Source organism: Neodiprion virginianus, unplaced genomic scaffold (genome assembly GCF_021901495.1).
Source record: "Neodiprion virginianus isolate iyNeoVirg1 unplaced genomic scaffold, iyNeoVirg1.1 ptg000058l, whole genome shotgun sequence".
Classification (NCBI taxonomy): Eukaryota; Metazoa; Arthropoda; class Insecta; order Hymenoptera; family Diprionidae; genus Neodiprion; species Neodiprion virginianus.
This window is the reverse complement of record NW_025804455.1, coordinates 78,691-150,779: the sequence shown is the minus strand read 5'-3', so window position 1 is coordinate 150,779 and position 72,089 is coordinate 78,691. Positions and strand designations below refer to the sequence as shown.

General features: G+C 32.1%; 2 protein-coding genes and 1 non-coding gene across 3 annotated transcripts; all 3 read left to right on the top strand.

Annotated features, from left to right (window-relative positions):
• The first annotated feature begins 18,380 nt into the window (after positions 1-18,380).
• Positions 18,381-23,273, top strand: LOC124309876 (uncharacterized). The gene is made up of 2 exons (XM_046773570.1): positions 18,381-19,494; positions 19,597-23,273. Exons 1-2 carry the CDS (start codon positions 18,381-18,383, stop codon positions 23,271-23,273), a joined length of 4,791 nt encoding a protein of 1,596 aa, XP_046629526.1.
• A 2,854-nt stretch (positions 23,274-26,127) lies between these two features.
• Positions 26,128-26,281, top strand: LOC124309877 (U1 spliceosomal RNA). Its single transcript, XR_006909453.1, has one exon. It is a non-coding gene; the product is annotated as a U1 spliceosomal RNA (small nuclear RNA).
• Positions 26,282-56,785: 30,504 nt separating this feature from the next.
• Positions 56,786-58,479, top strand: LOC124309873 (uncharacterized). Its single transcript, XM_046773566.1, has 2 exons — positions 56,786-56,935; positions 57,012-58,479. The coding sequence occupies exon 2, from the start codon at positions 57,098-57,100 to the stop codon at positions 58,166-58,168; it is 1,071 nt and encodes a 356-aa protein (XP_046629522.1). The 5' UTR covers positions 56,786-56,935; positions 57,012-57,097; the 3' UTR covers positions 58,169-58,479.
• The last annotated feature ends 13,610 nt before the right edge of the window (positions 58,480-72,089 follow it).

Genomic DNA, 72,089 nt, shown 5'->3' with positions numbered 1-72,089 from the left:
TCATATTCAATTGTATTATTGTATAATATACATATATATATATATAAATATAAATATATATATATATATATATATATATATATATATATAATAAAATACATATATATATATAATTATATATTATAATTTTGAATTTACTTTTAAAAAAGGAGAGATTTTGAAAAAAAAAAATTTTTTTCAAAATAATTAAATTCATCAAGAATAAATATGATTATTAAACAGATCCTGCATATTTTTTAATCATTTGCTCACATATGAATTGAAATAAAAATATTATACATTAGGAAGAATAATTTATTTCAATCCACTATTTCCTTTCTTCATTAAATTATTTGTCTTGATCACCCCCATTTTTATTCAATTATATTGATGTATAATATATATACATATATATACATATACACATATAGAATAATATACATATATATATATATATATATATATATATATATATATATCATAATTCCGAATTTACTTTTAAAAAAAGAGAAATTAGAAAATAAAAAAATTTTTTTACAATAATTAAATTCATTAAAAATAAATATAATTATTTAAAAAATCCTATGTATTTTTTAATCATTTGCTCACATATTAATTAAAATATAAATATTATTCGTTAAGAAAAATAATTCATCCACATCAATTATTTCCTTGTTTTATTAAATTATTTAACTCAATTACCTCCATTTATATTCAATTATATTCATGTATGATATTGTTACAACGGGTGATTTCACCCTTCATGGTGAAATGTAACAACGGGGGGAAATTAAGAAAGGACTAAGAGAATCAAAGAGTTCTCTGTGCGATTTAAGCGAACGCTGAGCCAAAGAAGTCTCACGAACAAGGAATATTTTACAAAGAAAATAGATGTATTTGGACACAAGCTCTCTTTTTAAAGTCCAGAGACTGACTCATAGAAGATATTTCTTCCAACTGAGGCCTGACTCCTGTGGATTTCCAATTCCGAACTAGGAGGAGATCTGAATCTTTCCCCTGGGCGATGATCCAGTCTTCTTTATTTTCAACGAGAGTAATTTGACGAACGTTAAGCGAGGGATCTAGCTGTTTATTTAAACGAGAGCACTGTTTGCAATCGTCCCCGCACGGACGACGAGAAAGTGCATCAGCATTACCATGCAGAACTCCGGGACGGTGTTTAATTTCGAAGTCATATTGACCTAACCTCTCCAACCATCGAGCTACTTGGCCTTCAGGTGATTTGAACGAAAGAAGCCAAGTTAAGGAAGCATTGTCTGTTCGAATCAAAAATTTCCTTCCATAAAGATAATGATGGAAATGGCAAATAGATTTTACCATCGCTAATAATTCCCTACGGGTAACACAATAATTGTGTTCTGGTTTAGACAAGACCCGACTGAAATAACTAATAACGCGCTCTTGGTTATCCTGAATTTGAGACAAAACCCCACCTATACCACAGAGAGAAGCGTCAGAATCTACGATGAATTGAGAATCGGTGATGGGATAAGCTAATATCGGTGACGAAGTTAATAATTTTTTAAGGAGAACAAAGGCTCCTTCGCATTCGGAAGTCCAATCGAAAACAACTTTAATTCCTGTAAGAGCATGGAGAGGTCTCGCTATAGAAGCAAAGCCCTTAACGAAACGTCTGTAATAAGTACAAAGTCCTAAGAAACTTTGAACCTTTGCTTTTGAATCGGGACGAGGCCAATTCAAGACCTTTTCTATTTTAGAAGGATCTGTCTTAACACCTTCCGCTGAAACGACATATCCGAGAAAAGTTACTTCCTTTTTGAAAAAATGACATTTTTTGGGACTCATTTTTAGACCAGCTTGGAATAAACGACTAAAAACCTGCTTAAGATTTTCCAATTCCTCATCAAAAGTGTTACCAAACACAATGATGTCATCGAGATAAACTAAACAAATCTTGCCAGTCAGACCTTGAAGGGCGAATTCCATCGCTCTTTCGAAGGTAGCTGGTGCATTACAAAGGCCAAAAGGCATAACTTTAAATTGCCAAAGTCCACCTAACCCTGTGACAAAAGCTGTTTTCGCTTTGTCTAACGGATTCATTTCGACTTGCCAATAACCACTCTGTAAATCAATCGTAGAGAACCAACGGGCACCAGAAATTAAATCAAGGGTATCTCCTATCTGAGGAAGCGGATATGCATCTTTCTTGGTAATCTCGTTCAACTTCCAATAATCTATACAAAACCTCTTGGAACCATCTTTTTTATTGACCAAGACAATGGGAGAAGCCCATGGACTAGAAGACGGCTCAATAACATCTGCTGTTCTCATATCCTCTACTAATTTTTCAACTTCCCTGCGACCGTTTAAAGGAAGCCGTCTAGCTGCCTGTTTAATCGGAGCGTTATTCCCTACATCTATCGAATGCTTAGCTATGGTACATCTCCCGATGTCGGCAGAGTCTTTAGCAAAAGTCTCTTTAAAATCGTTAAAAAGGCAAACGAGACTGTTAGTCTGAGCAATATCTAAATCTTTAGAAGACCTAGTAAAGAGTTCCGTGAGATAAGAAGGAACGACCAAGGAGTCTGAAACATGTTCTAAAACGCGCAAAGACTAGAGGGTTTCTTTCTGTTCAAAAGAGTTAATAAACCTAGACGTTTCGAGGTTGATTTTACGGTAACCAGAACAGAGAGTCGAATCCCCGGTAGAAATGACGCAGTTGTGAGCGGAAAGAAAATCTACGCCTAAAATGCCTTCATCTTCTATATCAGCTACTAGAACTTCATGTGGGGATTGAACACAATCCGCTACTGTTACCTGCACGACCATCTTACCTACGACAGGGGTTGTTGCTCCGGTAGCAGTGCGAATAGACACAGAAGGATTAATTGAAGCAAGAGACGAAATCATATTAGGACGAACAACGGAAATTTCGGCTCCAGTATCTATCACCCACAAACAACTTAGTCCGTCGACGGAACCTTTAGCATATAAGCCGGTACGACGTAGGCCTCTAACCACGAACTGTGAAGTAATAGGGCTAAGGAACTTGGAAGAAACCGATGATATCCGCCCTTTTGAAACATCGGTAGCTAGTTTCCCGAATTCTGAGGAACAGAAGGTTGCGCTGCCCAAACCGGATTAGAGGGAGCCCTCTTGGAGGCATTTTTGCGCCACGAATCTTCCGCAGTCTTCATCTGACGGTCGAGTTTAAAACAATTCTTCGCGATATGTTCTCTTACGCCGCAAAACTGGCACTCTGAGACAGGCCGATTGGAGTTTGATCTATTGTAACGAGAGAAACCACTATTTTTCCTTCCTGGAAAAGAATCTGAGCTAGGCTGATTGACTGAAGGACGGGACGAAGAATTTTCTGAAGGTTCAGCTTGGCTCAATCGATGAAGTTGACGCGAACCTATATCCGCCTCGTTTATGGCTTCTAATTCTAAGCCCTTAATAATTGCTTCGTGTAGAGAAGTTGGAGCTGCGAGCCTCAAATGATACCGAAGCTCCGGATTCCGAATCGCATTAATGAATTTCGCCCGAGCTATCTGATCTCTAGCTTTTTCTGCACAATCAGTAAGGGAACGTCGAGCGAGACGTTCGATGTCATTTCCGAGAGAGGCTAAATCTTCCTTGGGCCCTTGACGTCTATTTTCGAACTGAGTAAAATAAAGTTTGGGAAGATGTTCTTCGCCAAACCGGAGTTTAAGAGCCGCACAAATGCTGTCGAAATTTTCAGAATCCGAATCTGAAGATTCATTTCACCCTGTCGGTTGACGCAGCAACCTTATTCTTTTTAAAGACATAAGAGGTGTATAAACGTCTTTTATCTATGATGACTACCGGATCATTTAAAAGGGGACAAAACGGGTGATTTCACCCTTTGTAACATTATACATGTATATATAGATATATAATAATATACATATATATATATATATATATATTATAATTTTGGATTTACTTCGAAAAAAAGAGAAATTCCGGAAAAAAAATTTTTTTTACAATAATTAAATTCATTAAAAATAAATATAATTATCGAAAAGATCCCGTATATTTTTTAATTATTTGCTCACATATCAATTGGAATAAAAATATTATTCATCAAGGAAAATAATTTATTTAAATCAATTATTTCCTTGTTTTATTAAATTATTTAACTTAATTACCTCCATTTATATTCAATTTCATTATTGTATGATATACATATATATACATACATACATATACAATGATATACATATATATATATATGTTATCATTTTGAATTTACTTTTCAAAAAAGAGAAATTTCTGAAAAAAAAAATTTTTTTACGATAATCGAATTCATTAAAATTGAATATAATTCTTGAAAAGATCCTGTATATTCTTTGATTATTTGCTCACATATTAATTGGAATATAAATAATATTCGGTGAGAAAAATAATTTATTCAAATCAATTATTTCCTCATTTTATCAAATCATTTAACTCAATTACCTCCGTTCATATTCAATCGTATTAATGTATAATATACATATATACACATATATATATGTATAATAATATACATATATGTATATATATTATAATTTTGAATTTGCTTTTGAATAAAGAGAAATTTTTGAAAAGAAATTTTTTTTACAATAATTAAATTCATCAAAAATAAATATAATTAATGAAAAGATCCTGTATATTTTTTTATTATTTGCTCACATATTAATTGAAATAACAATATTATTCATTAGGAAAAATAATTTATTTCAATCAACTATTTCCTTTTTTTATCAAATTATTTGACTCAATTACTTCCATTTATATTTAATTATATTGATGTATAATATATATATAAATAAATGTATTCATATTCAATCATAATAATGTATAATACTCAAATCCATACATATATATATTATGATTTTTAATTTACTTTTAAAAAAAGAGAAATTTGAAAAAAAAAAATTTCTTAAAATAATTATATTCATTAGAAATAAATATGATTATTGAAAATATCCTATATATTCCTTAATTATCAACTCACATATTATTTGAAATTCGGATATTATTCATTAAGAAAATGCCATTTAATTTACTTTATGAATGGTAATTTGGAACATTTGTACAACGTACTAGAACTTATTATAAGGTTCAAAGAAAACATACAGATAGATAAATGATTATGTATTTATTTCGTCTTTTGAATCCTCTAAAATTAATTATTCTCCAATTTAAGAAAAATAATTTATTTAAATTAAGTATTTTCTTGTTTTATTAAATTGTATAACTTAATTACCTCCATTTATATTCAATTATATTAATGTATAATATATTAAGTTATGATATGTAAATATACATATGGGCTATTCCGCGTCAACCGGATCACTCATCTCTCAGATATTTTTTTAATTTGGCATGTGGATTGTGTGTGAGGAGTTAGATTTTTGTGCCAAAGCGCGAATCTCATAATGCAAAATTCGATTTTTTATTAACAATAACAAATTAGACTCCCATTTTTTTCAAAAATTCATAACTTTGGCAAAAAATTAGATACAATATATATTTTTTTTCCAAATTACGCGGAAAGCTCCATAGAATTTAAAAAAAAATACAAAATGGTAAAAAAAAGTTGTTATCAATTGTTTATTTAACAATTAATTTTTCAAAGATTTTTAAAACAGTGACTGACACGATCAAAAAATTTGTTTTAAATTCTGACATGTTCCTTGAACTGTACTACAACCTGTGAATTAATTCCAGAGGGGTGTTTTTTTTCGTTTTCGAGTAAAAAATCATTAAAGGTGTCGATGCGCATGAAATTGCGGCGCGCCGAGTCTCTACGTAATGGCGGGCGGCCGGTTGCCGTCCACCGCTACCCCGCGGTGGCGTCGCAGCGTTATTTTAGAGTCATTTTCACGATGTAAGACATGATTGAAGAATCTGAAAAAAATACTGTACCTTCACAAGGCCTGCTCAAAGCGATAAGTGAAGTTTCAAGAATGTGTTTTTCACCGTTTTTTTATTACAGAGATTCAAAATAACGGTTACACACCATGAGAGTGCACATAAATGGTAATAATTACATAACTTGCTACTTATTTTAAAATAAAAACACATTCTTGAAACTTCACTTATCGCTTTGAGCAGGCCTTGTGAAGGTACAGTATTTTTTTCAGATTCTTCAATCATGTCTTACATCGTGAAAATGACTCTAAAATAACGCTGCGACGCCACCGCGGGGTAGCGGTGGACGGCAACCGGCCGCCCGCCATTACGTAGAGACTCGGCGCGCCGCAATTTCATGCGCATCGACACCTTTAATGATTTTTTACTCGAAAACGAAAAAAAACACCCCTCTGGAATTAATTCACAGGTTGTAGTACAGTTCAAGGAACATGTCAAAATTTAAAACAAATTTTTTGATCGTGTCAGTCACTGTTTTAAAAATCTTTGAAAAATTAATTGTTAAATAAACAATTGATTACAACTTTTTTTTACCATTTTGTATTTTTTTTTAAATTCTATGGAGCTTTCCGCGTAATTTGGAAAAAAAATATATATTGTATCTAATTTTTTGCCAAAGTTATGAATTTTTGAAAAAAATGGGAGTCTAATTTGTTATTGTTAATAAAAAATCGAATTTTGCATTATGAGATTCGCGCTTTGGCACAAAAATCTAACTCCTCACACACAATCCACATGCCAAATTAAAAAAATATCTGAGAGATGACTGATCCGGTTGACGCGGAATAGCCCATATATATATATATATATATATTACGATTTTGAATTTACTTTTGAAAAAAAAGAAATTTTTGAAGAAAAAATTTTTTTTACGATAATTAAATTCATTAAAAATAAATATAATTATTCAAAAAAATCCTGTACATTTCCTAATTATTCGCTCACGTATTAATTGAAATAAAAATATTATTCATTAGGAAAAATAATTTATTTCAATCAACTATTTCCTTTTTTTATTAAATTATTTGACTTGAGTACCTCCATTTGTATTCAATTATATTCATGTACGATATACATATATATACATATATACATATATAATAATATACATATATATACATATATGTTATAATTTTGAATTTACCTTCAAAAAAGGAGGAATTTTTGAGAAAAAATTTTTTTCCACAATAATTAAATTCATTAAAAATAAATATGATTATTGAAAAGATCCTGTATATTTTTTAATCATTTGCTCACATATTAATTGGAATAAAAATATTATTCATTAAGGAAAATAATTTATTTAATCAATTATTTCCTTTTTTTATTGAATTATTTGACATAATTACCTCCGTTTATATTCAATTATATTAATGTATAATATACATATATATACATATATACATATATAATAATATACATATATATATATATATATATTATAATTTTGAATTCACCTATCAAAAAAAGAAATTTTTGAAAAAAAATTTTTTCTACAATAATTGAATTCATTCAAAATCAATATAATTCTTGTAAAGATCCTGTATATTTTTCAATTATTTGCTCACATATTAATTGAAATAAAAATATTATTCATTAAGGAAAATAATTCATTCAATCAATTATTTCCTTTTTTTATTAAATCATTTGACATAATTACCTCCATTAATATTCAATCATAATATTGTATAATATATGCATAAACAAATGTATTTATATATTAAATTGCATTGATGTATAATATTCAAACATATACATATATATATATATATATTATGATTTTTAATCAACTTTTAAAAAGAGAGAAATTTGAAAGAAAAAAAATTTTTTTAAAATAAGTAAATTCATTGAAAAAAAATACAATTATTCAAAGAATCATATGAATTTTTCAATTATTTGCTCACATATGAATTGAAATATAAATATTATTCGGTAAGAAAAATCATTTATTTAAATCAATTATTTCCTTATTTTATCAAATTATTTGACTTAATTACCTCCATTTATATTTAATCGTATTAATGTATAATATACATATATATACATATATATATATATAATAATATACATATATATATATGTATATTATGATTTTTAATTTAATTTTACAAAAAGAAAAAGTGGAAAAAAAAAAATTTTGTTACAATAATTAAATTCATTAAAAATTAATATAAGTATCAAAAAAATCTTATGTATTTTTGATTCATTTGCTGACATATTAATCAAAATATAAATATTGGCCGTTGAGAAAAATAATTTATTCAAATCAATTATTTTCATGTTTTATCAAATTATTTAACTTAATTACCTCCACTGATATTCAATTATATCAATGTGTAATACATATATAAATAAATGTAGTCATATTAAATCATATTAATGTATCACATATCAAGTTATGATATGTATATATACATATATATATATATATATATATATATATATATTATGTATAATTTTGAATTTACTTTTGAAAAAAAAAAAAATTTTGGAAAAAAAATTTATTTTTACGATAATTAAATTCGTAAAAGATAAATATAATTATTGAACAGATCCTGTAGATTTTTTAATTATTTGCTCACATATTAATTGAAATGAAAATATTATTCATTAGGAAAAATAATTCATTTCAATCAACTATTTTCTTTTTTTATTAAACTGTCTGACTTAATTACCTCCATTTATATTCAATCATATTAATGTATAATATATATATATATAATATGTTCTTCTCGAATTAGGAATTAATGGCGAGTAAATAAACGGATGGTTTCTCTGTAAAACAAAGATTTTCTTCAATCACGTTTTCTCTACAATCTTACAAACTTGATCATCAACAATATCTTATATTCTAGCTTTTAACCATTACCTGTAAAACAAAGAAACAACATTCAATGTTTATTTTCCACGCTGTTCTTTCTTTATTTCACTTCTGTTGTTATATTATTTTATGGAGCTCTTCTTCGACCAACTTTTCTCCCCACGTGTCTCTCCTTTCGTAATGCCTCTCTGTTGCACAATCAGATGCCTGTTTTATCTACCCGCACCTCGTGCGGGAGATTTTGAATTAAGAGATTCAGGGAGTGCAATGCGTCTACCTTACATCTCCCTCCACCGTGGAAGAAAAAAAAAAAAATTTCGTTTACGTTTTTTTTTTTTTTTTTTTTTTTTTTTTTTTTTTACTTTCGTTCGGTCTCTCCGTATCTTGTTATGCTGGGATAAACTTCGCAATGTGGAACAAGTTCGATTCCGATTTTTTGTGACCTGTGTCCACGCTATATATTAAATTTGACACTTTTTCTAAAACTCGGAAAGGACCGATTCTTAGTTCGTCTAACTTTTTCCTGTTTAGGCGATTACCATTTTCGACATACACATATTCTCCTACTTGAATTGTGTAGTCTTTCCTATTTTTGTCGTAAATTTTCTTGTTGTATGCGTGATACTTAATGCTATTTTCTAGAGCGGTTTTTCGATCTTTTTCTAGATCTTCGTTTATTGTTGGTCGTCTTCATTCTAATGGTAGTGTTGTCGTATCGGATCCTTCTAATAGGTGTTTTGGGCTAAACTTGGTGACCGTGTGTTCCGTTTCGTTGTATCTTCCTATGCATTCATGTGCTATGGTCGTCCATGCCTTTCTTTTGTTTTCTTCTTCATTTATTTGACATCTTATTTTGTTTACTATCGTCTGGTTTAGTCTTTCGTTTAACCCATTCGAGAATGCTGTATTCACTGCTGTGAATACGATTGGTATGTTTTCCCCGTTTAAAAATTGTTTGAACTCTTTGGAGTTTATACCAGGGTATTGGTCCGATAGTATCATGCCAATGTTATTATTCTTTAATACTTTCTGAGTTAATTTGATAAAGTCGTTCGAGTTTTGTGTCTTTGATGTTAATATATACCCAAATCGTGTGAAATGGTCTACCAATAGATGTAAGTATTTTTTTGTAGATCGTGAACCACCGAAGCCCCCGATAGTGTCGATTGAAACTATTTCAAACGGATGTTTTGCGGGGCCTAATTGAGACATTAGGCCAATTTTTTTCTGCCCTCTTGATTTATTTTTTATACAAATCTCGCAGCATTTACATATCTCTTTTATATTTTTTTTAAAGTTCTTAGCTGTATAGTGTTTTGCGATTTTGTTCTCCAGCTGGTTTATTCCTAAGTGGGCGAAGTTCCGGTGTGTTTTTTTTATCAGTTCCTTACTAAAGTCTTCGGATAGTACAATTTTTTCTCGTTTTTGACTTTTTTTGTAATATATTTCATTTTTTAATTCTAGTCTTTTGTCGTTTGGCAGTAAATCTTGGTTTTGTTTTTGATCTTTAATAATTTCTTGTAATGTTATTAGATTGACAACTTTTAGAATTTCTTCGTCGTTTTCATGTGTGTCTAGCACTGGATTTCTGCTTAGACAGTCCGCTTCTAAATTCTCTTTGCCCGGGCGGTATATTATTTCCATATCGTATTGTGATAAGTAGTAAGTCAGATCTCCTAATTCTTCGTCCGTTCTTGCCTTTATATTCAGTTTTTCCAGTGGTTTGTGGTCTGAAAATACTTTAAACGATCTTCCCATCAACCAGTGCTGCCAATATTTTACTGCCTCTTTAATTCCTAGACATTCTAGGTATATTGCTTTTCTTTTCTTTTGGGTTTCGTTAAGTTTTTTTGAAAAATACGCTACCGGTTTTTCTATCTCTTTTCTCATTTCGTTCGCGGGTTGTGGTTGTTTTAGTACCGCTCCTACCCCTTTTATTGATGCGTGTGTGTAAATGTGTATTGGCAGATTTGGGTCGAATATGGCGAGAACTGGCTGCGTGCAGAGGTATTGTTTTCTTTTTCCGAAGGCTTCTTGGCAGTCCTTTGACCAAATGAATTTTTGTCCCTTTCTTAATAGGTTGTGGAGTGGATCCAGAATGATCGATATGTTGGGCACGTATTCATTGTAAAAATTGATTTTGCCTAGAAATTGACGAACGTTTTTTTGTGTTTGTGGCACAGGGAAGTTTCGTATTGCAATCAGATTATCTTTAATTGGGGCAATAGAGTTGTTTTTTATGATGTGGCCCAAATATGTGACCGACTCTTCTGCAAATGTGCATTTTGCAAATTTCAATCTGAATCCTTCGATTTTGATGGCTTCCAATAGTAGCGATATTTGCTTCACGTGTTCCTCAAATGATTGTGAAAAAACTAAAATGTCGTCTATGTAGTTGACAGTGAAGTCTGAAAGTTTATGTTTTCGAATGATATTACTCAGTATTCTTTGAAAAATAGCCGGTGAAGTTTTTAATCCGAAAGGTAAGCACGTCCACTGAAAGTGGCCCTCTTGAGTTATAAACCCTGTTTTCGATCTATCTTCAATTCTTAGTGGGATTGACCAAAACGCCGAATTGATATCGAGTTTCGAAAAGTATCTGCTATTTCTTGTTTTTGCCACTAAATCCTCGATTAATGGAAACGGCTGTTTCTGGGGTATTACAATTTTATTCAAATCCCTGAAATCTATGCATAATCTTGATCTCTTATTTTCGTCTCTTTTGTATGCCAGTGTCACTGGGGCCGCGAAAGGGCTATATGACTCTTCTATTAGATTTCTTTTCAATAGTTCCGAAATTTGTGATTCTATTTCTTTTTTATCCTCTATTGTGCATCTGTATGGTCTTTTGCTACAGTATTTCTCCGTCGTTAATTCTATTCTTGCTTCATAATCCCTCACCGAGCCGATGTCGTATTTGTCTTTGGCAAACAATGTTTTGTATTTTTCTAAAAGGTTTTCTATTACAAATTTCTGGTGGTGGTTCAAGTGATTTATCGAAGTGTTGAACTTGTCTACATTTAAATGTTCATTGAAATTAATCTGTCTTGTCTCGTTGCTTATTGCTTTTGGGGTTTCCCTGTCTTTCTGAGAGTCGACTTGTAATTTTTCTGTTTTGCCGGCAGTGTCCGGGGTTTGTTGTTCTATTTCTAATTTTTCATTTTGTTTTAGGTTAAATTTTTGGATGCAATCTAAACCGATCAAAAATTCGTAGTTGAAGTTATCGTTATTCACTACAAAAACGTCCATTTCTCTCTCTATTTTTAGAATTTTTATTTTTACTCTGATCGTGCCTTCAGTCTGATTCACACCATTAATCGTTCTAAGGTTAATCTTTTTTTCATATGCGCTGTTGCTGTTTTTTAAATTCAGTATTTTTGCATTTATCAATGATACATTTGAGCCTGAGTCATATATTCCAGTTACTTCTAATGTGTCATTCAGTAATATTTTGAGTTTGATTAATGGTGGGATTCTGAGTTTTTTGGCTCGTAATTGAGCTCTGTTTCTAGCGTCGCGTTATTCACCATTTTTATTTTGTTCTCCCTGAACCAACAGGATGATTCAGGGTGAAAACGTATACCTTTGTTTCTGTCTTTGCAGATTTTGCACGGCGTTTTCTCTGCTTTTTCTTTGGTGTCGGGAGTTTTGTTTTTTCTTTCGAACTTATTTTTTTGAACTAGGTGTTCCAATTTCCCTATGTCGTTATACAGGTCTTCGGTTTCGGTCAGGGTCTCTCTGTCGATTCTGTCGGCTACAAAGTTTGGCAGGCCACTTGCGATGAGGTCTATCAAAGTACCCGTATCTATCGTTTTTCTCACTTCTAGCAATAATTTTTCTTTTTTTATCGCGTATTCTAGTAGAGAGCCTGTCTGATATTTAAATGAAAGCGCGTATCTGATAGGGGACCATCCCTTACTTCCAAAGGTTTCGCAAAAGTTTTTTTTCCATTTTTCCCATTCTGATTCTACTGTGAGTTTCATCAACATGCAACTGTACCAGTCCGTGCTCGGTTTTTCGATGAAGAATTTCAAAATTTCGATTTTTTTTCTGTCTTGACCTATCTCAAAGCGCTGGCATTCTTTCTCGAATTCGTTGATCCATTGGTGCGCATTGGAGTTTTTTCCCGTAAACTTTTCGAGTGTAAAATCTTTCGACATTTTTCCCAAATTTTGGATTTCAGATTTTGCCGTTTTTTCTTCTAGTATTTTCTCTAGCAGAGCCATCATCTTTCCGTCCGAGTCTTTCGGCTGGGGTGCGGCTGTAGCCTTCTCTTCTTTGGTCTCCTCCAGCAAATATTCTCCGAATTGTACATTGTCATCTTCGTCTAGATATGTTGCTTTTAATTCTTCTAATAAAGTGATCCAAACCTGTCGTGATTGGTGTCTCTTCTTCAGCGTATTCTTCACCTTAGCAAACGTCTGTGTTTTGGCTAACTCGGTGTGTAGAGTGGTTGGCTGGTGTTCGTCTGGAACTCCGAATGAGCGGCCGTCCGGTGTCTCGATTGAGGTTAGGCACAGCACGTTCGTTTTCCCATCCGAAGTCCCTTTTATCGTAAACCCGAATCTCAATTTATCCATCGTGGGTTTTCTTTACGAGAATGTTGTTTTATAATATGTTCTTCTCGAATTAGGAATTAATGGCGAGTAAATAAACGGATGGTTTCTCTGTAAAACAAAGATTTTCTTTAATCACGTTTTCTCTACAATCTTACAAACTTGATCATCAACAATATCTTATATTCTAGCTTTTAACCATTACCTGTAAAACAAAGAAACAACATTCAATGTTTATTTTCCACGCTGTTCTTTCTTTATTTCACTTCTGTTGTTATATTATTTTATGGAGCTCTTCTTCGACCAACTTTTCTCCCCACGTGTCTCTCCTTACGTAATGCCTCTCTGTCGCACAATCAGATGCCTGTTTTATCTACCCGCACTTCGTGCGGGAGATTTTGAATTAAGAGATTGAGGGAGTGTAATGCGTCTACCTTACATATAAATAAACGTATTTATATTTAATCATATCAATGTATCATATTTGAACATATACATATATATGATTTTTGATTAACTTTTAAAAAAAGAAAAATTTGAAAAAAAAAAATTTTTTTACAATAATTAAATTCATTAAAAATGAATATAATTGTTCAAAAAATTCTATATATTTTTCAATCATTTGCTCACATATTAATTAAAATATGAATATTATCCGTTAAGAAAAATAATTTATTCAAATCAATTATTTCCTTGTTTTATTAAATTATTCAACCTAATTACCTCCGTGTATATTCAATTCTATTAATGTATAATATACATATATATATACATATGAAAAATAATTAGTTCAATCAATTATATCCTTTTTTTATTAAATTATTCGACTTAATTAACTCCATTCACATTCAATTATAATAATATATAATATATATATAAACAAATGTATTTATATATTAAATTATATTGATGCATAATATTCAAACATATACATACATATATATTATGATTTTTAATTACCTTTCAAAAAGAAAGAAATTTGAAAGAAAAAAATTTTTTTTACAATAACTAAATTCATTAAAAATAAATATAATTATTTAAAAAATCATATGTGTTTTTTAATTATTTGCTAACATGTTAATTGAAATATAAATATTATTCGGTAAGAAAAATCATTCATTCAAATCAATTATTTCCTTATTTTATCAAATTATTTGACTTAATTACCTCCATTTATATTCAATCGTATTAATGTATAATATACACATATATACATATATATATATATATATATATATATAATATACATATATATATATATATATATATATTATAATTTTGAATTCACTTCTAAAAAAAGAGAAATTCGAAAAAAAAAAAAATTTTTCACAACTAGGGGCTTCGCCCCTGCGCGCTTCGCGCGCCAACCCCATCTCGGCGCTACGCGCCTCACTATTTCCTTACGCATTGTCTAGTAGACAGGGGAATTCCTTCATGTTGATTTAATGACAGGTCTGCACTTGCTGTCCACTTCAATTCCTTCTGTGCTTACTTTTCTTTTTTTCATCAATCTAAGCTTCCATTCATTGGTTGAAAATTGGTGTTCCTTCTCTATTGATATCGATCTATCTCCTTGACTCGCTGAATTATTTTTGCTACCGCTCTGCCCGTTATTCTCCAAAATCACCTCGTCTCCATCGCCTTGTCTGCTGGTTGAAACTCCTCCTTTCTGTTCGTTGGTTAAAAAGCCAGTATGATATTTTTTGTTCGCTTCCCTATATTTTCGCTGCTGTCCTCATCGTCTAATTTTTCGCTCTTTTATGTCTATCACATTGGTTGGTCATCCTCTTAATTTATTTTCCAAATCAATAATCACAATCGATTCTTCTAATTCTTCGACACCCTTCGTTGAATTATTTTTACTACCGCTCTGCCGGTTATTCTCCGAAATCACCTTCTTTATATTATTTTTTTCTCTATATTTGCGTTGCTGTTCATTCCGCAAAACACCTCTTTCTCTTGTGGTCAACATCGATCCTGGTCGTCCTCTTACCTGGTTATACGAATATTTGATGGATATTATTCTATGGCTTATTTGGTTCTTCGCACTTACAATTTTATTTTCCGCTTTCTTTTGTGATACTTCCGACCATCCACCATCTTCATCGCCTTGTCTGCTGCTTGAAACTCCTCCTTTCTCCATTGTCATTGTAAATCCTGGGTGTCCTTTTGACTGTTTGGTGATATATTTAGATTTACTATTATTTGATTGTTACTTTTCATACTTATTACTCACTATCTGAATTTTATTTTGGTTCTGCAAGACATCAAAGTGTCCACTGTCTCCGTCGCCGGTGAAGAGTAGCGAGAATTGTGTTTCATTTTGTGATCCGATCCGGTGTGGATGCATTTGTTCTTCGCGATACACGATTAAACATATCTTAAAAATGTCCGCAGCTGCAGCTAATTCTGCTTCTCAACCGTATATTCCATTTTTATTCATATGTGATTTGTAATCACTAGGTGACCTAATCACAGCACCGTTTGACTCATTACCTGTAATAAAACCCGCAAATGTAGACCAATTATCCACCATATTTGAAACGATACTCAGTCTCACCTCTGCGTGTCGATCTTGAGTGCCGTATACACAATACGCCAACGCGCGAAAAAGACAATTCCCGTCGGGAATCATCTTGATAATTTTCGTTTGCATGTTCATTTTTTGCGCGTCAGAAACAGATACCTATAAAAATATTTGTCAAAGACTGTCATAAACAGCCGATGACAGCTGTCAAAGGGTTTGCTAGATGCTTTTTGTTTTGTTTTCGGGATCTCACCCCACCGCCAACTTCATGCGTATACTATTGTTATTATAATCTTTTTTTTACTATTGTTATTATAATCTTTTTCTACGTTCATTTGTTTGAAACTTTTTTATTAGATAGAGAGATAATTAAATTCATTAAAAATAAAAATAATTATTCAAAAAATCCTGTATATTTTTCAATCATTTGCTCGCACATTAATTGAAATGAAAATATTATTCATTGGGGAAAATAATTTATTTTATCAATTATTTCCTTTATTTATTAAATTATTCCACATAATTACCTCCATTTATACTCAATTATATTAATGTATAATATGAATATAAATAAATGTATTTATAAATAAATGTATTTATATTCAATTAAATTAATGTATAAAACACGAATATATATATATATATATATATTATGATTTTTAATTTACTTTTACAAAAAGAGAAATTTGAAAGAAAAAAAATTTTCTTACAATAATTAAATTCATTTAAAATTAATATAAGTATTAAAAAAATCCTATGTATTTTTTAATCATTTGCTCACATATTAATTAAAATATAAATATTGGTCATCAAGGAAATGCCGTTCAATTTACTCTATGAATCGTATCGGGAACATTTTTACAATGGATTAGAACTAATTATAAGGTTTGGAGAAAACATGCAGATCAATAAATAATTATTTATTTAATTTCATATTTTCAATTTTCAAAAATTAATTATCCCTCAATTTGAGAAAAATAATTTATTCAAATTAATTTTTTTCTTATTTTAATAAATTATTCAACCTAATTACCTCCATTTGTATGTAATTATATTATTGTATGATATATTATTGTATAATATAATAATGTAAGATATATATTTTTTTTTAAAAGTAAATTAAAAATCATAATACATATATAAATATATATATATATATATATATATAAATATATTATAATTTTTAATTTACTTTGAAAAAAGGGAAATTTTTGAGAAGAAAATTTTTTTTAACATGAATTATATTCATTGGAAATAAATGTAATTATTGAAAATATCCTATATATTCCTTAATTATTCGCTCACATATTATTCGAAATTCAGATATTATTCATTAAGAAAATGCCATTTAATTTACTTTATGAATGGTAATTTGGAACATTTATACAACGTATTAGAACTTATTATAAGGTTCAAAGAAAACATATAGATAGATAAATGTTGAATCCGCGCTGTAAATTAGCGGCATTCTTTTTCACGTTTTACAGTCTTTAATTCTAATGTCTGCGTGGACATTTTAGTCACGTCTTAAGGTCATGAACTATTCAACTTCTGGAAGTTCCCATCCCTTATGGACGAATTGCGTCGACTAATTTGCAAAAAAGGATACTCCTTACGCCGGTCTGCCACATCTGGCAGCCAGTCTTGCAATCTCGACAAATTCTCTACTTTCTACTCGTAAATACCTTTGCCTACCTACCAATCCTCTAATCTTCACCTTTCGTTCCTTGTTTTTTTTTTATGACGTGTATCCTAAAACGCCCGCACGGGCATCGCACATTGGGAATGTACGTTTCTGCTTCTGGCTCACGTGCTCACTCCCACTCCCAAGCAAAATTCACCCCTTCTCTCAAGGGACAATCCTACCCCTTCCAGTAGTTTTTTGGCCATCGGAACTTAGCTAATTTTTAAAACCTACCTTTAAGATCAGATTTGTTTCGACCAACGCGAAGAGAAGACCAACTTACTCTACTGCCACAACTTCTTCTCCCTACCCCGCGTGAATCTCATACAACCGAACTCAACAGTGTATTCAAATTATTTCAAGTCTGTTAATAAATATATTTGTTGACTAAACCTTATAACATTGAATCATCTTTGAGTCAAACCCAATTGTCTCAAGGAAGCCAGTGCATCGAAAATCTTTCCCGATTGGTTTGATGAGGACTTACAACCCTCGTTGGTAAAAATCTCTCACCGCCATCGATGCCGAGCGCAAACATTTTGGTCCTTCGAGCCGGATAACTACAAAAACTAACGACTTTTTCAACGAAGTATCATTGTTATCCAAGAACTGTTGCCATAAAAAAGTCCACGTCGGAAAATCACCCACAACAACGGTAATTCATCGCCACTCAACGTAGCAGCCACGCAAACCTCAACAATCGGTAAGCTCGTTAATCTATCAAATCACCAATCGTCTCCCTTTCCTTCCTAAATTACCACGCAACTGTCAAATACTCCGTAAAAAATACCAGAAACGCAAGGCTCTAGTGGAGATCGAGCAAGTGAACTCGTAGAATTGCATCAATCGCGAGGTCTAATGAAACGTCGACTTACGCACTTTGAAAAAATGCTCGTCGAAGAAACAGGAACAGGTGAATCGGATCGCGTGTATCTCAATAAACAATTCCAAACTCTTCAAGAACGTTGGAACAAATTTTTCCCCATACAAGAAAAAATAGAACGAATTAATTCTACAGATGTAGAACAAGATGAAGGTTTACACATGGAAGATAGATATTATCAAATCATCGCGAAGGTTAGCAATATATTGCCGAACTTGCAACGCGACACCTCATCTACCACGACGGTATCAGATCCTGAAGCAAGCATCTCAGTACCCAGTTCTTCAAATATTCCGGTGAGGTTACCACAAATTCAGCTAAGTAACTTCGACGGAAATCATGAAGACTGGGCGCCCTTTTACGACATGTTTACCGCGCTCATTCACGAGAACAAAGATCTAACTCTAGTGCAAAAATTTCAATATTTACGATCTGCACTTAAAGGAAGAGCTCTCAAAACCATAGAATCATTAGAAACAATCGGACGAAATTACGAGGATGCCCTAACAAGGCTGAACAAAAAATATGATCGGAAACGGCAGGTAATTGAAAGACACTGGATTGCTCTTAGCGAATTTCCACGTGTCGCAAAGGTATCATCCGGATCGTTAGAAGAATTAGTGGATGCCTTTCGACAACATCTCCGAGCGATCGAAAATAAGGGTCAATCCGTAAAGACGTGGAGCATCCCCATAATTCATCTCATTCGGTCAAAAATCAACGTATCGTTAATGACAGAATGGGAGCTATCGATAAAAACTAACGAAGTTCAATCATACACCGACTTACTCGATTTCCTTGAAGCTCGAGCGAATTGCTCAGAACATACCTTGACCGCGCCAAAGACCACAACCTCGAACCCAAGGGCCATAAACTCTCGAAACTTTAAGCCAGGTACGGCGCGTCGCGAACGACAGGGAACGCACCTCCGCGGTCAAAGTTTCGTTACAACGACGAACGCTTCTTCAACCAAACCAACGTGCCCCATATGCAACCAATCTCATAAAGTTTATGGTTGCGAGGACTTTCAAAAAATGACAACTCAAGAGCGGATCCAAGCTGTATCGAAGGCGGAACTCTGCATGAATTGTCTAGGAAGGCAACATTCGGCAAGAACCTGTTTGTCAGCGCGAAATTGCCAAACTTGTAACAAGAGACATCACTCTTTGTTACATGAAACTAAGCCAGCTACGAAATCTAACGAAACATCAGCATGACTAGCTTCAGAAACCGAAGTATCACGAACTCCGCAGCCCAGCTCTGCATCATCATCTAACACAGTCGCCGATCAATTGATTGCAACTGCGAAAATTCTTGTGTTAGATAACTCTGAACGACTCATATCGTGTAGAGCCGTTCTCGACACAGCTTCGTCGATTAATCTCATCACTGAAACCTTAGCAAACGAACTCAACTTGCCGAAAGGGACGTGCTCCGTTCCCATCGGCGCTGTAGATGGTATGTCAACCATTTCTCACTACGTGATCCAAGCCACAATCCAATCTCGGATTACCGGATACAAGAAGACTCTCGACTTCTTCATTGTTCCCCAAATTAGCTCACTCACGCCTCCAGAACATGTCGATTGCTCCTCTATAGTGATCCCAAAAAACATTCGGATGGCTGATCCTGATTTTGACAAACCAGCTCCACTACAGATCTTGTTGAGCGCAGGTCCCTCTATGGCCACGCTCTCAATCGGGACAATCCGTCTCTCATCAACTCAGGACCCAGATCTTTATCTACAAAAAACCTTACTTGGTTGGGTCATCGTGGGTAATATCTCTTCCCATACAATAATCGATCAGCAAACAAGCAGCGCTACCTGCAACACGTTGAAACTACAGGAGGATATGAGCAGGTTCTGGGAGCTGGAAGAAGGCCCCATCACCAAATATCTCTCCGCAGAAGAACAATCGTGTGAAGATCATTTCACAAAACATGTATCTCGCAATCCTAGCGGACGTTACGTCGTAGCCCTACCTTTCAACGAAAAGAAAAACCAGCTCGGATTATCCAAAGATCTCGCTCTTCGACGTCTCCAAACTCTCGAACGACGCTTCGCTAAGGACGCTCATTTCAAACAGCAATATACCGAGGTCATTGAAGAGTATATAAATCTCGGACACATGACAAGGGTACCATCTAACGACGAAGAAGGATTTTATCTCCCACATCACGCTGTCATCAAGGAAACCAGTCAAACCACGAAGGTACGAGTAGTGTTCGATGGTTCCGCTAAATCAACCACAGGGATATCGCTGAACGAATGTCTCATGACTGGACCAACTATTCAAGACGATCTTCTTACCTTAATCCTACGTTTTCGACTTCACAACTACGTCTTAACAGGAGACATCGAGAAAATGTATAGGCAATGTCTTGTTCGACCGGAGGATAGGAAATATCTACGAATTCTCTGGAAGGAAAACGACGGTTCAATCGCTACGTTCGAGCACAACACTGTGACGTTCGGACTCACGTCAGCCCCATTTCTCGCGATAAGAACCATAGCTCAACTAGTTGAAGACGAAGGTCAGGACTTTCCAGCAGCATCCCAGGCCTTAAAAAATGCTCTGTATGTCGATGATCTGCTAACAGGTGCACCAACAATCGAAGAAACTATTAACTTGAGGAACGAAGTTGTCGCTCTACTGAAACGAGGAGGCTTCAACTTACGCCAATGCGCTTCGAACGACATACGTGTGTTAGAAGGCTTGCCCGCAACCAAAGTAAATCTACAACTTCTAGCCGGTGATGATCCGAATCTCAAAACTCTGGGCGTATATTGGAATTCCGAAACAGATAATCTGATATACACCGTCAAACCTATAAACCTTTCATCACGCTTTACAAAAAGGACAATCTTCTCCGAAACTGCGCGAATCTTCGATCCCTTAGGATTGGTAAATCCAGTCATTGTTCATGCTAAGCTGATAATGCAAGAACTTTGGCGAATGAAACTCGATTGGGACGAATCCATTCCTACATGGCTTCATACCAAATGGACCGAGTTCGCAGGGCAACTCAACCTGCTTAACCAATTATCATTTCATCGAAACCTTCTTCATAAAAATGCGAAGGATATCCAAGTACATGGTTTTTGTGACGCTTCAGAAAAGGCTTATGGAGCCTGTATTTATCTCCGATCAGACAATGGTAACACCCAGGTATCCTTGTTCTGTGCCAAATCAAGAGTGGCCCCCATAAAAACGGTACAAACTATACCAAGACTCGAATTATGCGCAGCGCAATTACTCGTAGACTTGTACGAGAATATCAAATCAACTCTCTCGGTACCGATCAGTAAAACAATATTCTGGTCAGACTCGTCAATTACGTTGAACTGGTTAAATACATCTCCACATGTATTAAAAACCTTCGTGGCAAATCGAGTTGCAAGCATCCAATCACGAGCGAAGTCGGTAGAATGGAGACACGTCCGAACAAAGGACAATCCCGCCGATGCTTTATCTCGCGGACAATTACCGACCGAATTTACAAAAAACAGTCTTTGGATGCACGGTCCAGCCTGGCTGACAGAGGATGAAACTCAATGGCCGTCGATTACACTGAACGTAGCACAGGAAATTCCAGAATTACGTAATGCAACCTGCCTTATCACCACCGGAGGAGACTCGATGCTTGAACGATACAGTACGTTTACGGAGCTACAAAGAGTCACCGCTTATTGTCTGCGATTTAGAAACCGAAGAACAGGTCCTCTCATAGTAGACGAACTAAGAACAGCTACTCTACGCATTATCGCATGGATCCAAAGAATCTGCTTCGCATCTGAGCTACACGATCTGCAACGAGGTCGTCCAATTAATTCAGAGAGTTGTCTAACACCTTTAGATCCTGGGATTGATGAAGACGGAGTCATAAGAGTCGGCGGTCGTTTAAATCATTCATCTCTCTCGTATAATCAGAAGCATCCCATAATTTTACCAAAAAACCACAAGATCACAGAACTCATCATCCGGAAGGAACACATCTCGGGCCTCCATGCCGGTACTCAAGCTACAGTCTACAACCTCCGAAAAAACTACTGGATCATCGATGGACGACGACAAATAAGCAACGTAATCCAACACTGTGTGACCTGTGCCAAACTGAATCCTCGTCCAATCAATTACAAAATGGGTCAACTGCCAAACGTCCGGGTATCAGAAGCTAGACCATTTATTCATTCAGGCGTAGATTATTGCGGTCCATTCTTCATCAAAGAAAAACGTGTACGAAATCAAAACAAGGTCAAGGCCTACATAGCTGTTTTCACGTGTTTAGCCACAAAGGCAGTTCACATAGAATTAGTGAGCGATCTTACCACCGATGCCTTTATTGCCGCACTACGACGTTTTACTGCCAGACGCGGCCGCTGTAATTCTATGTACTCAGACAATGGCACAAACTTTGTTGGGGCTAAAAACGAAATCCAGGAAATACAGACCCTAATACGTTCATCGGAGCATAACGAAAAGGTGCAAAACCATTTATCAGAAAAGGAAATCACTTGGCACGTTAATCCTCCATATTCACCGCATTTTGGAGGAATCTGGGAAGCCGTCGTCAAGTCGTTCAAACGGCATTTTTTGCGTGTAGTTGGCACTGAAACCCTCACTTTCGAACAACTGACTACTCTTGCAACCGAAATCGAAGCAATTCTTAATTCTCGCCCATTAACTCCTCTATCCTCTGACATTAACGACCTTCTCCCTCTCACTCCTGCACATTTTCTGATTGGTGACACGATGACAAGTTTACCCCAACAGGATTTCTCGGAGATTCCACCCAACCGTCTCTCCATCTGGCAAAATATTCAAAGGATGAGACAGTCATTCTGGGATAGATGGCACAAGGAATATCTGTCGGAACTCAACGCCCATTACCGATGAACCACCGGGTGTCACGCCATCAAGGAAGGCTCCTTCGTTCTCATCAGGGACGATAACCTTCCACCCATGCAGTGGCGCATGGGCCGCGTAACAACAATCCATCCAGGAGCAGACGGCGTGATCCGCGTCGTCTCCATCAGAACAGCGAAAGGGGTGGTCGATCGGGCCGTAAAGAAATTGGTTCTATTACCAATTGATCCAGAAGCAGAGAACCTCTCTTAAACATATATCCGCCCCAATGTGTTTCAATCCAGACCTAATTTTAAGATTATAATTTTACCCCATAGATCATAACACTTATCTTTAATTAACTATACCTTAGCGAATTCAATTATCGGATTCATTCAATTTTGACCACAGTGTGCTCAACCCGGGGAGCATGTCGAATCCGCGCTGTAAATTAGCGGCATTCTTTTTCACGTTTTACAGTCTTTAATTCTAATCTCTGCGTGGACATTTTAGTCACGTTTTAACGTCATAAGCTATTCAACTGCTGGAAGTTCCCATCCCTTATGGACGAATTGCGTCGACTGATTTGCAAAAAAGGATACTCCTTACGCCGGTCTGCCACATCTGGCAGCCAGTCTTGCAATCTCGACAAATTCTCTACTTTCTACTCGTAAATACCTTTGCCTACCTACCAATCCTCTAATCTTCACCTTTCGTTCCTTGTTTTTTTTTTATGACGTGTATCCTAAAACGCCCGCACGTGCATCGCACATTGGGAATGTACGTTTCTGCTTCTGGCTCACGTGCTCACTCCCACTCCCAAGCAAAATTCATCCCTTCTCTCAAGGGACAATCCTACCCCTTCCAGTAGTTTTTTGGCCATCGGAACTTAGCTAATTTTTAAAACCTACCTTTAAGATCAGATTTGTTTCGACCAACGCGAAGAGAAGACCAACTTACTCTACTGCCACAACTTCTTCTCACTACCCCGCGTGAATCTCATACAACCGAACTCAACAGTGTATTCAAATTATTTCAAGTCTGTTAATAAATATATTTGTTGACTAAACCTTATAACATTGAATCATCTTTGAGTCAAACCCAATTGTCTCAAGGAAGCCAGTGCATCGAAAATCTTTCCCGATTGGTTTGACGAGGACTTACAACCCTCGTTGGTAAAAAATCTCTTACCGCCATCGATGCCGAGCGCAAACAATAAATGATTATTTATTTATTTCGTCTTTTGAATTCTCTAAAATTAATTATTCTCCAATTTAAGAAAAATAATTCATTTAAATTAATTATTTTCTTATTTTATTAAATTGTATAACTTGATTACCTCCATTTATATTCAATTATATTATTGTATAATATATATATAAATAAATGTATTCATATTGAATTATATTAATGTATAATATATTAAGTTATGATATGTAAATATACATATATATATATAAATAATTTATTTAATCAATTATTTCCTCTTTTCATTAAATTATTTGACCTAATTACCTCCATTTGTATTCAATTATGATAATGTATAATATATATATATAAACAAATGTATTAAATTATATTAATGTATAATATTCAAACATATGCATATATACATATTTTGATTTTTGATTAACTTTTCAAAAAAGAGTAATGTGAAAAAAAAAAGTTTTTTTACGATAATTAAATTCATTGAGAATAAATATAATTATTTAAAAAATCATATGTATTTTTCAATTATTTGCTCACATATCAATTAGGATATAAATATTATTCGGTAAGTAAAATAATTCATTCGAATCAATTATCTCCTTATTTTATCAAGGTATTTAACTTAATTACCTCCATTCATATTCAGTTGTATTAATGTATAATATACATATATATACATACACAGATACATATATATAATAATAAACATATATATATGTATATATTTTAATTTTGAATTTACTTTTGAAAAAAGAGAAATTTTTGAAAAAAAAATTTTTTTCACAATAATTAAATTCATCAAGAATAGATATGATTATTAAACAGATCCTGCATATTTTTTAATTATTTGCTCACATATTAATTGAAATAAAAATATTATACATTAGGAAAAATAATTTATTTCAATCCACTATTTCCTTTCTTCATTAAATTATTTGACTTGATTACCTCCATTTATATTCAATTATATTATTGTATAATATATATATAAATGAATGTATTTATATTTAATTATGTTAATGTATATTGTTCAAATATATACATATATAAATATCATGATTTTTAATTTACTTTTAAAAAAAGAGAGATTTGAAAAATGAAAAATCTTTTCACGTCAATTGTATTCATTAAAAATAAATATAATTATTGAGAAGATCCTGTATATTTTTTAATTATTTGCTCACATATTAATTGAAATCAAAATATTATACGTTAGGAAAAATAATTTATTTCAATGCACTATTTCCTTTCTTTATTAAATTATTTGACTTGATTACTTCCATTTATATTTAATTACATTAATGTATAATATATATATATATAAATAAATGTATTTATATTAAATTATATTGATGTATAATATTCAAATATATATGTGTGAATATAGAAAGTGTTCTTCCTCTTCGAGACACAAATTTGTAAGAATGTCTGTAAGTGTTTACATTTTGGAATCTTACGCTTCTTGGTGCGAAGCTCGTAAGACAGTCAATGACCGTCTAATATTGAAATGCGGATATGCATCATCAATATTAATATTAATCACGAGGCAATTTTCATTTTGTGAAACGTATATAATTTTTGAACTACTGGTAAATTCGAAAAATTAACGACGGAGCCAGGAATCGAACCTGGTATCTAGCGATGCTTTACCGGAGCCTTACTCCACTAGACCACCTAGCCGCCCTGACTCTATATTATACTTACCTGGCGCAGAGGATACCGTGATCACAAAGGCGGTTCCTCCAAGACGAGGCTCTTCCATTGCACTACGGTCGAGCTGAACCTTGCGAATATCCCTAATGTGGATATCTCGGGCGTATTATTTTTGGTAGTTAGGCTAGGTGGTCTAGTGGAGTAAGGCTCCGGTAAAGCATCGCTAGATACCAGGTTCGATTCCTGGCTCCGTCGTTAATTTTTCGAATTTACCAGTAGTTCAAAAATTATATACGTTTCACAAAATTCAAATATATACATATATATATCATGATTTTCAATTTACTTTTAAAAAAAGAGAAATTTTTGAAAAAAAATTTTTTCACAATAATTGAATTCATTAAAAATAAATATAATTCTTGAAAAAATCCTGTATATTTTTTAATTATTCGCTCACATATTAATTGAAATAAAGATATCATTCAATGAGAAAAATCATTTATTTGAATCAATTGTTTCCTCATTTTATCAAATTATTTAATTTAATTACCTCCATTTATATTCAATCGTATTAATGTATAATATACATATATATACACATATATATATATATATATTATTATACGTATATATATATATATATTATAATTTTGAGTTTCCTTTTAAAAAAAGAGAAATCGGAAAAACAAAATTTTCTAACAATAATTGAATTCATTAGAAGTAAATATAATTATTTAAAAAATCATATGTATTTTTCAATTATTTGCTCACATATTTATTAAAATATAAATATTATTCGGTAACAAAAATCATTTATTTAAATCAATTATTTCCTTATTTTATCAAATTATTTGACTAAATTACCTCCATTTATATTCAATCGTATTAATGTATACTATACATATATATACATATATATGTATATAATAATATACATATGTATACATGTATTATAATTTTGGATTCACTTTTGAAAAAAGAAAATTTTTTTCACAATAATTAAATTCATTAAAAATAAATATAATCATTCAAAAAATCCTTTGTATTTTTTGATCATTTGCTCACATATTAATTAAAATATAAATTTTATCCGTTGAGAGTAATAATTTATTTAAATCAATTATTTCCTTGTTTCATTAAATTATTCAACCTAATTACCTCCGATTATATTCAATTATATTAATGTATAATCTTAATATATATAAATCTCGTGTCACGATGTTTGTCCTCAATGGACTCCTAAACCACTTAACCGATTATAATAAAATACGCACACCATGTGCAGTTCGATCCAACTTGAGAGATAGGATAGTTTAAATCTCAAATTATAGTCGCAATTATAATATATTGCTAATTATTTGTCTGTTATTATTTGACAGTCACAATTATCTGTTAACTCCGAATGATTCTAACAGATGTCGATACCTTTCGACTGGGTTGAGTAAGTAATCAATAGATGGCGCTGCTATGGTAAATCTACGAACGTGTCATATAAGCTACATTTTAACAGCATAACTAGCAACCCATCCCGGCTTCGCACGGGCATATAATAATATAATAAAAGAAAATACACAATGTTTACAGTGAGTTTCTAGAAAAATAACATTTATATTATTACTTAATATTATTATATGCCCGTGCGAAGCCGGGATGGGCTGCTAGTATATATATATATACATATATACATGTGGGCTATTCCGCGTCAACCGGATCAGTCATCTCTCAGATATTTTTTTTAATTTGGCATGTGGATTGTGTGTGAGGAGTTAGATTTTTGTGCCGAAGCGCGAATCTCATAATGCAAAATTCGATTTTTTATCAACAATAACAAATTAGACTCCCATTTTTTTCAAAAATTCATAACTTCGGTGAAAAATTAGATAGAATATATATTTTTCTTCAAATTACGCGGAAAGCTCTATAGAATTTGAAAAAAAATACGAAATGGTAAAAAAAAGTTGTTATCAATTGTTTATTCAACAATTAATTTTTCAAAGATTTTTAAAACAGTGACTGACACGATCAAAAAATTTTCTTAAGATTCTGACATGTTCCTTGAACTGTACTACAACCTGTGAATTAATTCCAGAGGGGTGTTTTTCTTCGTTTCCGAGTAAAAAATCATTAAAGGTGTCGATGCGCATGAAATTGCGGCGCGCCGAGTCTCTACGTAATGGCGGGCGGCCGGTTGCCGTCCACCGCTACCCCGCGGTGGCGTCGCAGCGTTATTTTAGAGTCATTTTCACGATGTAGGACATGATTGGAGAATCTGAAAAAAATACTGTACCTTCACAAGGCCTGCTCAAAGCGATAAGTGAAGTTTCAAGAATGTGTATTATATTCAATTATATTATTGTAGAATATACATATATATTAGGGTGCTTTTTTTTTGGACTATATTTTTTTTTTTTCGGTCCCATCGTGAAATTTTGTTGGAAATACAACAAAAAAAATTCCCTAAAAGAATGAGCCCTTAATATTGATATTAAGTGCTCGCCCAAGGCATGTAAAGATTTCCCGCTTAAAATACACGTAAACTTCAATTTTTTTCTTTAAAACATCTACAGTTCAGAGGCATTCTATGGTGTAGTCTAGGACGTCAGTAGGTTTTCTTCGGAATGAAATGCTCTACAAAAGTGCTCATTGCGGTGAAGTCGTAACTCACACCGGCGAAGTCGTACGGGCCACCCAAACCCAATTTTTTCATGAAATTCTTGTCTTTTTGCCCGTATCTCGTAAATAACAAGAGCTACAAAAAAAAATATACAACAAATTTGTAGGAAATTTAATTTTCTACAAAAAAGTTTCAGAAAACCAAATTGCTAACATCGATATTTATTGAGATATTGGGCTTTTAAGGTGAGGAAGTATGGAATTTTCATGAATTATTGAGTTAAATTGTCGAATTATTGATTGTCGAATATTTTTTTGTTTTGTAGCTCTTGTAATTGTAATGACAAGAATTGTAATTGTAATGACAAGAATTGTAATTGTAATGACAAGAGCTACAAAACAAAAAAATATTCGACAATCAATAATTCGACAATTTAACTCAATAATTCATGAAAATTCCATACTTCCTCACCTTAAAAGCCCAATATCTCAATAAATATCGATGTTAGCAATTTGGTTTTCTGAAACTTTTTTGTAGAAAATTAAATTTCCTACAAATTTGTTGTATATTTTTGTTGTAGCTCTTGTTATTTACGAGATACGGGCAAAAAGACAGAAATTTCATGAAAAAATTGGGTTTGGGTGGCCCGTACGACTTCGCCGGTGTGAGTTACGACTTCACCGCAATGAGCACTTTTGTAGAGCATTTCATTCCGAAGAAAACCTACTGACGTCCTAGACTACACCATAGAATGCCTCTGAACTGTAGATGTTTTAAAGAAAAAAAATTAAAGTTTACGTGTATCTTAAGCGGGAAATCTTTACATGCCTTGGGCGAGCACTCAATATTAATATTAAGGGCTCAATCTTTCAGGGAATTTTTTTTGTTGTATTTCCAACAAAATTTCACGATGGGACCGAAAAAAAAAATAGTCCAAAAAAAAAGCACCCTAATATATATACATATATACATATATAATAATATACATATATATATATTTTACAATTTTAAATTGACTTTTGAAAAAAGAGAAATTTGAAAAAAAAAATTTTTTTTACAATAATTGAATTCATTGAAAATAAATATAATTATTGAAAAGATCCTGTATATTTTTTAATTATTTGCTCACATATTATTTAAAATGAGAATATGATTCAGTAAGAAAAATAATTTATTTAATCAGTTATTTCCTTTTTTTATTAAATTATTTGACTTAATTATCTCCGTTCATATTAAATTATAATAATGTATAATATATATATGAACAAATGTATTTATATATTAAATTTCATTAATGTATAATATTCAAACATATACATATATATACATTATGATTTTTGATTAAATTTCAAAAAGAGAGAAATTTAGAAAAAAAAAATTTTCTTCACAATAAATAAATTCATTAAGAATAAATATGATTATTAAACAGATCCTGCGTATCTTCCAATTATTTGCTCACATATTGATTGAAATAAAAATATTATACATTAGGAAAAATAATTTATTTCAATCTACTATTTCCTTTTTTCATTAAATTATTTGACTTGATTACCTCCATTTTTATTCAATTATATTAATGTATAATATATATATAAATCAATGTATTTATATTCAATTATGTTAATGTATAATATTCAAATATATACATATATAGATATTATGATTTTTAATTTACTTTTGAAGAAAGGGAAATTTGAAAAATGAAGGATTTTTTCACGTCAATTATATTCATCAAAAATAAATGTAATTATTGAAAAGATCCTGTATATTTTTTCATTATTTGCTCACATATTAATTAAAATAAAAATATTATTTATTAGAGAAAATAATTTATTTGAATCAACTATTTCCTTTCTTTATTGAATTATTTGACTTGATTACCTCCATTCATATTCAATTATATTAATGTACAATATATATATGAATGAATGTATTTATATTTAATTATATGAATGTATAATATTCAAATATATACATATATATATATTATGATTTTCTATTTACTTTTAAAAAAAGAGAAATTTGAAGAAAAAAAATTTTTTTACAATAATTAAATTCATTTGAAATAAATGTAATGATACAAAAAATCTATAAATTTTTTGATCATTAGCTTACATATTGATCAAAATATAAATATTATCTGTTAAGAAAAATAATTTATTTAATCGATTATTTTCTTTTTTTATTAGATTATTTGACCTAATCACCTCCATTTATATTCACTTATAAAAATGCATAATATATATATAAACAAATGTATTCATATGTTAAATTATATCAATGTACAATATTCAAACATTTACATATATACATGTAATGATTTTCAATTAACTTTTAAAAAAAGAGAAATTTGAAACAAAAAAGTTTTTTTACGATAATTAAATTCATTGAAAATAAATATAATCATTTAAAAAATGATATGTATTTTCCAATTATTTGCTCACATATCAATCAGAATATAAATATTGTTCGGTGAGAAAAATCATTTATTTAAATCAATTATTTCCTTATTTTATCAAATTATTTAACTAAATTACCTCCATTCATATTCAATTGTTTTAATGTATGATATACATATATATATACATATATATATATATATATATATATATATATATATATATATATATATATATATATATATATTATAATTTTGAATTTACTTTCAAAAAATGAGAAATTTTTGAAAAAAAAATTTTTTTTACAATAATTAAATTCATTCAGAATGAATATAATTATTAAACAGATCCTGCATGTTTTCTGATTATTTGCTCACATATTAATCGAAATAAAAATATTATACATTAGGAAAAATAATTTATTTCAATCAACTATTCCCTTTTTTCATTCAATTATTTGACTTGATTACCTCCATTTATATTAAATTATATTAATGTATAATATATATATAAAAAATCGTATTTATATTTGATTATTTTAATGTATAATATTCAAATATATACATATATAGATATTATGATTTTTAATTAACTTTTAAAAAAAGAGAAATTTGAAAAATAAAAAATTTTTTCACGTCAATTATATTCATCAAAAATAAATATAATTATTGAGAAGATCCTGTATATTTTTTAATTATTTGCTTATATAGTAATTGAAATAAAAATATTATTCATTAGAAAAAAAAATTTATTTCAATCAACTATTTCCTTTCTCTATTAAATTATTTGACTTGATTACCTCCATTTATATTCAATTATATTAATGTATAATATACATATAAATAAATGTATTTATATCAAATTATATTAATGTATAATATTTAAATATACACATACATATATATTATGATTTTTAATTTACTTTTGAAGAAAGGGAAATTTGAAAAATGAAGGATTTTTTCACGTCAATTATATTCATCAAAAATAAATGTAATTATTGAAAAGATCCTGTATATTTTTTCATTATTTGCTCACATATTAATTAAAATAAAAATATTATTTATTAGAGAAAATAATTTATTTGAATCAACTATTTCCTTTCTTTATTGAATTATTTGACTTGATTACCTCCATTCATATTCAATTATATTAATGTACAATATATATATGAATGAATGTATTTATATTTAATTATATGAATGTATAATATTCAAATATATACATATATATATATTATGATTTTCTATTTACTTTTAAAAAAAGAGAAATTTGAAGAAAAAAAATTTTTTTACAATAATTAAATTCATTTGAAATAAATGTAATGATACAAAAAATCTATAAATTTTTTGATCATTAGCTTACATATTGATCAAAATATAAATATTATCTGTTAAGAAAAATAATTTATTTAATCGATTATTTTCTTTTTTTATTAGATTATTTGACCTAATCACCTCCATTTATATTCACTTATAAAAATGCATAATATATATATAAACAAATGTATTCATATGTTAAATTATATCAATGTACAATATTCAAACATTTACATATATACATGTAATGATTTTCAATTAACTTTTAAAAAAAGAGAAATTTGAAACAAAAAAGTTTTTTTACGATAATTAAATTCATTGAAAATAAATATAATCATTTAAAAAATGATATGTATTTTCCAATTATTTGCTCACATATCAATCAGAATATAAATATTGTTCGGTGAGAAAAATCATTTATTTAAATCAATTATTTCCTTATTTTATCAAATTATTTAACTAAATTACCTCCATTCATATTCAATTGTTTTAATGTATGATATACATATATATATACATATATATATATATATATATATATATATATATATATATATATATATATATATATATATATATTATAATTTTGAATTTACTTTCAAAAAATGAGAAATTTTTGAAAAAAAAATTTTTTTTACAATAATTAAATTCATTCAGAATGAATATAATTATTAAACAGATCCTGCATGTTTTCTGATTATTTGCTCACATATTAATCGAAATAAAAATATTATACATTAGGAAAAATAATTTATTTCAATCAACTATTCCCTTTTTTCATTCAATTATTTGACTTGATTACCTCCATTTATATTAAATTATATTAATGTATAATATATATATAAAAAATCGTATTTATATTTGATTATTTTAATGTATAATATTCAAATATATACATATATAGATATTATGATTTTTAATTAACTTTTAAAAAAAGAGAAATTTGAAAAATAAAAAATTTTTTCACGTCAATTATATTCATCAAAAATAAATATAATTATTGAGAAGATCCTGTATATTTTTTAATTATTTGCTTATATAGTAATTGAAATAAAAATATTATTCATTAGAAAAAAAAATTTATTTCAATCAACTATTTCCTTTCTCTATTAAATTATTTGACTTGATTACCTCCATTTATATTCAATTATATTAATGTATAATATACATATAAATAAATGTATTTATATCAAATTATATTAATGTATAATATTTAAATATACACATACATATATATTATGATTTTCAATTTACTTTTAAAAAAAGAGAAATTTGGAAAAAAAAATTTTTTTACAAAAATTAAATTCATTCAAAATAGATATGATTATTCAAAAATTCTATATATTTTTTAATTATTTGCTCACATATTAATTAAAATATAAATATTAGTCATCAAGAAAATGCCATTCAATTTACTCTATGGATCGTATTGGGAACATTTTTCCAATGGATTAGAACTTATTATAAGGTTTAAAGAAAACATGCAGATAGATGAATAATTATTTGTTTAATTTCATATTCTTAATTCTTAAAAATTAATCGTTCCTCAATTTGTGAAAAATTATTTATTCAAATTAATTTTTTTCCTATTTCATTAAATTATTCAACCTAATGACCTCCATTTATATTCAATTATATTAATGTATGATATATATACATATATTTTATTTTTATATATTTTATTCATTTCATTTTATTTATTTTATTTATTATTTATATATATTATATATTTCAACTCGCTCACAAAAAATTTTGATGAATTGCGCAACTGATAGTTTTGTAGGAAATTGACTGCTCTACAAAAATGGTGTCTTATGATTTGTCGATTAAGTTAAGCGTTTAAAAGATATTCATCGTCAAACTTCAATGCATACTAATTTTAACAGTTTTTGATGAATAATTCGAAAAATTTCAATTTAATTTGTAAGTTTCATGAAAATTTATTCCAATGTGAGTTCCTAAGAAGGGAGAAATGTTTTAAACTATTTTTCTTTTATTTTTTCAGTTCTATATATTATATATTTTTCAATTTTCAATTTTTAATATATATTTTTATACTATTTTTCTTTTATTTTTTTAGTTCTATATATTATGCATTTTTTAATTTTTAATTTTTAATATATATTTTTATACTATTTTTCTCTTTTCTTAGGAACTCACATTGGAATAAATTTTCATGAAACTTATAAATTAAATTGAAATTTTTCGAATTATTCATCAAAAACTGTTAAAATTAGTATGCATTGAAGTTTGACGATGAATATCTTTTAAACGCTTAACTTAATCGACAAATCATATGACACCATTTTTGTAGAGCAGTTAATTTCCTACAAAACTATCAGTTGCGCAATTCATTAAAATTTTTTGTGAGCGAGTTAAAAAATTCATAAGCAAAACAGAAATTTCTCTTAAAATAATTAAACTTTAAGCTTTGATATCTTTTAAACGGTAAGGTTTAGGAAAAAATTGTAAGAGACCTTTTTTGTAGAGCGTTCGATTTCCTACAAGAATATGAGGAGAGATATTTTTTAACAACAGTTGTCAAAGAGATATGAATTTTTGTTTCTAATACTCAGTAAAAAATGCAAAATTGTAAAGCGGAGGACCTTGTTATCAAAATTAAGAGCTCATATTTGGTGAGAATTCTTCAGAGGTATCTAGCAATCGATTTTCAGAGTATAAAGTAAAAAAAAAAATACTCATTTTTTTTGGCCCACCCTAATATACATATATATATAAATATATATATATATATGTATATTTATGTATATTATACAATAATACGATTGAATATAAATGGAGGTAATTAAGTCAAATAATTCAATAAAATAAGGAAATAATTGATTTGAATAAATGATTTTTCTTACCGGATAATATTTATATTTTAAATAATATGTGAACAAATGATTGAAAATACATAGGATTTTTATACAATTATATTTATTGTTGATGAATTTAATTATTGTGAGAAAATTTTTTTTTTTCTAATATCTCTTTTTTTTTAAAGTAAATTCAAAATTATAATATATATATATATACATGTATATTATTATATATATATATATATATATATATATATATATATATATATATATATGTATATATTATACATTATTATAATTGAATATGAACGGAGTTAATCAAGTCAAATAATTTATTAAAAAAAGGAAATAATTGATTGAATAAATTATTTTTCCTAATGAATGATATTTTCATTTCAATTAATATGTAAGCAAATAATCAAAAAATATACAGGATCTTTTCAAGAATTATATTTATTTTCAATGAATCCAATAATTGTAAAAAAAATTTTTTTTTTTCAAAATTTCTCTTTTTTTAAAAGTGAATTCAAAATTATAATATACATATATTTATGTATATTATTATATATGTATATATGTATATGTATGTATATTATACATTAGTATAATTGAATATAAACGGAGGTAATTAGGTTGAATAATTTAATAAAACAAGGAAATAATTGATTGAAATAAATTATTTCTCTCAACGGATAATATTTATATTTTAATTAATATGTGAGCAAATGATTAAAAAATACATCGGATTTTTTAAATAATTCTGTTTATTTTTAATGAATTTAATTATTGTAAGAAAATTTTTTTTTTCCTGATTGCTCTTTTTTGTTTAAAGTAAATTCAAAATTATAATATACATATATACATGTATATTAATATATATATATATATATATATGTATGTATATATACCATACATTATTATAATTGAATATAAATGAAGGTGATTAGGTCAAATATCTTGATAAAAAAAGGAAATAATTGATCAAATCAATTATTTTTCTTGATGAGTGATATTTTCATTTCAATTAATATGTGAGCAAATAATTAAAAAATATACAGGATCTTTTCAAGAATTATATTTATTTTTAATGAATTCAATTATTCTAAAAAAAAATTTTTTTTAAAAAATTTCTCTTTTTTCAAAAGTAAATTTAAAATTATAATATATATATATATATACATGTATATCATTATATATGTATATATGTATATATGTATATATATGTATATTATACATTAATATAATTGAATATAAACGGAGGTAATTAGGTTAAATAATTTAATAAAACAAGGAAATAATTGATTCAAATAAATTATGTTTCTTAACGGATGATATTTATATTTTAATTAATATGTGAGCAAATGATCAAAAAATATGTAGAATTTTTGAATAATTATATTTATTTTAAATGAATTTAATTATTGTCAAAAAATTTTTTTTTTTCAAATTTCTCTTTTTTCAAAAGTAAATTGAAAATCATAATATATATATATGTATATATTTGGATATTATACATTAATATAATTAAATATAAATACATTCATTTATATATATACTATACATCAATATGATTGAATATAAATAGAGGTAATCAAGTCAAACAATTTAATAAAGAAAGGAAATAGTTGATTGAAATAAATTATTTTCCCTAATGAAGAATATTTTTATTTTAATTAATATGTGAGCAAATAATTAAAAAATATGCAGGATCTGTTCAATAATCATATTTATTCTAAATGAATTTAATTATTGTAAAAATATTTTTTTTTTCAATAATTTCTCACTCTTTAAAAGTAAATTCAAAATTATAATATATATATATATAAGTATATTATTATATATATATATATATATATATGTATATATATGTATATTATACATTAATACAATTGAATATGAATGGAGGTAGTAAAGTTAAATAATTTGATAAAATAAGGAAATAATTGATTCGGATAAATTATTTTTCTTACCGAATAATATTTATATTCTAATTGATATGTGAGCAATTGATTAAAAAATACATAGGATTTGTTGAATAATTATGTTTATTTTTGATGAATTTTATTATTTTAAGGAAATTTTTTCCTTTCTAATTCGTCTTTTTTTAAAATAAATTCAAAATTATTATATATATATATATATATATATATATATATATATATATATATATATATATGTATATTATTATATATATTGTAACAACGGGGGGAAATTACGAAAGATCTAAGAGAAACAAAGGGTTCTCTGTGCGATTTAAGCGAACGCCGAGCCAAAGAAGTCTCACGAACAAGGAATATTAAGAAAGAAAATAGATGTATTTGGACACAAGCTCTCTTTTTAAAGTCTAGAGACTGACTGTTTTTACAATAATATCGGTTGACGCAGCAACCTTATTCTTTTTAAAGACATAAGAGGCTTATAAACGTCTTTTATCTATGATGACTACTAGATCATTTAAAAGGGGACAAAACGGGTGATTTCACCCTTTGTAACATTACTCCCCCTCGAGGAAAAGAGTCGACCCGACTCGGAAAAGATAAACAATTACAAAAAAATGTGATCTAGCAGTCAGTGCTCGAAGGTGAGTTGGAGCTGTGGCTCTAAAAATTAAAAGACTCCCTTTTTACTATCTGGCATTTGCCCACAGTCTCAAGGTAAACCACAGAAAACCTTGAGCAGATAGTTGAGCGTTCAATTGAATTCAAAATTTGTGTGCCTTGTTTTATAAAGGTAAGTGTTAAGGGTGAGTCAGTGAGTTCTTCATGAATTTGAAGACATCAAAATCATCCGGATCGTCGCCGAAAAGAAGATTCATTCCTCTTCGTACAACGAGGCGGGAAACCATAACTGGGAAAACTCTGAGTCCTAGACAACGTAAAGGTTGATTCCCTCTGAGAACCGGCACAGGAAACAGGAAAAAGGAACGGGTGACTGAATCCAAAACTTCTTCAAAAAACAGCACACCCTAGAGTTTGGAGGACAAATGTGAGTGGTGGTATAACAATTCAAATTCACCAAGTGAATTTGGGGGAATACACGAATAAAATAAATTAAATATGTAGTCAAAAGAAAAGGAACGATCTTATCTGAATATCCGGAGAACCCAGGCTAAGACCGGACAAACAGTACAGTTGGAGGTAACATCGGGAACAGCCAAAGACGGCAGATTCGTCGGGAAAAATCTATAAAAACTCAAAGAAACTGACATGTGGGTTAGAAAAATAAGAGAGGATCGACCAAACGCTCACTACTTCATTCAAGCGCAGAACCGAAACACTCTTCAAGCCAAAGAAATCGATGTATCAAAATTTCTCGAATCGAACAACATCGAACTAACCTTAACCTGTCAACGAACTTTCTAACCTTCAGAGAGCTACTGAAACGATGCTCTTGACTGATAAGGAGCTAAGCGATCCAGATGAACGACTTTAGATTTCGAACGAGGGGAACGTCTAATTCTAAAAACAACGTCGTTAATCCGGTCAACAATAAAATAAGGACCTTCCCAATTACTTTGGAGTTTGGGACAACGCCCTTGTTGCCGACGAGGTTGAAATAACCAAACGGAATCTCCCTTCTCAAATTTTAAATTTCTAGCTCTAATATCATAACGATCCTTAGTCTTATCGGAGACCATACGAATTCTTTCTCTAGCGAATTCATGAACCTCGTCCAATTTTTGACGGAAAACGGAATTAAAATACACCTGGGACGAAGCCACGGAAGGATTGACACCCTTTTCTAAATCTGACGGAAGTCGAAGATCCCGACCTGTCAACATCATAGCTGGAGGAAAACCGGTAGTGTCGTGAATTGCAGAGCGATACGACAAAAGAAATAAGGGAATCCACTCATCCCAATCTTTCAAAACGTTTCGAGGTTGATTTTACGGTAACCAGAACAAAGAGTCGAATCGCCGGTAGAAATGACGCAGTTGTGAGCGGAAAGAAAATCTACGCCTAAAATGCCTTCATCTTCTATGTCAGCTACTAGAACTTCATGTGGGGATTGAACACAATCCGCTACTGTTACCTGCACGACCATCTTACCTACTACAGGGGTAGTTGCTCCGATAGCAGTGCGAATAGACACAGAAGGAATAATTGAAGCAAGAGACGAAATCATATCAGGACGAACAACGGAAATTTCGGCTCCAGTATCTATCACCCACAAACAACTTAGTCCGTTAACGGAACCTTTAGCATATAAGCCGGTACGACGCAGGCCTCTAACCACGAACTGTGAAGCAATAGGGCTAAGGAACTTGGAAGAAACCGATGATATTCGCCCTTTCGAAACATCGGTAGCTAGTTTCCCGAATTCTGAGGAACAGAAGGTTGCGCTGCCCAAACCGGATTAGAGGGAGCCCTCTTGGAGGCATTTTTGCGCCACGAATCTTCCGCAGTCTTCATCTGACGGTCGAGTTTAAAACAATTCTTCGCGATATGTTCTCTTACGCCGCAAAACTGGCACTCTGAGACAGGCCGATTGGAGTTTGATCTATTGTAACGAGAGAAACCACTATTTTTCCTTCCTGGAAGAGAATCTGAGCTAGCCTGATTGACTGAAGGACGGGACGAAGAATTTTCTGAAGGTTCAGCTTGACTCAATCGATGAAGTTCACGCGAACCTAAATCCGCCTCGTTTATGGCTTCTAATTCTAAGCCCTTAATAATTGCTTCATGTAGAGAAGTTGGAGCTGCGAGCCTCAGATGATACCGAAGCTCCGGATTCCGAATTGCATTAATGAATTTCGCCCGAGCTATCTGATCTCTAGCTTTTTCTGCACAATCAGTAAGGGAATGTCGAGCGAGACGTTCGATGTCATTTCCGAGAGAGGCTCAATCTTCCTTGGGCCCTTGACGTCTATTTTCGAACTGAGTAAAATAAAGTTTGGAAAGATGTTCTTCGCCAAACCGGAGTTTAAGAGCCGCACAAATGCTGTCGAAATTTTCAGAATCCGAATCTGAAAGCGATCCAAGAACTACCAAAGCCGGACCGGACAAAGAAGCTGTCAAATTAGCTGCTTTCTGGGACGGATTCCAACCATTAACCTTACTAATCATGTTAAACTGACGTTCGTATAGACTCCAAGCAGACGAACCGTCATACAAACCGGGCTTCAAATTCGATTGTTTCGAGGGCAACTCTACAATACTCGCGGGAGGTACAGAGACCTGATTGAGTCCGAACGAGCTCTGAGTCTGCGGAGGGAGAACATTGACAGTTCCGCGTGATTTTAAAAAGGCCAGGAACTCTGACTGAATATCTACACTAGGATGAGACGACGCGACAGGACGCTCAACTACTTCCGAAATGTCACGTGACGGAACATCGTGGCATCGCGGAAAAGAGCTAACCTGAGCTTGTCGCAAGACAAGAGCAGGTGGAAAATTTTTAGCAACAGGGGGAATTTCGCCTCCCCCATAAATAGCGTCAGACCTTGATTGATCCGGAATTGAATGAATGGAGGTCCTCCTTGCCGGGACCGGGACTGAAGAAAGAGAAGTCCTTCTACCTGGGGATGGAACTGGGCATATCGGGAATTCCTGCGGCCGCTCCTGAAGCTTTTGCACACCTTGCAGGATCCCGATCAACGCCTGGGACACGATTTCTTGTTGTTGACGCTGTTGCGAGAGAAGTTCGTGCAGAAGATTCTGCTGTTCTTGTAGCTGCTGTTGTAGCAGTTGTTGATGTTGTTGTTGCTGTTGTTGATGTTGTTGTTGCTGTTGTTGATGTTGTTCTTGCTGCTGAATCTGACGCATCAGCAAATCTTGGTTTCCCTGGATGAGCTCTGCCAAGAGAGCTAATTGGGGCTGGGGCTGAACCTCAGCTTCCGAACGACGAGAAATGGGAGGAAACGCTGGTTCAGAAGAACGCTGGCACGACGAAACGCGTCCGGCAGCTCGTCGCTCCGCGCGTGATGCTCTCGACAGAGGAGATCTTTGCATTTTTTTTGTATACTTCTTTACACTCAAAATCCACTCAAATGGCACAGAAGAGATCCCGCTTCTGACACCAATGTAACAACGGGGGGAAATTACGAAAGATCTAAGAGAAACAAAGGGTTCTCTGTGCGATTTAAGCGAACGCCGAGCCAAAGAAGTCTCACGAACAAGGAATATTAAGAAAGAAAATAGATGTATTTGGTCACAAGCTCTCTTTTTAAAGTCTAGAGACTGACTGTTTTTACAATAATATCGGTTGACGCAGCAACCTTATTCTTTTTAAAGACATAAGAGGTTTATAAACGTCTTTTATCTATGATGACTACTAGATCATTTAAAAGGGGACAAAACGGGTGATTTCACCCTTTGTAACAATATATATATATATATATGTATATATATATATATATATATGTATATATATATATATATATATATATATATATATATATATATATATGTATATATATATTATGCATTATTATAATTGAATATAAATGGAGGTGAATAGGTCAAATAATTTAATAAAAAAAGGAAACAATTGATTGAATAAATTATTTTTCCTAATGAATGATATTTTCATTTCAATTAATATGTGAGCAAATAATTAAAAAATATACAGGATCTTTTCAAGAATTGAATTTATTTTTAATGCAATCAATTATTGTAGAAAAAATTTTTTTCTTAAAAATTTCTTTTTTTTTAAAAGTAAATTTAAAATTATAACATATATATATATATATATATATGTATGTTATTATATATGTATTCATGTATATATATGTATATTATACATTAATATAATTGAATATAAACGGAGGTAATTAGGTTGAATAATTTAATAAAACACGGAAATAATTGATTTAAAATAAATTATTTTTCTTTACGGATAATATTCATATTTCAATTAATATGTGAGCAAATGATTAAAAAATACACAGGATTTTTCAAATAATTATATTTATTTTCAATGAATTTAATTATTGTAAGAAAATTTTTTTCTTAAAAATTTCTTTTTTTTCAAAAGTAAATTCAAACTTATAATATATATATGCATATGTATATTAATATATATGTATATATGTATATATATGTATATCATACATGAATATAATTGAATACAAATGGAGGTAATTAAGTTGAATAATTTAATGAAACTAGAAAATAATTGATTTAAATAAATTATTTTTCTCAACGGATAATATATATATTTTAATTGATATGTGAGCAAATGATTGAAAAATACATAGGATTTTTTCAATACTAATATTAATTTTCAATGAATTTAATTATTGTAAGAAATTTTTTTTTTTCCACTTTCTCTTTTTGTAAGAGTAAATTAAAAATCATAATATATATATGTATATTCGTGTATTATACATTAATTTATTGAATATAAATACATTAATTTTTTACATATCACACAATAATATAATTGAATATAAATGGAAGTAATTATGTCAAATAATTCAATAAAAAAAGGAAATAATTGATTCAATAAATTATTTTCCCTGATGAATAATATTTTTATTCCAAATAATATGTGAGCAAATAATTCAAAAATATACAGGATCTTTTCAATAATTATATTTATTTTTAATAAATTCAATAATTGTAAAAAAAATTTTTTTTTTCGAAAATTTCTCTTTTTCAAAAGTAAATTCAAAATTATAATATATATATATATATATATATGTATGTATATTATTATGTATGTATATATGCATATACATGTATATCAGACATGAATATAATTGAATACAAATCGAGGTAATCAAGTCAAATAATTTAATAAAATAAGGAAATAGTTTATTGAAATAAATTATTTTTCCCCATGAATAATATTTTTATTTCAATCAATATGTGAGCGGAAAATTAAAAAATATTGTTACAAAGGGTGAAATCACCCGTTTTGCCCCCTCTTTAATGATCTAGTAGTCAGCATAGATAAAAGACGTTTATAAACCTCTTATGTCTTTCAAAAGAATAAGGTTGCTGCGCCAACCAACATTATTGCAAAAACAGTCTTGTTTCAGACTTTAAACGAGAAACACATATCTTGCATTAAAGCATTTTCACAATATTTTATTCACGCTCTTGATTTTCTTTTGACTTGATAATTAAACTCGCGGATCCATATTTATTTTCCGTAACGTCAAAGTACGTTACATTGGTGTCAGAAGCGGGATCGTGAGTTTCTTTCCAATTAAGTCAATTCAGTGCGTGAAATAAACTACGAGCAACAGTCGTTTGACACGCTCTCGTCGTCGGGAAAGTGGCGGAGAAGAACATTCCATCATCGAAAATCCGCGGGTTCCCGAGACAATTTGTGCACCTTCAGTGGACTCTTTACCTGTCCCTACGATGGTCTTAGTCTCACAAATCGACCTACTAAAGATTATGAGCCAACAACAAGAAGCCGCCGAACGATATCAACGGCAGCTTCTGGATACGGCTACTCAACAACAACAACAACTTGTCCAGTTGCTTCAAGAGCAACGAGAACAGCGGAGGTTGGATAGAGAAGCTCAAGAGCGTTCCGAGACTAGTCTTCATGAACTACTCCGGACGACTGCGGCAGCTCTTCAGGCTGTTCATCAGGTGAATGGCTCAGGAGAACCGGCTGTCACCCCTCGAGGTTCCGGAGTTGTTACTCCACTTCCCCCTCCTGTTCCCTCTCCTGTTCCCGTTCCTACTGTTCAGGAGGTCCAACATCCAGGACGATCCCAGGATGTTCCTGACTCAAGGTCTGTGCCTTTTATTAGGGGGGTAGATGAATCCCCAATTAGTAGAACAAGAGTAAATAATGAGGTTGGTTTTTCCGAGTCTCTGACTCAGGTTCAGCCTCGATTTTCTCATTTAAATCAATTAACTAATTCGAGATTTCCTGAGGTTGCTTCTCAGATTAACGAGAAACCTTTTTATCCTTTAAAACCGCCAATTTTTGATGGAAAGATTCCATGGGCAGATTATGAACGACAGTTTAATACAATTGCTAAACATAACCAGTGGGACTCCGCCATGAGGGCCCACAGTCTTGCCTCTTGTCTTCGAACGCCGGCTTTGAATGTTTTAACGGCATTGTCTGAAGAAGAAATTTCCGATTATGAGAAACTTAGCTCTGCACTCAAATTGAGATATGGAAATGACCACTTGACGAAACTGCACATGGCTCAATTACAGACTAGAAGACAAGGACGAGAAGAAGACCTCGCGTCTCTTAGTCAAGATATTGAACGGCTTTTTCGTATAGCTTTGCCAGATCACGAGCCGTCTCGTAATTTATTAGCAACACAAGCTTTCTTAAATGCAATCAATGATCCAGAAATTAAAATGGCCGTTGGAACATCGGGCCTCACTTCTCTGCGGGAGGCAACGGCCAAAGCCCTCGAGGTGGAGGCAATGAGGAAACAATATTTTGGGTTGAGCAAGCTTCGTCGGATTGAGGTGTCCGAAAACACCTCAGAAAGACGAAGTTTTGAACACTCGGAGGAGCCAAAACCTCAAAATTATAGAAATAAAAATAACAATAGTAATTTTAAACCAAGAAATCGAGGTTCTTTTCAAAACCAGCAAAACAAGCGTGTAAATAAGAACGCGGACATGACAAGTCAAACCGGCTTGACTTGAATATTTTGTAAAAAAAACAGGCCACGACGCCAATCATTGTTTCCTAATTAAAAAAATTAGTGGAAAACCGATGCAAGGCTCGAATCCAAACTCTTATAATTGGCGTAAGAAAAATTTAGAAATAGGGGAAACAAATCCTCAGTTGAGTTCTTCAACAGGAACTCACCCAAAAAACTAATTCCAGATGATTTGTCGGGGCGAAAATCATCGCAGATTGTTAGGAGTGAAAGCCCTCTTAGAGAACAGTTTTTAATTAGAAGTCTACGACAGTCTGGTCTTTACGCGCGCGGTACTGTAAATGGCATCGATTGTCTATGGGTAATAGACACGGGCGCGGAAGTAATCGTATTTCGATCGGATCTCTTGAAATCCGATGACCAGATTGTTCCCTCTTTTTCTCTGCGAACAGCCACTGGAGAGACGACCCCGGTTTTGAGACAGGTTACTGTCCAAATTAACCTTTTTGGGTGTATCGACTCTCCGCATAAGGTTTTTATAGCAGATATAGAGGATAAAGGTATTTTGGGAATAGACTTTCTTACACTCATAACTGTGTTATCTCGACTAAGAGAAATTCACTAGCTTCAAACAATCGCGAAATAACTCTTTGTACAAATAGAAATGGAATTTATTGGACTCCTCCTAGAATTCGAGAAATAGAACTTTCAGAGGATGATTTGCAACAACATTTTCCTTCACATTCACGGAGCCTTGTTGAGAAATCTTCGATTTCGTTAAATTCAGCTCAGGTAGAATCGTTTAAATCTATTTTGCTAGAATTTATAGATTCTTTCGCCAAAGATAGTGGTGATAAGGGCCGATGTACTTCTGTCAAGCACAAGATCGACGTCGGAGAGAGTTCCCCAATAAAACAAGCTCCTCGAAGACTCGCTCTCAACGCCCGAGAAGAGGTGAAGAAGCTTGTGGAAGACATGCTAAAGAACGATGTTATTGAACCATCGTCTAGTCCCTGGGCCTCACCAATCGTCCTTGTTAACAAAAAGGACGGATCCAAACGATTTTGTATCGATTACAGGAAGCTGAACGATATAACGAAGAAAGATTCTTACCCTCTACCCAGAATCGACGTGACACTCGACCTGATTGCTGGTGCAACTTGGTTCAGCACCGTAGATCTTCAGAGCGGATTCTGGCAGGTCGAAATGGATCCTCTAGATAAAGAAAAAACAGCTTTTGGTACGGGTTTAGGAGGATTATGGCAGTTCAAAGTTATGCCGTTTGGTTTGAGTAATGCCCCGGCTACCTTTGAACGAATGATGGAGGCTGTTCTCCATGGGCTCACTGGCAAAATATGCCTCGTTTATTTAGACGATATAATCGTTTTTGGCAAGAACTTTGAAGAAGAAGTTCAAAATCTCAGACAAGTTTTCGCTAGGCTGAAGCAAGCAGGTCTGAAAATGAGCCCGAAAAAATGCAATCTGTTCCAGAAAGAAGTAGGCTTCCTTGGACATATCGTTTCAGCACAAGGTGTGAAGACCGACCCATCCAAAATAGAGAAGGTTTCTTCTCGGCCGACACCTAAGAATAAAGAATAAATTCAAAGCTTTTTAGGCCTTTGTACGTATTACAGAAGATTTGTAAAAGGTTTCGCTAGTATAGCCAAACCTCTCCATCACTTGACCGGAATCAAGATTCCTTTTGACTGGACCCCGGAATGCGAGGAGGCTTTCAAGAAATTAAAAGAAAATCTTATTTCTTCGCCGATTTTAGCTTATCCAGAGGTCGAAATTCCTCTTATTTTAGATACGGATGCATCTCTTTCAGGAATAGGCGGGGTTCTGTCACAAATTCAGGGAGGTCAAGAGAGAGTGATAAGCTATTTCAGCAGAGTTTTGAGTAAAACCGAGAGGAATTATTGTGTCACTCGTAGAGAGCTTTTAGCTGTCGTTAAGACCGTAGTACATTTTCACCATTATCTGTACGGTAGGAGATTTTTGATACGTACAGATCATGCTTCTCTCAGGTGGCTACTTTCGTTCAAATCTCCTGAAGGTCAGGTAGCTAGATGGTTAGAAAGGCTCGGTCAGTACGATTTTGATATTCGTCATCGAGCAGGAATTCATCATGGAAACGCCGATGCTCTCTCTCGAAGACCCTGCGAGGAAATGCCAGAGTGTAAGCAGTGTGCACGATTAGAGAAAAATCGTGACCCCTCTCTTATAATACGGAAGATTTCTTTCGAAAATAACCAAGAGGAATGGAGAAAATCGCAACAAGAGGACGACACTTTGAATCAAGTGAAGTCTTGGAAAGAAGCAGAAACTCGCCCGGACTGGCAGGATATATCCTTAGCCGAGTCACATTTGAAAATTTATTGGGCTCAATGGGACTCTATTCTTTTAATTATTGGAATTTTATACCGAAAATGGGAATCTGCAGACTTGAAAGAAATCAGGTGGCAACTTTTGGTTCCCAGGTCACGAGTTCCAGAGATTCTTGCTCTTTATCATGATTCTCCTGCAGGCGGACACTTCGCGTCAAATAAAACTCTGGGCAGAATTCGCAACTTCTACTTTTGGCCCCGTTGCCGGATGGACGTTGAAGATTGGTGTCGAAGATGTCGAATCTGCACGGCAAAGAAAGGACCTCGAGCGAAGGGACAAAGCTCTCTTCAAATTCACAACGTGGGAGCTCTATTTGAAAGGATAGCAATGGATATTCTCGGACCTCTTCCGATAACCCATTCTGGAAATAAATATGCTTTGGTTATTGCTGATTATTTTACTAAGTGGCCTGAAGTGGTTCCTCTCGCTGATCAAGAAGCCTCTACTGTAGCACAGGCATTCGTTAAAGAGTTTATTTGTAGACACGGAGTTCCTCTAGAACTTCATACTGATCAAGGCCGAAATTTTGAGTCACCCTTAATGAAAGAGGTTACTCAGATTTTAGGGGTTAGAAAAACTCGTACAACTCCTTTGCATCCGCAATCTGACGGCATGCTAGAGCGTCTGAATCAAACCTTGCTACAATATTTGTCGTCCTTCGAAGAGCAGAATCAGAGAGACTGGGACTCCTGGATCCCTTTCTTCCTCTTATCTTACAGATCTGCGATTCATGAGACGACGAAGCAGACGCCAGCCCTCATGCTTACTGGAAGAAATCTTCGACTTCCGTCAGATTTAGAGAAAGGCCCTGTTCCTGTGCAAAGACAGCATCAAACAGATTATGCTTTTTTATTACAACAACGTTCAGAAGACATTCATCACTTTGCTAGGAATAGAATTTCTATGGCTTCAGATAAATTAAAAACTCGTTATGATATTCGAGCCAGAGATTTAAAATATAATCCTGGAGATTCTGTTTGGCTCTTTCAACCTCGAAGACAGAAAGGACGATGTCCAAAGCTCCAAAGAAATTGGGAAGGCCCTTACTTAGTGGTTAACCGGATAAATGATGTTGTTTATAGAATCCGAAGATCTCCTCATTCGCGTCAGAAAGTGGTTCACTTGGATCGTCTTGCTCCTTTTGAAGAAGATCAACCTGGAACAGTCTCTCCAAGACCAGGAACATCCTTCGAGGTTAGATCTTCAAACGAACACCCTTGACGACTGTGATCGATTTGGCCTTCTTTACAGTCGGTCATCGATTGGGAGAAGAATTTACCTTTCGGAATTCATTTGAGTAAAACTCGACCGCTTACGATTATTATTGAAGGAAATATTCGATGCGGAAAAACAACTTTCACCAAGAGGTTTTTAGCAGATCGCCAGGTCTGTACACTTTTGGAACCTCTTGAGGAATATCGAGATGTAGCTGGAATTAATCTTCTAGATCTGATGTATCAAGACCCAGATCGTTATTGCTATTATTTTCAGCATTTCGCTCAAATGGTTATGTTAGACAGACATCTGCAGACGACTTCATTGCCTGTAAAGGTGATGGAAAGGTCGATATTCAGTAGCAATTGTTTTGTAGAAGCTCGTCGAAGGCTAGGTAATTTTCGCGACTTCGAATCTCATTTATTGATGAAAAATTTCGATCTTCTCATTCGCTCGTCTGAGCTCAGAGTAGATTTGATTGTTTATTTGCGAGTTTCCCCAGAAACTTCTTTTGCTCGAGTTAGTTCCCGTTCTCGTGAGGAAGAATCGAGTATTTCTTTAGAGCTACTCAGAACTATTCATGAGGTTCATGAAGATTGGCTGGTAAAACAAACCTTTTCTTCTTTATCGGCTCCTGTTTTAGTTATCAATGCGGAAGCTACGGCCGATCAAGTTTTTAAAGATTTTTGTACTTCCTTAACATGCGGATAGTACATAGTTAACTTATACTTGCTTTATTAAGGGATACACTTAATTAAGTAAAAGACATAAAAAAAATGATAAAATAGATTTTCTTCATTGAAAAAAACATAAAGATTGTGAAACGTTATGTTTTTAAAAAAAAAAAAAAATTCATTTTCTTGCAATCGATATTTTGCGTAGCTGGTCTCCATTTTGTAGGTTCGAGGCGTGATGACGCTTAGACGAAATTGGGTTTTGGTTGGCTCGATTTTACTACGTCGAACCTAATGTTGCTTCAAGCGTTGCTCTATAAATAAGAGAGAGTGATTTTAAGATGGGTGTGCTCTTTTCATTTGGATCTTTTAAATTAGAATTGAATCATTTCTTTTGATTAATAAACTTTTCAAAGAGCTTACATTTACTATCGTTGAGAAGGAGTCAGATTTCAGCGCGGCTCCAAGGACCGTTGCCGTGTCGATCAGAGTCGAGTCCTGGTCAAGTACCTTCTTCGGGCTCGCGGTTGGTTGCCGCTCTTTGCACGAAGCGTGCTGGTCAGTAGGAATTATCTGGTACTTCGTTGACAGAGTGCCAGGCAACAGGGGAGATTGGGGAAGTTCTTTGTAAATTTATTTGGAAATGAGGGAGGACGCCCCGGCCGGCGTCCGTGCCGGCCGGAGAACAACAACGATCTGATGTTTTCAATATAAGAAGTTGTTTGTTTTCAAATGATCTTTTGTTGTCCTAAGAGTTTTGTTTTCTTCTAGAAATTTCGTCTTCAGAATCGAGTTTTTTGTCGGATAGGCTTTGGTTTATTAATGTGAAAAGAGCCACGATTATTTTCCGAAGTCGATGAGCGATTGCTTGATTTTCATATTTTATCAACCTTAAGTGTCAGTTTTTGTGAGTACTTTTTCAGGTTACTTGACACAGCCTTTTCCCATCCAATCTTTCCCCGATTCCTGAAGATGACTGGTGGTCTTATTTTGAAGAAGGACGCAGAAATGATTCAGATGAGATCGTTTCTTTTCTTTTGAATACATATTTAATTCATTTTATTCGTGTATTCTCCCAAATTCACTTAGTGAATTCGAATTGTTATACCACCTCTCACATTTGTTCTCCAAACTCTAGGGTGTGCTGTCTCTGAAGAAGCCTTGGATTCAGTCACCCATTCCTTTTCCCTGTTTCCTGTGCCGGTTCTCAGAGGGAATCAGCCTTTATGTTGCCTAGGACTCAGAGTTCTTCCATTTATGGTTTCCCGCCTCGTCGAACTCATGTGTTTAATTCACCGGACTATTTTCCCTGAAGAGGAATGAATTTTCTTTTCGACGACGATCCGGATGATTTTGATGTCTTCAAATCCATGAAGATACACAACACTAGATAACACTTACCTTTGTAAAAACAAGGCACATAAATTTTTGAAATTATTTAACGCTCAACTATCTGCTCAAGGTTTTCTGTGGTTTACCTTGAGACTGTGGGCAAATGCCAGATAGTAAAGAAGGGAGTTCTTAAATTTTTAGAGCCACAGCTCCAACTCGCCTTTGAGCACTGACTGCTAGATCACTTTGATAATTGTTTTATCTTTCCCGAGTCGGGACGACTCTTTTCCTCGGGGGGGAGTAGTGTTACAAAGGGTGAAATAACCCGTTTTGCCCCCTCTTTAATGATCTAGTAGTCAGCATAGATAAAAGACGTTTATAAACCTCTGATGTCTTTCAAAAGAATAAGGTCGCTGCGCCATCCAACATTATTGCAAAAACAGTCTTGTTTCAGACTTTAAACGAGAAACACATATCTTGCATTAAAGCATTTTCACAATATTTTATTCACGCTCTTGATTTTCTTTTGACTTGATAATTAAACTCGCGGATCCATATTTATTCTCCGTAACGTCAAAGTACGTTACAATATACAGGATCTGTTCAATAATTATATTTATTTTCAATGAATATAATTGATGTGAAAAAATTTTTTATTTTTCAAATTTCTCTTTTTTTAAAAGTAAATTAAAAATCATAATATATATCCATGTATACATTTGAATATTATACATCAGCATAATTAAAAATAAATACATTTATTTATATATATATTATACATTAATATAATTAAATATAAATGGAGGTAATCAAGTCGAATAATTCAATAAAGAAAGGAAATAGTTGATTGAAATAAATTATTTTCCCTAATGAATAATATTTTTATTTCAATTAATATGTGAGCAAATAATTAAAAAATATACAGGATCTTTTCAATAATTATATTTATTTTTAATGAATATAATTGACGGGAAAAAATCCTTTATTTTTCAAATTTCTCTTGTTTTAAAAGTGAATTAAAAATCATAATATCTATATATGTATATATTTGAATATTATACATTGACATAATTAAATATAAATACATTTATTTATATATATATTATACATTAATATAATTGAATATAAGTGGAGGTGATCAAGTCAAATATTTTAATGAAAACAGGAAATAGTAGATTGGAGGAAAATTATTTTTCCTAATGTATAATATTTTTATTTTAATTAATATGTGAGCAGATAATTAAAAAATATGCAGGATCTGTTTAATAATCATATTTATTCTCAATGAATTCAATTATTGTAAAAAAAATTTTTTTTTCAAAAATTTCTCATTTTTTAAAAGTAAATTCAAAATTATAATATATATATATATATTAGGGTGGGCCAAAAAAAATGAGTATTTTTTTTTTTACTTTATACTCTGAATATCGGTTGCTAGATACCTCTCAAGAATTCTCACCAAATATGAGCTCTTAATTTTGATAACAAGGTCCTCCGCTTTACAATTTTGCATTTTTTCCTGAGTATTAGAAACAAAAATTCATATCTCTTTGACAACTGTTCGTTAAAAAATATCTCCCCTCATATTCTTGTAGGAAATCGAACGCTCTACAAAAAAGGTCTCCCACAATTTTCTCGTAAACCTTACCGTTTGAAAGATATGAAAGCTTAAAGTTTGATTATTTTAAGAGAACTTTCTGTTTTGCTTATGAATTTTTTAACTCGCTTACAAAAAATTTTGATGAATTGCGCAACTTATAGTTTTGTAGGAAATTACCTGCTCCACAAAAATGGTGTCCTATAATTTGTCGATTAAGTTAAGCGTTTATAAGATATTCATCGTCAAACTTCAATGCATACTAATTTTAACAGTTTTTGTTGAATAATTCGAAAAATTTCAATTTAATTTATAAGTTTCATCAAAATTTATTCCAATGTGAGTTCCTATAAGACACCATTTTTGTAGAGCAGTTAATTTCCTACAAAACTATTAGTTGCGCAATTCATCAAAATTTTTTTCGAGCGAGTTAAAAAATTCATTAGCAAAACAGAAAGTTCTCTTAAAATAATCAAACTTTAAGCCTCGATATCTTTTAAACGGTAAGGCTTACGAAAAAATGGTAAGAGACCTTTTTTGTAGAGCGTTCGATTTCCTACAAGAATATAAAAAAAGATATTTCTTGACAAACAGTTGTCGAAGAGATATGAATTTTTGTTTCTAATACTCAGGAAAAAATGCAAAATTGTAAAGCGGAGGACCTTGTTATCAAAATTAAGAGCTCATATTTGGTGAGAATTCTTGAGAGGTATCTAGCAACCGATTTTCAGAGTATGAAGTAAAAAAAAAAATACTCATTTTTTTTGGCCCACCCTAATATATATATATATATATATATGTATGTATATTATACATTGATACAATTGAATATGAATGGAGGTAATTAAGTTGAATAATTTGATAAAATAAGGAAATAATTGATTCGAATAACTTATTTTTCTTACCGAATAATATTTATATTCTAATTGATATGTGAGCAAATAATTGAAAAATACATATAATTTTTTCAATAATTATATTCATTTTCAATGAATTTAATTATCGTGATGAAAATTTTTTTTTCAAATTTCTCTTTTTTTAAAAGTTAATTAAAAATCAAAATATGTATATATGTATATGTTTGAATATTATACATTAATATAATTTGATACATTTGTTTATATATATATTATACATTATCATAATTGAATATAAATGGAGGTAATCAAGTCAAATAATTTAATGAAGAAATGAAATAGTGGATTGAAATAAATTATTTTTCCTAATGTATAATATCTTCATTTCAATTAATATGTGAGCAAATAATTAAAAAATATGCAGGATCTGTTTAATAATCATATTCATTCTTGATGAATTTAATTATTGTGAAAAAAAATTTTTTTTCAAAAATTTCTCTTTTTTCAAAAGTGAATTCAAAATTATAATATATATATATATATATATATATGTTTATTATTATATACAGGGTGTCCCTAAATTGAGGGACACGGACCAGCCAGCGTGATACCTGACCGAAATGCAACCGAGAATTTCTTTACCGGAAGCTCGTCCGACGCACAGTTTTTGAATTATAAGCGATAGCGTTAGGCCAATCAGAGTGCACCATTTCATCTGGATTTGCCGCCACGGAAATTGCTGTTTTGTTCGCTGGATGAATTATTATTATTCGGTTACAAAGTAAATATCGGCACCACCCCTCTCTCGCTGTTGTACCCCTTCTCGAGCGCTGACCTCGGTATTGTTGCCGCGGCACACGCTGCCGGCCGCACACCCACGGACGCACACTTGTGTGTGTGAAAATAAGCGAATGCCCAGCTACACAATACTACCAAACACACATCTACGCGTGAAAATAAAAGTAAATCTCGAAATAAATCAGCGGATTTAAGATTCAACGTTATAAAACACTTCCAATCATCGATGTATGCATAAAACTAGAGATTTTAGATGATTGATATGCCGTTAGGGTTCATAATTAGTCATTCAATCAATCTGAATTATGCTTTCCGAACATTTTCTGTGTCTTTGCAACACAACTTTTCCACTAGTTTCAAATTCATCATTGACATCCGATTTTTCAATAATGCGAGGGAAAAATAACTCGCTGAATTGACGTGTCAATAGGTTTGTAAATCAATTACAATTCACCTGAGTTAACACAAAATAACTAAATAAATGAGAATTCACTGAATCAGTGAAAATGGTAACTGAAATCATGAGAATAATTTGAGATATAACTGAATTAGGAAGAGTTGTGATAAGTTAAGTTACTTAAGTATTAATTACTCAAAATTTATCAAACTTAAAAATATTTTGAATAAGACTATGAATTATCAAAATATCTCTTCTGATCTTAAGACTCCACGCAGAAATTTACCAAATCGATTAATTTTTACCAATTCAATCGAGCCGTGTCCGATTATTTTGTTGAAATCGATTAATCGATATATCGATTATTCTCAGATAAGTGGCCATCACTAGCATTGATCTCAACAATTTGAACGTTACTTGCCACTCCAGACACACATTGAATCGACGAGGAAATAACTGGGAATTTGCATGACACCATATTTTTTTGAGTTGAATTAATTGAATTTATTCATGTAATTCGACTTCATTTTTCTGATCCAAATAATGATTGATATTTTTCCTTAAATTCGGATAGATTTATTAAATTCAAATTGCTTCATTTGAATTCAGGTATTTGGAAATTTTCTTCTTCTTGATTTAAAATTACTTTTTTATTTGAATTTAATTATTTTTCTCTCTAAACATAAAATTTTGGCACGAATCTAAAGTTATTCAAAGTGACTTGACTTATCACAACTCTTCCTAATTCAGTTATATCTCAAATAATTCTCATGATTTCAGTTATCATTTTTAGTGATTCCGTGAATTCTCATTTATTCAGTTATTTTGTGGTAACTCAGGTGAATTGTAATTGATTTACAAACCTATTGACACGTCAATTCAGCGAGTTGTTGTTTCCTCGCATTATTGAAGAATCGGATGTCAATGATGAATTTGAAACTAGTGGAAAAGTTGTGTTGCAAAGACACAGAAAATGTTCGGAAAGCATAATTCAGATTGATTGAATGACTAATTATGAACCCTAACGGCATATCAATCATCTAAAATCTCTAGTTTTATGCATACATCGATGATTGGAAGTGTTTTATAACGTTGAATCTTAAATCCGCTGATTTATTTCGAGATTTACTTTTATTTTCACGCGTAGATGTGTGTTTGGTAGTATTGTGTAGCTGGGCATTCGCTTATTTTCACACACACAAGTGTGCGTCCGTGGGTGTGCGGCCGGCAGCGTGTGCCGCGGCAACAATACCGAGGTCAGCGCTCGAGAAGGGGTACAACAGCGAGAGAGGGGTGGTGCCGATATTTACTTTGTAACCGAATAATAATAATTCATCCAGCGAACAAAACAGCAATTTCCGTGGCGGCAAATCCAGATGAAATGGTGCACTCTGATTGGCCTAACGCTATCGCTTATAATTCAAAAACTATGCGTCGGACGACCTTCCGGTAAAGAAATTCTCGGTTGCATTTCGGTCAGGTATCACGCTGGCTGGTCCGTGTCCCTCAATTTAGGGACACCCTGTATATGTATATATGTATGTATATATATGTATAATATACAATAATACAATTGAATATGAATAGAGGTAATTAAGTTAAATAATTTGATACAATAAGGAGATAATTGATTCAAATGAATTATTTTACTTACCGAATAATGTTTATATTCTAATTGATATGTAAGCAAATAATTGAAAAATACATATGATTTTTTAATCAATTATATTCATTTTCAATGAATTTAATTATCGTAAGAACTATTTTTTTTTTTCAAATTTCTCTTTTTTTAAAAGTTAATTGAAAATCAATATATGTATATGTTTGAATATTATACATTAATATAATTTGAAACATTTGTTTATATATATATTATACATTATCATAATTGAATATAAATGGAGGTGATTAGGTCGAATAATTTAATGAAAAAAGGAAATAATTGATTAAATAAATTATTTTTCTTGACGCATAATATTTATATTTTAATAATATGTAAGCAAATGAGTAAAAAATACATAGGATTTTTCAAATAATTGAATTTATTTTTAATGAATTTAATTATTGTGAAAAATTTTTTTTTTTTCGAATTTCTCTCTTTTTAAAAGTAAATTCAAAATTATAATATATATATATATGTGTATATATATGTATATTATACATTAATACGATTGAATATAAATGGAGGTAATTAAGTCAAATAATTTGATAAAATAAGGAAATAATTGATTGAAACGAATGATTTTTCTTACCGAATGATATTTATATTTTAATTAATATGTGAGCAAATGATTAAAAAATACATACGATTTTTCAAATAATTATATTCATTTTTAATGAATTCAACTATTGTAAGAAAACTTCGTTTTTCTGATTTCTCTTTTTTCAAAAGGAAATTCAAAATTATAATATATATATATATACGTATATTATTACATATATATATATGTGTATATATATGTATATTATACATTAATACGATTGAATATAAATGGAGGTAATTAAGTCAAATAATTTGATAAAATAAGAAAATAATTGATTCAAATAAATGATTTTTCTCACCGAATAATATTTTTGATTTAATTATTATGTGAGCAAATCATTAAAAAATACATAGGATTTTTATATGATTATATTTATTTTTAATGAATTTAACGATTGTGAGAGAATTTTTTTTTTTCCAATTTCTCTTTTTTCAAAAGTAAATTCAAAATCATGATATATATATATATATATATATATATATATATATATATATGTAAGCTTGGGTACGTTACCAAGCTACGTAGCGCCGCGCGTTGGCTCATGCGCAAAGAGTCAGTATGAAAGATGACTCCGAGCTACGAGCACTAATGACAATACAAAAGTCATAACAAAGGTTTGCTATCGGCAATTGTATTGATTCAGGTTAGTTTGTAAGTGTGTGCGATTAATGTAAATAACTTATCGTTTTGTTAACTCTTGTAAATATTTGATCTTTCAGTTGTTTACTACATCATACAAGTGTTGATTAATAACCTCAAATCCACTCCATCAAAGTTCCTTGTCTGTCGCTTACAAATCAATACAATGGAGAAAAAAGCAAAATTTTACTTCGTCTCGGAGGCTGGCATAGACTCAGCAAAAAGTACAGCAGTGAAAGTAAAAAAAATTCAGCTGCTTGGGCAAGAGGAAAGTTTTTTGTTTCCAGCGGACAAGCAGACGAGAGCTCAGCATGATAAGCTTTTCGAGAATGCTATTGTGAAGAACGTAGTCAAGAGTCTGAAGCAACGCAACAAATTTCGTAATGTAGTATTGACGTTGTCTGAAGAACTGGAAAACATCTACTTGGATGAGGAAGGTAATGTTGTTTTTCATGACGAATATCTTGAAGAGGATACCCCAATGCAAGAGGCAAGCGGAAACAGAGAGGCATCAGCCACGAGTGAGAGGAAAACGAGCTCGCTCGTGAAAGACATGGTAGTGGAAAAGTTTAATGGTGAGAATATGAATGCGAGTAATTGGATGCGTTTATATGTGCAGGAGTGTGACAGAGTGGGTATCGCGCAAAACAAATACGCGGAAGTTTTGAGATTGTTCCTAGAGAAGGGAGCGTTAGATTGGTATAGCGTATCGGTAAAACAGATTTCTTTATTGAACTGGGAAGCGTGGAATAACTCTTTTATCGACACCTTTGCCGCGCAGTCCTGGGTAGACATTGAGTATGCTTACAATTTCAAATTTTACAGCGGATCGTTACTAGAGTATGCGCTAAAGAAAAGGAGCTTATTATTAGAAGCGGATGATAGCCTATCCGTAAGCACTCAAATAAACATGATCGTGATTAGTTTACCAAAGTTTATTCAAAATAAACTAGATAGAAAGTCCATCGGGTGTGTAGACAGTCTCATGTCAAAACTAAAACAAATTGGGAAAATAAGTGATAAGAAAAATGAAAATGTAAACAAGAAAAGCTCAAATGAGAAAAGGCCATGTAGTATTTGCGAAAAACTAGGATATAGAAATAGATTCCATTTGGAAACAGTATGCCATAACAAAGATAGGCAAAGTAAAAATCCTAAAAATGAAAATATCAGGGTCACAAATAATAATGAAGTTCAGGAGATATTAGCTAGGCAAGAGGAATCAAAAAACGATTAGTCCTCCCACTTATAAAAATAAAAATATTTGCAAATGGCAATCCAGCAACAGCTTTATACGACTCTGGATCAAATGTTTCTTTGATCAGTAGTACATTCATAACTAATAAAAAAAATATTAAACAAATAATAAGTGGGAGAGATACCATCAAAGGTTTAGCTGGGATTGCAAAAACGGAGGGCATTGTAGATTTAAGAATAAAAATTTGTAACATCGAGGAGAATTTTCAATTTTTCATTGTTAAAGGAAATGCTATGGATGGTGAATTTTTGATTGGATTAGATGCGATAAAAAAATTCAGGTTATGCCAAGATGAAAATTTGAGGATATCTCAAAAACAGGAAAATACAAAATTGGTCAAGAAAAGTAATTTCAGTAAAATGAGCGCCAAAAAAATCGATGAAATAATACAAAAAAATGAGAAAATATTTGCAAAATCAAAATTTGACATAGGAACAGTAAAGGGTTATGAAGCCACAGTAAAGTTGACAGAAAATAGGTACATTTCAAAGAAACCATATAAATGCTCTTTTCAAGATAAAGCAGAAATTGAAAACCAAGTAGAGGAATTATTAAATGCAGATTTAATAGAGGAGTCAAGCAGTCCTTTTGCAGCTCCTGTAACCTTGGCTTACAAGAAAGAGGAAGGAAAAAAACAAAAAAATCGTTTATGTATGGACTTTAAGGAACTAAACAAGATTATAGTTCCAGAGAGTCAACCATTCCCTAGGATAGAAGATCTTACCGTACGTGCCAGAAATTGTAAGTTTTTTACAAAATTAGACGTTAATTCGGCGTTTTGGTCGATCCCGATACGTGCGAAGGATAGATACAAGCTAGCCTTTGTAACACATAATAGGCACTTACAATGGAAATGCTTACCTTTCGGCTTAAAATCTGCTTCTGCCATTTTCCAAAGAGTTTTAGCAGGTATAATAAAAAAAAATAAATTGGATGCATTTACCGTAAATTACATAGATGACATTTTAGTGTTTTCCAAGACATACGAGGAACATTTACAACATGTAGATATAGTATTGCAAATATTACATGATCAAGGCTTTAAATTGAACAAGAACAAATGTCAATTTGCTCAAGAAAGGATAACCTATCTGGGGCACGAAATTGAAAACAATATGGTTAAACCAATAAATGATAATTTAGTCGCTATCAAAAACTTTCCTATACCTACATCAATAACACATATTAGACAATTTTTAGGAAAAGTAAACTTTTACTTGGAGTTCATCCCAAATCATGTTGTCTTACTAGATCCTTTGCGAAATTTGTTAAGGAAGAATGTAACTTTCCACTGGTCTGAAGAATGTAGGAATAGTTTTAATTTAACAAAACAATTTTTATGTACAGTTCCAGCTTTGGCAATATTTGATCCAGAAGCTCCAATATTTATTTTCACAGATGCAAGTAATAAAGGAGTTGGAGCCATATTGAAGCAACCACAAAAAGACAATTCCTTAAAATCAGTATTTTTCTTTTCTAGAAAATTGACTGATGCTCAAAAAAGAAAAAAAGCAATTTATATAGAAGCCCTGGCTATTAAAGAAGCCATTTTGTATTGGCAATTCCATCTAATAGGAAAAAAGTTCATTATTTTTACGGATCATAAGCCACTAGAAAACTTCAACATAAAAAAATGTAGTGACATGGAACTAGTGAATATTTTAAATTATATTTCAATGCTCGACTTTGACATCATATACAATCCTGGTAAGGAAAATTCTGAAGCTGATTGTTTATCGAGAAATCCAGTTTTGGAACCTCGAGAAGATACAGAGTTGGACTACGCAATTAGAACCTCAAATTTATTAAAATTAATAGATATTAAAGAAAATCAAAAAGCATTAAGAGTAGATGATAAGTGCATCATAAAAGAAAACATAATTTATAAAGTATTAAACAAAAGAGAAAAAATTTGGATCACCGAAGATTTCGGAAAATCTCTTATCAAGGACATGCATGTAGATCAAGGTCACATAGGCACAAAACAACTAATATTAACTTTCGGTCAAAAATTTTATTTTAAAAACATGTACAAACACATAAAAATGACCTGCAGATCTTGCGAAACTTGCATTAAAAATAAATCCAGAATAGGCTGCTTCAAAGCACCCTTATCTCAACTTGGTCCAGCAAAGGAACCCTTCGAAATTATTTCCATAGACACAATAGGAGGTTTTAAAGGCAATAAGAGTACAAAAAAATATTTACACCTGGCAGTGGACCACTTCACTAGATTCACCTACATAGTAACCTCAAAGACTCAAATGGCAAAAGATTTCATAAATCTAATTAAGAAAATAGAGAAAAATGGAAACATAAAATTAATTCTATCAGATCAATACCCTGGTATAAATTCAACTCAGTTCAAACAACATCTAAGTAAACAAAACATAGCACTGGTTTTCACGGCAGTGGACTGTGCATTTTCTAATGGATTAAACGAAAGAACAAACCAAACTCTCGTAAACAGAATAAGATGTAGAATCTATGAGCATAGAGAAAAATCATGGCCTCAGATAGCAGAAGAATGCACACAGGACTACAACAACACAATTCATAGCTCAACCGGATTCACACCGAATTACTTGCTCACAGGCTCTAACAAGTCATTTTTACCAGATGAGTTGAATGATAACAATTTGTCAAATTTAATCAGCAACAGAGAAATAGCGTTCAGAAGATCTAAACAAATACACGACCAAAATAAGGAATATTATGATAAGAATGTAAAGCGAATAGACTATAAGGTAGGAGATTTAGTTTATGTTCAGAGCGTTAATAAACTAAATAAGGATAAATTGGACCCAATCAGAACAGGTCCCTTTAGAATTAAAGAAAAAATTTCAGATGTAATGTTTTTGTTAAATAGTAGAGCCAGAAAAAACGAATCAAACATTTTTCATGCCAGCAAGCTGGTTCCTTATTTTGACGATGCGCTACATCGGTCTTGAGAGGGGGGATGTAAGCTTGGGTACGTTACCAAGCTACGTAGCGCCGCGCGTTGGCTCATGCGCAAAGAGTCAGTATGAAAGATGACTCCGAGCTACGAGCACTAATGACAATACAAAAGTCATAACAAAGGTTTGCTATCGGCAATTGTATTGATTCAGGTTAGTTTGTAAGTGTGTGCGATTAATGTAAATAACTTATCGTTTTGTTAACTCTTGCAAATATTTGATATTTCAGTTGTTTACTACATCATACAAGTGTTGATTAATAATCTCAAATCCACTCCATCAAAGTTCCTTGTCCGTCGCTTACATATATATATATATATCCATATGTATATTATTATATATGTATATATGTATATATATATATATATATTATACATTAATATAATTGAATATAGACGGAGGTAATTAGGTTGAATAATTTAATGAAACAAGGAAATAATTGATTCAAATAAATTATTTTTCTTAACGGATAATATTTATGTTTCAATTAATATGTGAGCAAATGATTAAAAAATACATAGGATTTTTTAAATAATTATATTTATTTTTAATGAATTCAATTATTGTAAGAAAATTTTCTTTTTTTCAAATTTCTCTTTTCGTAAAAGTGAATCAAAAATCATAATATATATATGTATATATTTGTATATTATACAATAATATAATTGAATATGAACGAAGGTGATTAAGTCAAATAATTTGATAAAAAAAGGATATAATTGGTTTGACTGAATTATTTTCCTTAATGACTAATATTTTTATTTCAATTAATATGTGAGCAAATAATTGAAAAATATACAGGATCTTTTCAATAATTATTCTTATTTTTAATGATTTTATTTATTGTAAAAAAAATTTTGTCGGAATTTCTCTTTTTTTAAAAGTAAATTCAAAATTATAATATATATAAATATATATATATCATACAATAATATATCATACATTCATATAATTGAATATAAATGGAGGTCATTAGGTTGAATAATTCAATGAAATAGGAAAAAAATTAATTTGAATGAATTATTTTTCACAAATTGAGGAATGATTAATTTTTAAGAATTAAAAATATGAAATTAAATAAATAATTATCCATCTATCTGCATATTTCCTTTAAACCTTATAATAAGTTCTAATCCATTGTAAAAATGTTCCCAGTACGATCCATAGAGTAAATTGAATGGCATTTTCTTGATGACTAATATTTATATTTTAATTAATATGTGAGCAAATAATTGAAAAATATATAGGATTTTTTTAATACTTATATTGACTTTTAATGAATTCAATTATTGTAAAAAAATTTTTTTTTTTCAAATTTCTTTTTTTGTAAAAGTAAATTAAAAATCATAAAATATGTATATATATTTGTGTATTATACAATGATTTAATTGAATATAAATACATTCATTTATATACATATTGTACATTAATATGATTGAATATAAATGTAGGTAATCATGTCAAATGATTTTATAAAAAAAGGTAATAATTGTTTCAATAAATTATTTTCCCTGATGAATAATATTTTTATTTCAATTAATATGTTAGCAAATAATTGAAAAATATACAGGATCTTTACAAAAATTATATTCATTTTTAATGAATTCAATTATTGTAGAGAAAACTTTCTTTCAAAAATTTCCCTTTTTGATAAGTTAATTCAAAATTATAATATATATATATATATATATATATATATATATATATATATATATATATATATATATATATGTATATTATTATATATGTATATATGTATATATATGTATATTATACATCAATATGATTGAATATAAACGGAGGTAATTATGTCAAATAATTCAATAAAAAAAGGAAATAATTGATTCAAATGAATTATTTTTCTTAACGGATAATATTTATATTTTAATTAATATGTGAGCAAATGATCAAAAAATATATAGAATTTTTGAATAATTATATTCATTTTGAATGAATTTAATTATTGTAAAAAAAATTTTTTTTTTTAATTTCTCTTTTTTTAAAAGTAAATTGAAAATCATAATATATATATATGTATATATTTGAATATTATACATTAATATATTTGAATATAAATGGAGGTAATCAAGTCAAATAATTTAATGAAAAAAGGAAATAGTGGATTGAAATAAATTATTTTTCCTATCGTATAATATTTTTATTTCAATTAATATGTGAGCAAATAATTAAAAAATATGCAGGATCTGTTTAATAATCATATTTATTCTTAATGAATTTAATTATTGTAAAAAAAATTTTTTTTTCAAAAATTTGTCATTTTTCAAAAGTAAATTTAAAATTATAATATATATATATATATATATATATATATATATATATATATATATATATATATATATATATGTATATATATGTATATTATTATATATTGTTCGCTATTTGATAGCTTGTAGTTCGACTGAACCGCGTGGAAGGTGTGAGTCGCTTGAAATCAAAGATGAGTTTGTGGTGTTGAGTTTATTTGTACTTATTAGTTATTTTATTTACATATATACAGTTATCGTAATGGTTGCCAAGTGATACATGGAATAGTTTTCGTGGTTAAACAATGCGGTGGAGGCTTCAGTGAGGATGTCAGTCGTCGAGGGGGTTCGGTCACAGTCCTGGGTGGCGGAGTGTATCGGCTCTCTGGAGAGCTGGGTGGCGTTGGGGGACGGCGGTTCTCAGCTGTCTTCACCGGAGACTCCCACTCGCTATCTGTCGTCTGGGTGGCAGTTGACACAAACGAGCGCTGCGGCTCGGGAAATGGGGATACTGGAGCTGGGATGCGTCGGTGATAGCTCGGAGAGGTCAGTCGTGCTCTGCGTACATCCCACAAAGAAAGCAGTACGGCTGGTGGTCTGGTCAGTGGTCGTGATGGAATGTCAATTGGATGTAGTATCCAAGGGACAGAGGCGGGTTGGATGCAGATGTCTTTGTCTGTTCGCTGGCCGAAGCCCGATAAAAGGGATCCGTCATACAAATGTCTTGTAGTCCGGTCTGTCGTAGAGTCAGTCAACTGTCGCAGCGTCAGTCACAGTCGTTGTAGCGTCAGTCAAGGTCGGCGTAGCGTTGATGAGCTGGAACGGCGTGGCGTTGAAGCGTCAGCGTCTGTTAGGTACGTCAGGACGAGTTGAACCCGAAGTGTCCTGCCGATCGGTCGGATCGGCCGTCTCTTATTCCAGCCTCGGTTGGTCTTTGGCAGCGGGAGACCACGTTCGTTGATTACGCAACGCGCTCGGCTGCGTGGGTGGCGTGAGCGGCGTGCGTGACGTCACACTTTCTTCTGGGTCGCGTGATTGGAAAGTGTGCGAGGCTGGTTGCCTCGCGTGGGTTGGAAGGCGCGCGACCAACGAGTTGCGTTCACAACGTTGTTGTAAACATATATATATATATATATATGTATATATATGTATATTATACATTAATACAATTGAATATTAATGGAGGTAATCAAGTTAAATAATTTGTTGAAATATGGAAATAATTGATTCAAATAAATTATTTTTCTCACTGAATAATATTTATATTTTGAATAATATGTGAGCAAACAATTAAAAAATACATTTGATTTTTCAAATAATTATATTTATTTTTAATGAATTCAATTGATGTGAGAAAATTTTCTTTTTTTCAAATTTCTCTTTTCGTAAAAGTGAATCAAAAATCATAATATATATATATATATATCCATATTTGTATATTATACAATAATATAATTGAATACAAATACATTTGTTTTTATATACATTATACATTAATATAATTGAATATAAACAGAGATGATTAAGTCAAATAATTTGGTAAAAAAAGGAACTAATTGATTTGAATGAATTATTTTCCTTAATGAATGATATTTTTATCTCAATTAATATGTGAGCAAATAATTAAAAAATATACAGGATCCTTCCAATAATTATTCTTATTTTTAATGAATTTAATTATTGTAAAAAAGATTTTTTTTTTTTGGAATTTCTCTTTTTTTGAAAGTAAATTCAGAATTATAATATATATATATATATAAAAATATATATATATATATATAATAATATACATATGTATACATATATTATAATTTTGAATTTACTTTTGAAGAAAGAAAAATTCGAAAAAAAAAAATTTTTTCACAATAATTAAATTCGTTAAAAATAAATATAATTATCCAAAAAATCCTATGTATTTTTTAATCATTTGCTCACATATTAATTAAAATATAAATATTATGCGTTAAGAAAAATAATTTATTTAAATCAATTATTTCCTTGTTTCATTAAATTATTCAACCTAATTACCTCCGTTTATATTCAATTATATTAATGTATAATATTGTAACGATTTAGGCGTTACGTTAATAAAATATGGATCCGCGAGTTTACTTATTATCAAATCAAAGGCGTGAACAAAAATATCGTGATAAATGCTTTTAATGCAATATACGTGTTTCTTGTTTAAAGTCTGAAACAAGACTGTTTTTACAATAATATCGGTTGGCGCAGCAACCTTATTCTTTTTAAAGACATAAGAGGTTTATAAACGTCTTTTATCTATGCTGACTACTAGATCATTAAAGAGGGGGCAAAGGGGTGATTTCACCATTTGTAACACTACTCCCCCCCGAGGAAAAGAGTCGTCCCGACTCGGGAAAGATAAAACAATTATAAAAGTATTCTAGTAGTCAGTGCTCAAAGGTGAGTTGGAGCTGTGGCTCTAAAAATTTAAGAACTCCCTTTTTTACTATCTGGCATTTGCCCACAGTCTCAAGGTAAACCACAGAAAACCTTGAGCAGATAGTTGAGCGTTAAATAATCTCAAAAATTTATGTGCCTTGTTTTATAAAGGTAAGTGTTATTAAGTTTCATGTATCTTCATGAAAGATTGTCCGAACGAAACAGGTTCAGGTGGAATCATCGCGGCAGGAACCGAAAATTCCGGGATCAAACGGGATAAAGGCAGATTCCTTTTTGAAAATTCACACAGGAAACAGAGAAAAAGATGGGTGACTGGTCCTAGTCTTCTTTAGAAACAGCACACCCTAGAGTTTTGGAAGGACAAACGTGACTGATGGTATAACAATTCAAATTCACTAAGTGAATTTGGAAGAATACTTGAATAAAATAAATTGAATATGTATTCAAAAAGAAAAGAAACGATCTTATCTGAATTATTTCCATGTCCTTCTTCAAAATAAGACCACCAGTCATCCTCAGGAATCGGGGAAGATTGGAAGGAAAAGGCTGTGTCAAATAACCTGAAAAAGTGCTCACAAAAACTAACACTTAAGGTTAATAAAATGTGAAAATCAAGCAATCGCTCATCGACCTCGAAAAATAATCGTGGCTCTTTTCACATTATTCCTTAAACCAAAGCCTATCCGACACAAAACTCGATTCTGAAAAAGAAATTTCTAGAAGGAAACAAAACCTTCAGGAAAACAAAAGATCTCTTGAGAACAAACAACCTCTCATTGAAAACATCGTTGTTGCTCTCCGGACGGCACGCTTGTTAAAGAAGTACAAAAATCTTTAAAAACTTGATCGGCCGTAGCTTCTGCATTGATAACTAAAACAGGAGCCGATAAAGAAGAAAAGGTTTGTTTCACTAGCCAATCTTCATGAACCTCATGGATAGTTCTGAGTAGCTCTGAAGAAATACTCGATTCTTCCTCACGAGAACGGGAACTAACTCGAGCAAAAGAAGTTTCTGGGGAAACTCGCAAATAAACAATCAAATCTACTCGGAGCTCAGACGAGCGAATGAGAAGATCAAAATTTTTTGTCAATAATGAGATTCGAAGTCGCGAAAATTACCTAACCTTCGACGAGCTTCTACAAAACAATTGCTACTGAATATCGATCTTTCCATCACCTTTACAGGCAATGAAGTCGTCTGCAGATGTCTATCTAACATAACCATTTGAGCGAAATGCTGAAAATAATAGCAATAACGATCTGGGTTCTGATACATCAAATCTAAAAGATTAATTCCAGCTACATTTCGATATTCTTCAAGAGGTTCCAAAAGTGTACAGACCTGGCGATCTGCTAAAAACCTCTTGGTGAAAGTTGTTTTTCAGCATCCGATATTTCCTTCAATAATAATCGTAAGCGGTCGAGTTTTACTCAAACGAATTCCGAAAGGTAAATTCTTCTCCCAATCGATAACCGACTGTAAAGAAGGCCAAATCGATCACAGTCGTCAAGGGTGTTCGTTTGAAGATCTAACCTCGAAGGATGTCCCTGATGTTGGAGAGATTGTTCCAGGTTGATCCTCTTCAAAAGGAGCAAGACGATCCAAGTGAACCACTTTCTGACGCGAATGAGGAGATCTTCGGATTCTATAAACAACATCATTTATCCGGTTAACCACTAAGTAAGGGCCTTCCCAATTTCTTTGTAGCTTTGGACATCGTCCTTTCTGTCTTCGAGGTTGAAAGAGCCAGACAGAATCTCCAGGATAAAATTTTAAATCTCTGGCTCGTATATCATAACGAGTTTTCAATTTATCTGAAGCCATAGAAATTCTATTCCTAGCAAAGTGATGAATTTCTTCTAAACGTTGTTGTAATAAAAAGGCATAATCTGTTTGATGCTGTCTTTGCACAGGAACAGGGCCTTTCTCTAAATCTGACGGAAGTCGAAGATTTCTTCCAGTAAGCATGAGGGCTGGCGTCTGTTTCGTCGTCTCATGAATCGCAGATCTGTAAGATAAGAGGAAGAAAGGGATCCAGGAGTCCCAGTCTCTCTGATTCTGTTCTACGAAGGACGACAAATACTGTAGTAAAGTCCGATTCAGACGCTCTATCATGCCGTCAGATTGCGGATGCAAAGGAGTTGTACGAGTTTTTCTAACCCCTAAAATCTGAGTAACCTCTTTCATTAAGGTTGACTCAAAATTTCGGCCTTGATCAGTATGAAGTTCTAGAGGAACTCCGTGTCCACAAATAAATTCTTTAACGAATGCCTGTGCTACAGTAGAGGCTTCTTGATCAGCGAGAGGGACCACTTCAGGCCACTTAGTAAAATAATCAGCAATAACCAAAGCATATTTATATCCAGAATGGGTTATCGGGAGAGGTCCAAGAATATCCATTGCTATCCTTTCAAGTGGAGCTCCCACGTTGTAAATTTAAAGAGAGTTTTGTCCCTTCGCTCGAGGTCCTTTCTTTGCCGTGCAGATTCGACATCTTCGACACCAATCTTTAACGTCCATCCGGCAACGGGGCCAAAAGTAGAAGTTGCGAATTCTGCCTAGAGTTTTATTTGAAGCGAAATGTTCGCCTGCAGGAGAATCATGATAAAAAGCAAGAATCTCTGGAACTCGTGACCTGGGAACCAAAAGTTGCCACCTGATTTCTTTCAAGTCTGCAGATTCCCATTTTCGGTATAAAATTCCATCAATTAAAAGAATAGAGTCCCATTGAGCCCAAGAAATTTTCAAATCTGGCTCGGCTAAAGATATGTCCTGCCAGTCTGGGCGAGTTTCTGCTTCTTTCCAAGACTTCACTTGATTCAAAGTATCGTCTTCTTGTTGCGATTTTCTCCATTCCTCCTGGTTATTTTCGACAGAAATCTTCCGTATTATAAGAGAGGGGTCACGATTTTTCTCTAATCGTGCACACTGTTTACACTCTGGCATTTCCTCGCAGGGTCTTCGAGAGAGAGCATCGGCGTTTCCATGATGAATTCCTGCTCGATGACGAATATCAAAATCGTACTGACCGAGCCTTTCTAACCATCTAGCTACCTGACCTTCGGGAGATTTAAACGAAAGTAGCCACCTGAGAGAAGCATGATCTGTACGTATCAAAAATCTCCTGCCGTACAAATAATGGTGAAAATGTACTACGGTCTTAACAACAGCTAAAAGCTCTCTACGAGTGACACAATAATTCCTCTCGGTTTTACTCAAAACTCTGCTGAAATAGCTTATCACTCTCTCTTGACCTCCCTGAATTTGTGACAGAACCCCGCCTATTCCTGAAATAGATGCATCCGTATCTAAAATAAAAGGAATTTCGACCTCTGGATAAGCTAAAATCGGCGAAGAAATAAGATTTTCCTTTAATTTCTTGAAAGCCTCTTCGCATTCCGGGGTCCAGTCAAAAGGAATCTTGATTCCGGTCAAATGATGGAGAGGTTTAGCTATACTAGCGAAACCTTTTACAAATCTTCTGTAATACGTACAAAGGCCTAAAAAGCTTTGAACTTGTTCTTTATTCTTAGGTGTCGGCCAAGAAGGAACCTTCTCTATTTTGGATGGGTCGGTCTTCACACCTTGTGCTGAAACGATATGTCCAAGGAAGCCTACTTCTTTCTGGAACAGATGACATTTTTTCGGGCTCATTTTCAGACCTGCTTGCTTCAGCCTAGCGAAAACTTGTCTGAGATTTTGAACTTCTTCAAAGTTCTTGCCAAAAACGATTATATCGTCTAAATAAACGAGGCATATTTTGCCAGTGAGCCCATGGAGAACAGCCTCCATCATTCGTTCAAAGGTAGCCGGGGCATTACTCAAACCAAACGGCATAACCTTGAACTGCCATAATCCTCCCAAACCCGTAACAAAAGCTGTTTTTTCTTTATCTAGAGGATCCATTTCGACCTGCCAGTATCCGCTCTGAAGATCTATGGTGCTGAACCAAGTTGCACCAGCAATCAGGTCGAGTGTCTCGTCGATTCTGGGTAGAGGGTAAGAATCTTTCTTCGTTATATCGTTCAGCTTCCTGTAATTGATACAAAATCGTTTGGATCCGTCCTTTTTGTTAACAAGGACGATTGGTGAGGCCCAGGGACTAGACGATGGTTCAATCACATCGTTCTTTAGCATGTCTTCTACAAGCTTCTTCACCTCTTCTCGGGCGTTGAGAGCGAGTCTTCGAGGAGCTTGTTTAATTGGTGAATTCTCTCCGACGTCGATCTTGTGCTTGACAGAAGTACATCGGCCCTTATCACCACTATCTTTGGCGAAAGAATCTATAAATTCTAGCAAAAGAGATTTAAACGATTCTACCTGAGCTGAATTCAACGAAATCGAAGATTTCTCAACATGGCTCTGTAAATGTGCAGGAAAACGTTGTTGCAAATCATCCTCCGAAAGTTCTATTTCTCGAATTCTAGGAGGAGTCCAATAAATTCCATTTCTATTTGTACAAAGAGTTATTTCACGATTGTTTGAAGCTAGCGAATTTCTCTCAGTCGAGATAACACAGTTATGAGCTGTAAGAAAGTCTATTCCCAAAATACCTTCATCCTCTATATCTGCTATAAGAACCTTATGTGGAGAGTCGATACACCCAAAAAGGTTAATTTGGACAGTAGCCTGTCTCAAAACCGGGGTCGTCTCTCCAGTGGCTGTTCGCAGAGAAAAAGAGGGAACAATCTGGTCATCGGATTTAAAGAGATCCGATCGAACTACGGTTACTTCCGCGCCCGTGTCTATTACCCATAGACAATCGACGCCATTTACAGTACCGCGCGCGTAAAGACCAGACTGTCGTAGACTTCTAATTAAAAATTGCTCTCTAGGAGGGCTTTCACTACTAACAATCTGCGATGATTTTCGCCCTGACAAATCATCTAGAATTAGTTTTTTTGGTGAGTTCCTGTTGAAGAACTCAATTGAGGATTTGCTTCCCCTATTTCTATGTTTTTCTTACGCCAATTATAAGAATTTGGATTCGAACCTTGCATCGGTTTTCCACTAATTTTCTTAATTAGAAAACAATGATTGGCGTCGTGGCCTGTTTTTTTACAAAATATACAAGTCAAGCTAGTTTGACTTGTCACGACCACGTTTTTATTTTTACGCTGGTTTTGTTGGTTTTGAAAAGAACTTCGATTTCTTGGTTTAAAATTGTTACTGTTATTTCTATTTTTATAATTTTGAGGTTTTGACTCCTCCGAGTGTTCAAAACTTCGCCTTCTTGAGGCGTTTTCAGACACCTCAATCCGACGAAGCTTGTTCAGCCCAAAATATTGCTTTCTCATTGCCTCCACCTCGAGGGCTTTGGCTGTTGCCTCCCGCAGAGAAGTGAGGCCTGACGTTCCAACGGCCATTTTAATCTCTGGATCATTAATTGCATTCAAAAAAGCTTGCGTTGCTAATAAATTTCGAGACGGTTCGTGGTCCGGCAAAGCTATACGAGAAAGCCGTTCAATGTCCTGACTAAGAGACGCGAGGTCTTCGTCTCGTCCTTGTCTTCTTGTCTGTAACTGTGCCGTGTACAGTTTCGTTAAGTGGTCATTTCCATACCTCAACTTTAATGCAGAACTAAGTTTTTCATAATCAGAGATTTCTTCCTCAGACAACGCCGTTAAAACATTCAAAGCCGGCGTTCGAAGACAGGAGGCAAGACTGTGGGCCCTCATGGCGGAGTCCCACTGATTATGTCTAGCAATTGAATTAAACTGGCGTTCATAATCTGCCCATGGAATTTTTCCGTCAAAAATTGGCGGTTTTAAAGGATAAAGAGGTTTCTGGTTAATCTGAGAAGCAACCTCAGGAAGTCTCGAATTATTTAATTGATTAAAATGAGAACATTGAGGCCGAACCTGAGTCAAAGACTCGGAAAAACCAGCCTCATTATTTACTCTCGTTCTACTAATTGGAGATTCATCTACTCTCTTAATAAAAGGCACAGACCTTGATTCAGGAACATCCTGGAATCGACCTGGATGTTGAATCTGTCGAACAGTGGGAACGGGAACAGGAGAAGGAACAGGAGAGGGAAGCGGCGTAACAACTCTGGAACCTCGTGGGGTGACAGCCGGTTCTCCTGAGCCATTCACCTGATGAACAGCCTGAAGAGCCCCCACAGTCGTCCGGAACAGTTCGTGTAGACTAGTTTCGGATCGTTCTTGTGCCTCTCTATCAAGCCTGCGCTGTTCCAGCTGTTGTTCATGTTCTTTTCTTCGCTGTTCTTGTTGATCAAGAAGCAGCTGAAG

What these genes read in the sequence shown, in the direction of transcription:
- LOC124309873 (XM_046773566.1), top strand. Translation starts at nt 57,098, where the DNA reads ATGGAGAAAAAAGCAAAATTTTACTTCGTCTCGGAGGCTGGCATAGAC.
- LOC124309876 (XM_046773570.1), top strand. Translation starts at nt 18,381, where the DNA reads ATGCTCGTCGAAGAAACAGGAACAGGTGAATCGGATCGCGTGTATCTC. An exon ending in GCAACATTCGGCAAGAACCT is followed by an intron (nt 19,495 to 19,596) that starts GTTTGTCAGCGC and finishes CAGCATGACTAG; the next exon opens with CTTCAGAAACCGAAGTATCA.